The following is a 54480-nucleotide window of genomic DNA, read 5'->3' as shown; positions in this document are numbered from 1 at the left end:
CCCCTGTCCCACCGTGTCACCGCTCACCTCTCCTGGCACCGCTCACCTGTCCCAGCATGGCACTGCTCACCTGTCCCAGCATGGCACCGCTCACCTGTCCTGGCACCGCTCCCCTGTCCCAGAATGGCACTGCTCACCTCTCCTGGCACTGCTCACCTGTCCCAGCATGGCACTGCTCACCTGTCCTGGCACTGCTCACCTGTCCCACCGTGTCACCGCTCCCCTGTCCTGGCACTGCTCACCTCTCCTGGCACCGCTCACCTGTCCCACCATGGCACTGCTCACCTGTCCCACCATGGCACCGCTCCCCTGTCCCACCATGGCACTGCTCACCTGTCCTGGCACCGCTCCCCTGTCCCACCATGGCACCGCTCACCTGTCCTGGCACTGCTCACCTGTCCCACCATGGCACTGCTCACCTCTCCTGGCACCGCTCACCTGTCCTGGCACTGCTCCCCTGTCCCACCGTGTCACCGCTCACCTGTCCCACCATGGCACTGCTCACCTTTCCTGGCACCGCTCACCTGTCCCACCCTGGCACCGCTCACCTCTCCTGGCACTGCTCACCTGTCCCACCATGGCACTGCTCACCTTCCCAGCATGGCACTGCTCCCCTGTCCTGGCACCGCTCCCCTGTCCCACCATGGCACTGCTCCCCTGTCCTGGCACTGCTTACCTGTCCCACCGTGTCACTGCTCACCTGTCCCACCCTGGCACTGCTCACCTGTCCTGTCACTGCTCACCTGTCCCACCATGGCACTGCTCACCTCTCCGGGCACCGCTCACCTGTCCCACCATGGCATCGCTCCCCTGTCCTGGCACTGCTCACCTCTCCTGGCACCGCTCACCTGTCCCACCATGGCACTGCTCACCTGTCCCACCATGGCACTGCTCACCTGTCCCAGCATGGCACTGCTCACCTGTCCTGGCACCGCTCCCCTGTCCCACCATGGCACCGCTCACCTGTCCCACCATGGCATCACTCCCCTGTCCTGGCACTGCTCACCTGTTCCACCGTGTCACTGCTCACCTGTCCCAGCATGGCACTGCTCACCTGTCCTGTCACTGCTCACCTGTCCCACCCTGGCCCCTCTCCCCCCCAGAGGTAGCTGCGCCCCCCACCCCCGACCCCCTCTCCTCTCCCGGAGGCTGCTGCCTTCACCTTCCCAGGCTGGAAGTTGGTGCATTTCTGAATTTCATTTGCTTTGTCCTTATTTTCCTCCTCTCTTTGCTCCTTTCTGGCGGTGGCGCTTCTCCAATCCATCTCCTGTGCTCCTGTGCCCCTTCCCCCGGTGGTGCCAGGTGGGCAAAGCCCCTCCTGCCTGCAGAGCCCCCAGAGTGCCACCGGGCCCCTGGCACTGCCCCCCAGACCCCCGGCTGGCACTGATTTGTACCAAAATTCAGCTTTCTTGGTGCAATTCCACCCCTGAAATCCAGGGAGGGTCAGCATCCCTCCAACACCCACCCCCGGCACGGCCGGGCCGTGCTGCCCCAAAAAAGAGAAGCAAGAAAGCAGCGGGCATCGCTCAATATATAGGTTTCTTTTTAATATAAAAAAAGTGCCTATTAAAAATTCCTTCCTAAATAACACAAAAAGACCGTTTGAGGGGCAAAGCGGGGGCCGGGGGGGCTCACGGGGGGCCCCTCTGGCCAGGGCAGCACAAGCACTGCACAGGGCAGCTGGGGGGGCGGGGGAAGGAGGGGGTATTTTGACCAAATTTGGGTCGTTTTCCCTTTTTTTTTTTTTCCTTTTTTGTGAATTTTGCCTTTTTTATCCATTTCAGGGTGGTTTTCTTCTCTTTGTGTGTGTGTGTGTGTGTGTGTGTGTTTTCTCTTTTTTTGCACAACCCACAAAGCTGCACAGGGATTGCCAAACTCTTGAGGAGGGGGGGGACACACAGGGAAGTTGTGGGAGGAGAGGACCCCGAAGCCCACCTGGCACCCACACACGCACCCACACCCTGAGCTCGCCACCACCGCCGCCCCGGGGACCCTGGGAAAGGGACCCCCCTTTACCCCAGCCCCCCCATTCCCCCTCCCCACCAAGAGGGTCTGTGATTGATTTAGTCCTTTTTTTTTTTCCTTTTTTTTTTTTAAAGTTTTTCTTTCTTCTTTTTTTTTTTTTTTTTTAACTCCTTTTTTTGTTTTTATACAAATTTGGATCTTTGGGTGTGTACTGCCAAAAAAGAAAAAAAAAAAAAAAAACCAACCAAAAAACCCAACAAAAAAAATCAAAAACCCGCCTTCGTTCTTCAGAATAATAATAAAAATAAAACTCAAATCATCATTGAATCATTAAAAAAAAGGCAACGGAAACCCAAGGAACCCATGCGGAAGTTGCACACCACAAAACCACAGCAGATGTACAGAATGCAATATACAAGACACGATTTATAATAAAACATTATATACAATAAATAGGTTATTGTCACTTTTTTCTTTTTTTTCTTTTTTTTTTTGTTGCTCGATCTGTAAATAAATTTTTTCTCAGTGCATACTGGGGGGGTTTTGCTCTTTTCTGCTGCATATTCACCTCTTGGATGCTTTAGGCCAGTTCTCCATCATTTTTGGATTCTCCCTCCGGTGCATGATTCTCTCTCTCTCTTTTTTTTTTTTTTATGATTTTTCAGCTTTTTAATTTTTTTTTTTTATCCTTAAACATTTTTTTTTAACTTCTTTTCTTCAAAAGTATTTACAATTGCTGGTTTTGTGCAGAAAATGAAAATTAATCAAATAAAAAATAAAACTTAAAGAGTCCCTCTGCTTCTGGCTGGGAGGAGAGAGAGAACGCGGCGCCGGCGCCACGGCCGAGGCGGGGCCGGGGGCGAAGCGGGGGCGGCGGGGCGGGGTCCCCTCCGGAGGCGGCCCCCTCCTCTCCATCTCCATCTCATCTCCTTCTCCATCTCCATCTCCATCTCCATCTCCATCTCCATCTCCATCTCCATCTCCATCTCCATCTCCATCTCCTCTGCTCTGCTCTGCTCCGGCGGCCGGGACGGGCGGGGGGCGCAGGGCTGGGGGTGCTGGGGCTGGGGGCAGAGGGAGAGAGGGGTGAGGGTCCCACCCTGGGCTTCCCGTGCGCCCCCGGCCACCCAGCACCCGCGGAGCGGGGCTCCGGCACCCCCAGACCCGGGGCCCGGGGTGCTGCTCCCCCAATCTGGCACCCCCAGACCCGGGGCCCGGGGTGCTGCTCCCCAAATCTGGCACCCACACACGCAGAGCTTGGGGTGCTGCTCCCCAAATCTGGCACCTCCAAACCCGGGGCCCGGGGTGCTGCTCCCCAAATCTGACACCCACACACGCAGAGCTTGGGGTGCTGCTCCCCCAATCTGGCACCCCAACACTCAGGGCTCTGAGGGGGTCCTGTTCACCCCAATGTGGCACCCAGGGGATCTGGGGGTCCCGTTCACCCCAGTGTGGCACCCAGGGGATCTGGGGTCCTGTTCACCCCAGTCTGGCACCCAGGGGATCTGGGGTCCTGTTCACCCCAGTCTGGCACCCATGCCCCAGAGGATCTGGGTCCTTCCCATCCAGCCTTGCACTCTGCAGTCCTGCTCGTTCTTGTCCGGCACCCACGTACCCGGGGCTCTCGGGTCCTGCCTGCTCCATCTGGCACCGAACAGGGCTCTGGGGCACCCCACACCCCCTCACCCTGGCACACCCTGGCTCCTGCACCCCACAGCCCAGGCTCCAGCCAGCCCCAGGCACTGCAGACCACAGGGTCCCCACTTTGGTGCTTGGTGGGACAGCACCCAAGGGTTCACAGCCCAGCACGGGCCGGGGCGCCCGGAGGGTGGGTGCAGGTGGGTCAGGGAGCCCCCAGGGCACGGAGCAGCCGGCACAGCCTGGCTGGGAGCACAGCTGGCACAGCCACTGGCTGGGGAGCACAGCTGGCACTCACCTGGTGACAGTGGCGTCTCCGAGCCCCGCTGGCGACGGTGCCAGAGCCTGGAGGGGTCAGCGCTTCACCACCACCCATCGCTGTCCATCCGGCAGGAGCAGCCCCGGGCGACAGCGGACGGGGAGGGACAAGAAAAGAAAAGAATCCCCAAACAGCCTCCCCGGGGCGGCCGAGGGGCCCCGGCCGGGCTGGGGGCAGGGGGCACCCAGCGCTGACCCCCGGATCCCCTCCTGCCCTCCCTGCCCGCGCCCCTGCGCCGGGCCTGCGCTCTGTCCGTCCGTCCGTCCGTCCGATTGTCCTGCTGCGGGGCGGGGGGGGCGGCAGTCCGGGAAGCAGAGCCGGAGCTTGGCAGGCGGAGCGGGTTTGAGTGCGGAGGGGGAAAAACGGGGGGTTTCTCTCTTCATCCATTATTATTAATTTTTTCCTTTTGTTTCACTTATTTTTTATCTTTTTTTCTCCTTTTTTTTTCTTTTTTTCTCCTTTTTTCTTTCTTTTTTTTTTCTTTTTTTTTTTTTTTTAAGAAAACAAACAAACGGTTCCAATCCCAGTTAAATACAGAACTTGAAAAGTGTTCCAGAAAAAAGTGCTGGCTAAATTACCTCTGAAAGAGAAACACAACATGGAGAGAGAGGGGGACACGATGAGAAGGGCCCTGAGGGTCCCCTGTGTCCCCTCCTGCCACCCTCGCTCCCAGGTTCTCCCCCACCTACCCTGTAACAAAACCTCGTTGTCCCGTTGGCACGTCAGCAGACACTACAATGAGGTGACCGTAAAAGTGTCCTCAGGGTGTTGTTGCTCTACCATGGGTCCCAAAAACCCGCTCTTCTGGCTGGGGGCCATGACGGGGTGCCCTTGGGGTGCAAAACTGGGGTACCTGTAGTTGTCCTGCAGCTGCAACATTGAGTCTCTCGGTACGGGGGAGATGTTCAAGTCATTGATCAAGGGACAAGCGTAGGGTCCTCGGTGGTGGGCCCGGGACATCTCCAAGGGCTCCTTCTCGCCCTTGGAGGGGTGGGTGCTGCTCGGGCTGCTCAAGTGGGGGTTCAGACACGGGGGGTCCGTCCTGCCCATGAAGTCTACCAGCATGCCAGCCCCCGCCTTGCCGTCGTAGGAAGGGCTGCGGGTGCTGGCATTGGGGGAATACCAGTACGGGGGGTTTTTGCAGCTGGGGGAGTCATAGTGCGCTTGAGGCATGGGGAGGTCGCGGCAGGCCAGGTGTGGGGCGTGTGGCAGGGCTCCCCCCTGCATGCTGTGTTTGAGCGAGTCGCAGGCGGGCAGCTTCCGCATGCTGCCTGCCCGCAGGTCCTCCTTGAAGGCCAAGGTCGGGGAGCAGTTGGGCGAGAAGGCTTTCTGCAAACCGGCCTCGAACACAGTCTGCTGGCCGGGGGCTGCCAGCTGGTGCGGGAGGGCAGGGAAGTGCTTGCTCTCCAAATCCGGCTGCCCTAAACCGGGGGAGTCGCTCTGGAACCCCTGGACAAAGGTCCCATCCGAGGGGGTGGAGGGGTTCATGGAGTAGGGGCCGGTGTAGTCACAGGGGTCCCGCTCCCCCACCCCGAAGCCCCGGGACTGGGAGGGCAGGGGGGACATGCTGCTGTCCCCGCTGTAGTAGTCCAAGCCCAGGTCCGTGCTGTCCTGGAACAGGGGGTTCACCGCCTGTGACTTGGTGGGGAACTTGGCTTTGCCCGTCCCCCTCTCCTTCTTGGAGGCACAAGCCCCTCGGGAGCCCCGGGGCTGCCGGGGTCCCGTGTTCCTCTTGGAGGGGTACACAGAGGAAGATGAGGAAGAGGAGGAGAAACTCAGGTGGGAGGTGTCGAACATATCCACCTTCTTCCGTCGGCCTCGACCGGGCTTGGAGTTACTCTGGAAGAGGACGCTCTGGTTCCAGTTGTAGCCAGGGGCGGAGGATGCCTCGTTCCAGTCCATCATCAGCTTCTCCAGGCTGGAGAGGCTGGACTGGCCCTCGCTGGAGGACGCCTCGCTGTTGGCGCGCCGGTAACCAGCCGGCTGGTTGAACTGGGTGCTGTCAGAGGAGGACTCCGAGAAGGTCTCAGAGACCGTCTGCTGCTTGGCTTTCTGCGGGGTGTAGTTGGAGATGTCCAGGATGACGTTGGGTTCATTGAGGTGGCACTCGAAGCCCGGGTTGTAGAGCTGGCTGAAGGCTTCTGAGCTCCAGTCCAACCCTCCGTAGCCCTGCCGGAAGGCCCACGGCGCGGAGCTGGGGAACTGCCGGCAGTTTTCAGGCGAGGGCTGGAAGGACGCTGACCCCTTGGGCACCATGTAGCCGCCGGGCGAGACGGTGCTGGCCCGGCTGTCGCAGCGCAGGGGGGTGTGCGCGGCGCTGGAGAACTGCCCCCCCTGCTCGGCACTGTTGAAGAAGGCAGCTTTTCCCAGCGGCAAACTGGGACCAGCTGTCGGTGGCGCGTAGCCGGCACTGTGGGCACTGCTGGGCGAGGACGGGAGGCTGCTGCCGCTGCCATAGGCGAAGCTGCAGTCCTTGCTGTTGGGGCAGTCCTGTGCTGATGGGTACTGCTTTCCTGGCGGGAACACGCTGGCGGGTGCCACGCTCTGCCCGGCGCTGCCGTAGCTGCCGTAAGGGGAGTAGCCGGGGGTGCCGCTGGCCGCCGGGTGAGCCGTGGGCGACCGGGACACGGCTGATGGCGGGGCCAGTTTGGGGAAGGACTCGGTGCCCCGGCACTCGGAGGAGCCTTGGGTCACCCCGTAGGCGCTGGAGGCACGGCCGGGCGGGAACGCTGGCCGGCCCTGCATGGCCGCGTGGAAGGCCTCGGCACCGGGGTTGGCCGCCGGCACTTTGCCGCCGCGGGCCGCGTAGGCAGCCATGCCCCGCTGGCCGGGCAGCGCGGCCGGGGGCGCCGTGTAGGCGGCCGCCGATTTACGGGACTCGGAGCGGGACGCGGAGAGGGCGAAGTCCAGCAGGTCGGAGGAGTCATCGGAGTCCAGCAAGGAGCGGAAGTAGCCGGTGAAGAGGCTGTGCCGCTCTGGACCGGTCTCTGTCTGTGAGGACGGCGCGCTGCCAGCGTAGAAACCGGCACGGCCAGAGGAGCCCGACTCCAACCCCGCGGCGTGGAAGGGTCTCGCCTCGGCCCCTTGGTAGCCACCGTTGCGTCCAGGCTGGCCGCCGGGGTGGCTGTGATGGGGGGCCCAGGGGCTGCCCTTCTCGCCCCCGCCCCACTCTGCGGCGGGGCCGTCCCCGAAGCTCTGCCCAGAGTTGGGTTCGGGGAACAGGGCCCCGTTCTTGCGCGCCCGTCGCTTCCGCTTGGGCTTGCCCACAGGGTCGGGCTCCAGCCGGCCGCGCTTGCGGGGGTGCACGGGGTCAGCGTGGAGGGCCGTGGGGGCTTTCTTCTTCTTCCCGATGCCCTCAAAGAAATCGCTGAAGGAGCAGCGTGCGGCGCGGGCGGCGTGGCTGCCCCCGCGCCCACCGAAGCCCCCCGCCTTGCCGCCGCGCCGGCGGAAACCCTGGACACGGTGCAGGAAGTGGGAGATGCTCTGGGTGTCGGGGGCTTGGTGGATGGACTCGGGCTCGCTGGGGGTCCAGCAGCGGGGTGGCGAGCAGCGCCCCGAGCACTGGCTCTGTCGGTTCAGGAAGGCCAGCTTGGCCAACACATCCGAGTAGTCGGCTTTGCTGTCGTTGGTGTCGGCGATGTAGGAGGGCTGGGGCGAGGCCAGCTTCTGCTTCCTCCTCCTCCTCTTCTTCACTTCTGGGGTGGGCTCCTTGGGCTTGGCTTGGCCCAGCAGCAGGTTTTTGGGAGGCCGGCCCCGCTTGCGCTTCAGGATAATGGGCATCTCGCCAGGGGGGAACACCACGACCACGTTGCGCCCGTTGTTCTTCATCTTGAGCAGCGGCGTGGGCTCCATGGAGCTGCTGGCTGCCAGCTCCTTCCCCTCCAGGTTCAGGTTGCTGCTGAGCGATGACACCTTGTAGGTGGTCTTGTTCCTCCTCCCCAGGGACACGGGGATCTTGGCCATCTTCACCACCATCTTCCTCACCCCCCGGCACTTGCTCTTCTTCCCTGCCGTGGGGGCTTTGGGCATCTCGTTGGGGTCCAGCGTGGTGGGGGGCGGTGGCGGTGGGGGGCTCAGCACGGGGGTGTCAGGCTCCTCGGGCCCGGGGGGCAGCTCGGCGGGCAGGGTGAGGGGGGACAGGACGTGGCTCTCGGGGGTGATGTCCACCCGGCGCCCTCGCCCCGCCCTCCTCCGGCGGCACAGCATCTTTGGCTTATCAGTCCGGCGCAGGGCGTACTTGCGGTGGTCTTCGCCACACCGCCCGGCCCCCCGGCCCCCGCAGGGGCCCCGCTTCACCATGGTGCTCAGGGGACACCCCCCGAGCCGGGGCTGCAGCCCGTGGGGCCGCAGAGGGTCCCCGGTGCCCGGCTGCGCCTCCAGCAGCTCCGAGACGGTGCCCAGTGGCTGTGGCTCCAGCAGAGAGGGCTCAGTGGGCAGCAGCGGGGGCTCCAGCGCTCCGGGCAGTGGCTCCAGGGTCTGCAGCCCCAGAGGCTCCGCCAGTGGCTCCAGTGACTGCAGCTCCAGCGACTCGGACAGAGGCTCCAGCGACTGCAGCTCCAGAGACTCAGAGAGCGGCTCCAGCGACTGCAGCCCCAACGGCTCCAGGTTTTGCAGCTCCAGCGACTCTGGCAGCGGCTCCAGGCTCTGCGAATCAAGCAGCTGGGGCTGTGACTCCAGGGACTGGGAATCCAACAGCCGGGATTGGGAGTCCAGCTCTTGGGCTGGCAGCAACTGGGGCTGCGGCTCCATCGCCTGCGACTCCAGCAGCTGCGTCCCTGGGCAAGCCAGGGAGGCCAGCTCGTTCAGGATGTCCGCCTCGGCCAGTTCCGAGTAATCGCTGGCATCGGGCTGGGAGCAGCCGGCTTCATCCGCCGGAGCTTTGGAGACGTCCCCCACACCCACAGCGTGTCCTGGGGGCTGCGGGGTGCTCCCCCCGCCTCCCTCAGCCTCTCCGTCACGCGCTGGGGGCCGGGGGTGCCGCGACGGGTCGGATTTGAGGAGCACCCCCCGCTCCTCGGGGCTCCGGATGCTGTTGGCCAGGGAGGGCGAGGAGAAGAAGCTGTACTGGAGGTCCCGGTCAGCGGGCAGGAGGCGGCTGTCCTCGTGAGCCCCGCCGCCGCCACGGAGGCTGCCACAGTCCAGGTGCACCCCGCTGTTCTTGAGGTCCTCAGAGAGGCGGTTGAGGTCCTTCATGATGTCGATGAGCTGCACCACAGGGTGGAGGTTGATGTGCCCGTTGCCGCACTTGCTGCGGAGCAAGGCGAGGATGCCGTCTACGTTGCAGCGGCCCGAGGCCAGCGTCGCGTTGGGGAAGGTTTTGGGCGCCCGGTCGCGGGCAGATGCCTCCTCTGTGCTGCCCCCCAGGATCCGGGGCTCCCCGGCGCAGCCCAGCAGGTCCTCGGCCGCCTTGGTGCCCCCGTGGACGCTCTGGCAGCGGTCGGCCGGGTCGCCGTGCAGCAGCGAGCCTGCCTGGTGCTCCCGGCCGAGCGCGGGGCACGACCCCTCAGGGAAGCTGAGCACACTGCAGGACAGCGCCTTCTCGGCCGGGCAGGCGGGGGGCCGCTGCACCGGGTGTCCCGGCGGGTAGAATTTGGGCTCTCGGACGTAGTCGGGCGAGCCACGCACAACGCTGGTCGTTACCACTGGGCCCGGGGGCTTCACGCGCATCCTGACCTCCTCCTCCCCCGCGTGCCGCTTGGCCGAGCAGTTGCTGACATGGGGGTCAGGGAAGGTGACACCAGGACCTATGGGCGGCAGAGAGGGGGACAGTGAGGCTCCACAGGCACTGCCGGCCCAAACCAGCCAGCAGAGCCTCATTCCAACCCCCTGTTCCCAGGGATGAGGCCCCCACATCCATCCCCCAGCTCCCTCCGCCCTGTCAGCAGCCATGACCCGACTGGCACCGCAGGAATGTGACAGCCCTGCTCACAGCTGGGAAATCGGGGCCTTGGGGGAACTGGGTGCCCTCCCCAGCTCAGGAGCAGCGGGCTGGATGCCCCCCCCACACCAGGAACTCCGGCACGCTCCCCCTCCCCGGTGAAGAGGGGTGAGGCTCTGGGTTTTCCCACCCCACCCCAGGGGCAGAGTCTGGTGTCTGAGGGGAGGGCTGGGGCTGGAACTTACCCTCGGCTTTGCTGCTGCTCCTGCTATTGCACTTGAGCTCTCTGCAAAGGAAGGGGTGTGCAGGGTCAGCCCCACGCGGGGGGGGCCTCACTCAAGTGCCCCCCACCCCTGTGCCAGTCCCTGCACGGGACGTACCAGGGGCTGATCCTCCCGAGCTGCCGCGCTCCGGCACCGTGGGGCCGCGGGGCATGGGCAAAGAGGGGGAGGCCGCCTCTCCCCTGGGGGACAGAGGGGCCAGCTTTGCGCCCCCCTCCCGTCCCCAGCAGCCCCTCCGTGGGGCGGGGGTCCTTTGGTGGCGCTGCCACTAGGTGTCCCCGGCGAGCCGCGCTCCGGACACGCGGGGGGGCTTCGCCCGAGGTTCGCTCAGCACCTCCCAGCCCGCATCCCCCCGGCTCCCACCCACCCCGAGCACAGCTGCAGCCCCCACCCGCGGGGACACTGCCCGGGGCCACCCCTCCCCTCGCCGGGACGCCTCTCGGTGGCGCCTGCCTCAGTTTCCCCTCTTGGGAGGGGTCGGCGAGGGTTGTGGTGGGGTGGCTCGGGCACTCACGGGTGGGTGCCGGGCACCACGTGCACACTGCACAGGAGCTGCGGCCCCTCTGTTCACCCCAAAATCCCAAGCCGGGAGGCTGTGCAGAGCCGGGGATCCCTTCTCGCCCTGTATCTCCCGGGCAGGGATGGACAGAACATGGGCAGCAAGAAGTGCCGCCAACCCTCGCTTGGTGCCGCACCCCGTTTCGGGGTGAGGCCCCGGGTACCTGTTGCGGGGGTGTTTGCAGTGCAGGTTCACTCGGAAGCTCCTGCTGTCGCCGTCGCTGCCGGGCTGGCGGGGGCCGGAGCCCTGGGCACGCGGGAACCACTCGGCAGGCGGGCTGGCACCGTTCTCCAGTGCGAGGGGCTGGCAGGCGACCGAGCTCCCATCTGCTCGAGAGAGACCCCGCACATCAGCCCAGCCGCCCCCTCCCCTGGGAGCGCCCCCCTCCCCGGCTGCCCTGGGCGCACCGTGTGCCTCTCGTTGACGCCTCCCCCTCGAAGCCACGGCCCACGGGGGCACCCACGTTGTGCCCTTGGCCCCATCGCGGAATGCCCGGGGTGGCGTTTTGGGGCAGGACAACCCTTTCCTCCCCACCGTGTGCATGCCTCGAACCGGGGGCTGCCCATATGAGATACCCACAGCATCTCCCAGCAGGCTGTGGGCACACGCCTGCTCATCCCCATGGATGTGCACATTGCACAGGCGTGTGCAGAAGCTCTGGCCCCCCGCTCTCCGGCACAGGCACCCCCAGCCGCTGCCCGTGTGGCTCAGGGGTGCACGGTGGAGCCCCCGAGCCCCTCGCGAGCCCCCCGTGCCAGCACGGCCGCCTGTTTCCCTCCCCAGCGCCGCGTGTGAATCCCTGCCGGTTGGCTCCCTCCCCCAGCACACACCCGCAGACACACACACGCAGCCGCTCGGCGTGATCCAGGCTCTTCCCGGTGTCTGGATTAGCGTGACAACTTATCAACAAGGCAGGGAAAGAGAATTCAAACCTGTCAGTCCATCCGCATCCCCCCCTTTTTCCCCGTCTCCCCGCCAGCCTTTGGGCGCAGCGCTGGCACCGCGGAGCTGCGGGCACCTCGGTGTAAAGTTACACCAAGGGCTATGTGGAGCAGGAAAATATGTGCTAGAAAGACCGGTCTCGTCTCTGCTGAGGCTGCTGGTGTGCCCAGGGAGCTGTCGGAGGGGAGGCAGGCAGGAAGGAAACAAACGGGAGGTTTTCCAGAACAGCCGCCGAGAGCTGGTCCTCGCTGCACAGGCTGCGCGGCTCCAGGGGAGGTTTGGGGTGTCGGGGGGTGTCCGGGGGTGTCGGGGGTGTCGCGATGCCACCCCCCAGCCCTGCGCCGCCGTTCCCCGCTGTGTCCGTGGCCCACGGAGCTGCGGCTGCTTCGGCAAACGCTGCGGGACGCCCGTGGGTCCCCAGCGGGTGTGGGGGTCTCTGGACACGGCATCGCCCGCGTTCTGCACGGTCCCCGTTGCCCACGGTCACCCCCGGTGTGCAGGGGATGCTGCAGGCTCAGGTCGCAGCCCCGACCCCACAGCACCGGTGTCCGGTTCTGCTCCGGTCCCACGGGGGGACACACACGTGTCCCACGACACGCGGGGGACACTCCGAGCGCCGGGACCCCGCCCTCGCCCCGTGCAAAGCGCCCCCATAGCGGGACCACCTGCACCCCCCGAGCATCCACCCACGCACCCAGCGCGGCGTGGAGCGCAGGTGGGAGCGGCGCTGGGGAGGGGGCGCCGGGACGCGCGGGGGGGCGCACCGGGATGTTCGCCGCGCTCACTTTCACCTCCCCGCTCAGCCCCAGGCAGCCGCCACATGTTTCCCATTAGGCTCTCCGGACCTCGCCATTCCTGGCTTCCTCGCCAGGGGTAGGGCCTTTTTCCTTATTTTTTTATTTTCCCCTTTTAAAAAAAAAAAAAAAAAAAAATCTTTTAATTTTTTTTTTCTCCTCCCTGGTTACAAAACACCAGCCGAGACCACACAAGCGAGGAGGGACGGAGGGAGAAGGAGAGATAGAGATGGGCGCCGCGGGCGGGGGAGAGCCGGCCAGACCGGGTGCTGCGGCGGGGCCGGGGGGGTGAGGATGAAGAGCGGGGGGATGAAGCGGGCGAGATTGCAGTCACCTCCGCTTCCCACCTCCTGACCCCGCAGCCCTGCAAAGATAACAGCCCCCGAAGACTGCTGACTCGCCTCGCAGAAATCCAATATCCTCGCCTGGTGAACTAATCGACTACCTGGGCTCCCACCTCCCCTGCCCGGGCTTAATCCTGCTGCTGCAAAGCTTTAATTAGTTTAACGGTTTCAGGCTTGACGGAGGTTGGCGGCGAGAGGAATCAGAATCATGGAATGGTTTGGGTTGGAAGGGACCTTAAGACTCATCTCCTTCCAGCCTCCTGCCAGGGGCAGGGACACCTTCCACCAGAGCTGCTCCAAGCCGGCAGGATGTCCTCCCCCACTCCACCCAGACCGGGCTCCCCTTTGGTGGAAAGGGTGCCGTGGGGTGGCAGCACGAGTGTGCAGGGGGCTGCAGGCGCCCCCAAGCCCCGCTGAGCTCCCCGAGGCTGCTGGCACCCAGCCCCGACCCGCAGCGCTGGCACCGGGCGGGCACGGAGGGGCCGGCTTGGCACCGGCGCGGCGGCGGGGGGATGGAGGATTGGCCCCGCAGGACACGGACGTGGTTTGGTGCCCGGCTCCGAGGCCACCCAGACGTCAGGGTGGGGCCGGAGATGCCACCGGGAGACAGGCAGGCGGCAGGGACACAGCCGCCACACAGATGGGGACACGCCGGCCCGCCGCCTCCCAGCCCGCCGGGCGCCCTCCCCACTGCCCCGCCGCCCCGGGGCTCCTCGGGCACCGCGGCCACGCTTTGGGGTGGCCCCAAGTACCCCCACAGGGGCGCGGGGCCCGTCCGGTGCCGCTGTCACCCGTGTCCCGTGGGCACAGCTGGCATTCCCACAGGGGTGCGGTGCCCTGCCTGCCCCCCCGGTGGCACGGGGGTGTCCCGCTCGTGTGGCACACGGGGACGCCGCGGCGCCGCCTGTCCCTTGCACACTCACACTCACACACCAGGGTGGCTTTCCCCCCATCTGGGGGCACCACGGGGGTGCAGCTCCCCCGTGCACGAACCCCCCCACCCGGGGGACCCTGTCCCCTCCGCGCCCGTCCCTCGCACCCCCCCGGGCCCCTCCCGGGCGCCCCCAACCCCCGCCCCAGCAGCTCCCCCAGCCCGTCCTGCGCCTGCTGACACCAATGGAAAATCCCCTCCAGTGACAGCTTCCTGGCAGGCGCTCGCCGAGGGTTTCCGTGCTCCCCAGCCAGCCCCACTGGCCACCTCCTCCCTGCGCCACGCGGGGGGTCCCTCGGCTTCACCCCTGCACCCGACCCCCACACCCCCTCTAATTCAGCATCACGGACCCCAAAGCACGCGGGTCCTGCTCCCTCCTCCTCCTCCCCTCCCTCATCCCTGCCCTCCTCTCAAGTGGGGCACCCATCGGTGCCAGGGGTGTTTGGGGTCCTCTCTGGGCACCACTGGCAGCTCCCAGAGCCCCCACCCACCCTGGGACTGGGAGCAGGGCAGGAGCTGGGGGTTCGGGAGGGTGGGCACAGATGGGTGCTGGGGCACACAGTGCCTGCAGGCAGCCCTGACCCTCCCTTCAGTTGTCACCCCAGGGCTGGAACCCCGCTGTCACATCCCCCCTGCCGTCACCACGTCCTCCCGCTGCCCTGACTCCTCTGCCATGCTCTTAATTAGGAGATGGAGCAGATGGCGCCTGGGTTTCATCTTAGGTAACGGGTCCAGACAAGCTGCTTGGCCGCCAGTTCCCATTGTGGGGCTAGGAGAGGCTTTTTTGGGGTGCCCCCCAAGCAGGGAGCTGCTGAGGGGCCCTGTGCCTCCAATGCACTGCGGGGATGCTGCAGGGACCCCAGTGCCAGAGGGGATTGGCTGGCATGGGGGGCAAACATCCCTGGGTTCTGCCCTCTCACATCATCCCAGGGTGTCACATGCCCAGGGCAGGCTCACAGACCCACCCTGGCACTGGGACGAGGGTCTGGGACCACTGGGCTGTGAACAAGGGGTGCCAAAGGTCTTGACACCCTCTCATAACCCAGAGCTACAGGAAAGTTGGCTGGGGAGTTCATTTCCCTGCAATCCCCCTGGTCCTGGCTACAGGGATGCCAGGGACACTCCCATGCTGCTGGGGACAGTGTTGAGCCAGGGACGTGGCCCTTCTCCTGGCTCTGGATGTGCCACTGGGGTCTCCTGGAGCACATCCCCCCTGGCTGGTGGCATCCCCAGGCCTGGGGCTCCTGGAGCTGTGGCACCCTGGATGGGTGCAGCCCTCAGCACCAGAACGTGGCACGGTGCCCTTGAGGTGGGCAGGGGTGGGGAGGCCTGCTCAGGCTCCTATTCCTGCTGCTGCAAGAAACCATTTCCCTGCAAGGACCTTCTCCCTCAGGAGAAACCATCTCCCCTGCAAGGACCTTCTCCCTCAGGAGGAATGATCTATCCTGAAATGACCGCTTTCCATGCAAGGACCATCTTCCCTGCACGAAACCATCTCCCCTAAAGAGCCACCTCACCTGCAGCGGGCACTGGCCATCTCCCCTGCAAGGACCATCTCTCCTGCAATGGCCATTTCCCCATAAGCCATCTGCCCTGCCAGGACTCTCCCCTGCAAGAACCACTGGCCTTCAAGCACCATCTTCCCCACAAGGACCCCTGCAGTGATCATCTCCCCCATGAGAAATTGTCTCCCCTGCGAGGACCATCTCCCTCTAATGACCATTCCCCCTCCAAGGACTGTTACCCTCAAAGACCATCTCCCTGTAATGCCCATCTCCCCACAATAAACCATCTCCCCACACCAACCAAGCCCCCTCCAGCGACCATCTCTCCCAGCAATCATCCATCCCACCTGTCAGGAGCCCCTTCCCCCGTGCAAGGACCCCTCCTACCACCCCCAGACGTGGGTACCCCGCTGCCCCCGGCTGCTGGGGGCGCTCAGGTGACCCCCGTGGCACCGCCCAGCGTGGATGCAGCCCCGAGCTCCCTTGGTCGTGGAGGGGTCTGACCCCCCTGCCTGGCCCGGGGGGGCTCGGGAGCGGCTGACAGATGGACGGCAGCGATGGTGGCACCTCGGCCGGCTGGAGCCCAGCGCCGCGGTTCAGAGCTAGCAGGGAACGGGCTAAATTTAGCTCTTCCCTCGGTGCCAGCTTTGTTCCCCCGCCCCGTCGAGCCGGCGCGGGAGGCGAGCAGCCCCCGGGCCCCCTGCTCTGCCCTCTCCGTGCCCGCGGGAGGCTACGGGGCACACCAGCACTGGTCGCTCGGGGTGCCAGCTCGGACACAGGGCGCTCCCGGCTGTGCCTGCCCGCGGTCCCCGTGCGCCGGCGGAGCCCGGGGGGCTGTGCCCGGCGCGGGGAGCGCACCCCAGGGCCCCCGCAGCGCGCTGGCAGCCCTGAGGCCGCGCAGATGGCCGCGGCCCCCCTCCCCGGGCTCCCTGTTATAGCCACAGCATGAGTCACAGCCCCGGTGCGTCCCTGCCCAGCGCCGGCCGCGCCGGGTCATGTAACACCCGCGGGCGCGGAGGGGGCTCCGCCGGCTGCCCCCGGCACCCCCGCCCCGGCCCCGGCGCCCCCGGCAGCTCAGAGCCCCCCGACACCCCCTGGAGGCCCCGGGGTCCCGGCGGCGATGCCCGCGCTCCCCGCCGGGGCGCTGCGGGTTAACGCCGAGCGGAGCCGGGATCCTGCGAGGCCAGTAACATTTGGAAGGCGCCAGATGGACGCGTGCCCATGCCGAAAGCTCGCTCGGCACAGCCATGCTCCCCCGGCGTGGGGCTGGGGGGCTGCCCGGGGCAGCACAGGGGCGCCCGCCGGGAGAGGAGGATGCTGACAATGCCCACCGGGCTCCGGGGCCCGCTGGCGCCCACCCACAGCCCACGCCGGGCACCGGAGCCGCCCGACCGCAGCCCCAGTCCGCAGGCCGTGGATGGGGTGCCGGGGTCCAGGTGCTGACACCGCGCCGGGGGGACCAGGTGGGGACCGAGGGGGGGTCTGGGTGGGGGGAGAGCAGCCAGTTGCCTCCCTTGGCCAATTTTAGAAACTGGCTAGACAAGAAAAGCAGAATGAGCCGGGCAGGATTAACGGCCGTGCTGGTGTCAGGGTGGGTTTTTTTCTTTTTTTTTTTTCTTTTTTTCTTTTTTTTTTTTTTTGTGGGAGGCACACACGAGTTGAGCGGAAACTCCTGGCTGTGGATCCTGTTTCCTGGGAGATGCGGCCGGCTGGGGCCGAGCTGGGGTGTGGGAGCCACTGGGGACGATGCCAGCAGCGGTGGGATGGGGCAGGGGTGTGGGGAGGCAGGGGCAGCCCCTGCCCCATCACGCCAGCGGCCTGGCACCCCAAAATATGCGGGCATGGAGGTGGTGCACCCACTACCAGGCCTGAATGTGCACAAGATGGTTGAGCACATGCAGGTGTGTGCACAGGTACGTGCACAGGGGAGGATTTGCACATACGTGCGCAGACAGGGCTTGCACAGGGGCACCCACACACCCCCACAGCACTGTGGGCACCAACGGGCACACAGGTGGGTCACATATGTGCCAAGCATGTACAGGCACACACAGACAGGTCCAGGAACACGCACGGGCACTGGTGAGCGCACTATGGGTGCACACCTGTGTTACAGGTACACAGACAGGTGTGCCAGCACCTGGAGGTGCAGCACCCACCTCTGTGGCACAGGATCACACCTGCTTGGAGGTACAACACCCCATGGCAGCACACACAAGCTGCAGGGACCCCCCAGGCACCCAGAACACCACGACAGCACTGCACACCCCCATGCCATCCCCTTGTGCTGGCAGTGGAAGCCACTGGGGTTTGACCCCAAAACACAATTCACTCTCCACCCTTGAGAAGCCACGGTGGTCCCCCAAAATCTGGGGGTGTGAAGAAGGGGTGTGCCAGTGCCACGCAGCAGGGACATGGATAGCGACAGGGAAACTGAGGCAGGAGCAGGGTGGGCAGCACCCGGGGTGCTGATGGGAACAGGGAGCTGCAGCCAACTATTGCAGAGGTCCTGTAGTGCCCCAGCCCCGGGCTGGGCTCCCACCCAGCTGCCCCCATCTCCGGTTACAGCGCGGCTCAGGCTCCCCGGGGAGGGGACTGGAGCAGCCGGGTCTCTCTGCAGCCACCCACAGCACACTGGCACCCCCGACCCAGCCCCCCGGAGCACACACACCCACAGACACACCAATGTTTGCTCTCCCCCCTCGCCGGGGAGCTCTCCATTAAAATTGGAAGAACACAACTTGCCGGCAGAGCCCCGGCACGGATCGTACACAGCCTGTCACTCACACATCACTTTGTAGATGCCCATAAATTGCTTCATTACCTCTTCTAATTGAGGAGAACGCAGCTGCTGTGGGGCGGTGACGGAGCGCCTTCCCTTTGAAGGATGCCTTGCTCGCCAAAGACGGGTCCGGCAGAGCCGCAGAGCCCCACCAACATCCCAGTAATAATAATAATAGTAATAATAACCATAATGACAGTATCCAGGCAAAATCCCCTGGAAAAGGGCAGTGGGACTCACATGGGATGGAGCCTGCTTGAGGGAGGGGGCGGAGGGCCTTGGTGGCCCCAACTGGTGGGGAAACTGAGGCACAGGGAAAGATGCACCACGCACATGGAAAGGGCAGGCACAGAAAGCCCTGCATCGCACTGGGACCCTGAAGGGGAACACGGTGGTGACAACATTTAGGGGAACCCCAAACTCAGGGGGTTGAGCATCTCCCTGCCCTCAGATTTGGGGGGCCAGGAGAATGCACAGCACCACCCAAAACTCCCTGGAGAACTTCCCACCCTGCTCAAGGGCTTCATTCTCCCATCTTGGCCGGCACGGCGCCAGGGGTCCTGCCACCCCCGGGTGCCCTGCTCCCCGCACCCCATCCCCACAGGGGCCCCCCGTCTTTGTCTGGCGGCGGCGGGCGGCTGCGGCTGGGCTCGGTCCCCTTGCAGGATACTGCAGAAGGATTTACTGTATTGCAGCTTGTGCTGGCTGCAGCCCAGCGCACAATAGATTAGCTGTAGCCCAGGGCAGCACGTTGCGGGGGAAGGAAGGTGGGATTCATCCGGCTGCAGATTGCAGGGCATTTGCTGCAGTATCCTGCAGGATCCGGACACTCGCTCCGGACACCCCAGCACCCTGCTCCAGCCTGGCACGGGGACCTCGAGGGGCTCCTGCAGCCCCCTCCTCATCCCCTCCATCAAATTCTACAGCAGGAATGTTTCTCGTGGCCACACGGGCTGGGGGACACCCTGCTTGTCCCCTGTCCCCATCTGGAGGTCCGGAGGGGCTGCAGTCCCCGATGGCACTCGGGTGCTGCACAGGGGGACACCGGGGCCCCCCTCGCTGGGTGCACAAAGCTGGTGCAGGGAGGGAGCCAGGGACTGCAAGCAGCACTAATTGATCGCGATTAATTCAGCTCCTACCTCCTCGGGTGGCAGGAGAGATGCTGAGACACAAGCGCAGCCCACAGAGCTCCCCAAACAGGCTCTGCTCCCCCCTGCGCCCCCCTTCCCCCCTGGGGCCCGGTCCCTGCGGGTGCGGGGGTCTCTGGTGGGTGTGCAGCTCCTGCTGCTGCCTCAGAGGTGCTGGGGATGGGTCCTTGGGGTGGACCCACATTCCCGGGGTGCTGTTTGAGGGTGAGGGTCCTGCTAGCACACCACCCTCCCCCCGAGATGCAGGGATGGCACACAGGGAGATGATACTCAGGCAATGGCACAAGGGAGCAGATGGGCCAGGGGTCACTGATGGCCTGGTGGTGACACCGTGACATCTCCAGCATGTCACCAGCCAGTGGGTGCAAACCAGGGGACGCAGGAGTGCTGCTGCCACCTCCTCCAGGAGCCAGATGCCACCCCACGGGGATACCAGGCACCCTGTGGGCTCCCCGCAGGCGCCGCGGGCGGGGGGACCCCGGTGACCGTCTGGATTTGGAGGGGTTTGGAGCCTGCAGATTCCGGCTCCATAATCCTACGTGGGATGCAGTTTCCACAGCAACAGCGGGTCAGAGGGCAGCGAGGGGAGCCGGCTGCTCCGCTTGGGATTGCAGCGCTGCCGCCGCTGCCGCCGCCGCCGGGCGAGGTGTCGGGGCTCGGGGCGCGGGGTGCCGGGTGCGGGGTGCCGGGTGCGGGGCGCGGTGCCCGCCCGACCGCGGTGCCGAGGGCAGGCGGCGGAGAGGGGCCGCGGGGGCGGCCGGGCTGGTGCTGCCGGGGAGGCGGCAGAGGCTCAGTGTGGCGTTGTCAGCAAAGATGTCACTAATTGTCTGCAGGAGCAGCAAACTCTCGTTAACCCTTGGGCAGCCGGCGGCGGGGCCGGGGGCACCCGGGCACCCACGGCCGAGTGTCCCGGGGCCGCCCCAGCTCTGCCGCCGCCCCGCTTGCGCGGCCCTGGCAGGATCGCTGCACCCACCTGGCCCCAGCGTCGCTGCTGGGACACCAGCGTGTCCCCGCTGGCGGCCGCGGGCAGCCCCCTTGTCCCATCGGCTCTGCCTTTGTCCCCATTGCTGTGGCTGCGCCACACGTGGGCAAGCAGGAGCACAGAGGCTGTGCCAGGGCCACTGAGCAGGGTCACCTCCATCCCCGGCCACTGCCACCCCTGGCCACCTCCTCCACCTCGTCCATCTCTGTTCCCAGCCGTGTCCCCGCAGGCACACCCAGCGGGCTCAGGGCGTGCAGAGGGTGCCTGGCACCCCACCATGGCCCCCGCCCGACTCACAGCACACTGCACACCTCACCCCGGCTCCATCCTCACGGGAAAAGGACACGCGGTGACGCTCGGGCACAGGGCAGGAGCACCCACCCTGCCCCGGGAGGCTTGGCCAGGGCTGGCACAGGCGCCCGCACCGGGCCAGAGGCAGAAATGGCTTTTCCACCCCAGGCAGCCCCAGGTAGACCTGGAAGCGCTGCCGGGAAGCGCTGACGTGGGCAGGAGCGGGCGGGGGCGGCGGGGGGAGGCCGGGGCCGGGGTCAGCAGAACGCGCCGGCTCCGCTCGCCCCTGCCCGCCGTTCCGCCGACCTTTTGTTCCCAGGCCGCACCTTCCCCAGCGCCTCCTGCGCCCGGGGCTCCTGTCCGGGGGCCAGGGCAGGGGGCCCCTCCGATCCTGTGGGTTTTGGTGAGCAGGATGTGCCCAGCGGGGCTCAGGGCACAGGGACCCAAATGGTGAAGGGGACGTGAGCACATCCAGCCCCAAGGTGAGGTGGCTGAAGGAGGCTGTGGGGGCTCTGTGTGGGGGATCTGAACCCAAACCTAAAAACCTGACCCCCACCTCCCTGACAGCCCTGGGGGATGAGGGGGAGGAAGGCAGCACGGCTCAGCATCCCAGGGAACCCATCCCAAAGCACAGCCAGCCTGGTGAGCTCAGTGAAGGGGATGGATCCTCCACAGCAGCAGAAAATGTGTACAAAACCAGTGCTCCCACTGCAGGCAGCCACTGGGACTGGAAAAATGCAGGGCCAGCCCTCTGCCCCCCTTCCTGGTACCCCAAGAGCCCGGCAGCACACAGGGACACAGAACTGCTGGCTGAAGCTCATCCTGCACGGGGACAGCACCGGGGACCCCAGGAGAGAGCCCAGCTCCCCCCACAGCCGCCCTGGGAGGAGCCGGGCTGGGCAGGTCTGGACTCGTCCAAAGACTCTCCCAGCCTCCAAGGACTTTCGGCTGGGATTTCCTGTGAGGGACGCGGGTCTGCAGATGTCACAACACTCCGGGATTTCTGCTCCATGAGCTCCTTGGACCCACACTCGTGTCAGCCTCCTGGTGCCCATTGGTGGGGAGCCCTTTTGCCAAGGCTCCCAGGGTAGCACTGTGAGACTGGGACAGCAACACCGTGCCCAGCATGGCTAACTGCTCCTGCAGGGCACCCTGCAGCTGGCACTGCCTCCAAACAGCTCCTCGGGGCAGCCCTGCCTGGGGGCCTCCTGGTCCCTGACATTCCTTCCATCCCTTCCAGCTGGAGTGCAAACACTCCCCTGGATGCAAATTCATCCCACTGCAGGGTGCAAACCCAGAGCTGGGTGAAGCCCTCCCCTGGATACAAATCCACCTCCAGATACAAATCCACCCCTAGATACAAACCCTCCCTGGGTTCAACTATTCATCCCTGGGCGCAAACACATCCCTGGGTGAAAATTCATCCCACTACATGGTGCAAAGGCACACCTGGGTGAAAATCCACCCTGCAGTGATGATTTATCCCTAGATGCAAACTCATCCCTGGGCCCAAGTCCAGCCCCAGGGTGCTGCTGCTCCCCAGAGGGTTCGGTGCTCGCCTCTCCTTCCCCAGCTGCCCCAGCCCAGCCCGGTGTGGCTCTGTCCCCCAGCAGTGCCACAGTCTCCTGCTGCCAGCCGCGCCCTCCGGATCCGCAGACAGGTCTCTCCCCCCAGGCTCCCTGCTCGGTGTCTGGCTGAGCTAAGCGTATTTAGCGCTTTTAATTGTTCTTAATAAATCAATCCCGCCAGCCCCTTAAATCATTTTTGTGGCTTCCCTCGCAGCCGTCCCCGCGGCCGTGCCGGTGTGGAGCCTGCTGTCTGCAGCGCTGCCGGGGCCGTGGCCGGGATGGGGCACTCAGGATGCACCCCAGCAGCCACCCACTGCCCCTCGGGGCACTCAGGACACAAAACCCACCCCAGCAGCCACCCCACTGCCCCTCTGGGGCGGTCAGGATGCACCCCAGCCCACCCCACTGCCCCTCTGGGGCACTCAGGACACAAAACCCACCCCAGCCCACCCCACTGCCCCTCGGGGCACTCAGGACACAAAACCCACCCCAGCCCACCCCACTGCCCCTCGGGGCACTCAGGACACACCCCAGCCCACCCCACTGCCCCTCGGGGCACTCAGGATGCACCAGCCCACCCCAGCAGCCACCCACTGCCCCTCTGGAGCACTCAGGACACAAAACCCACCCCAGCCCACCCCACTGCCCCTCTGGAGCACTCAGGACACAAAACCCACCCCAGCCCACCCCACTGCTCCTCTGGGGCACGCAGGACACAAAACCCACCCCAGCAGCCACCCCACTGCCCCTCTGGGGCACTCAGGACACAAAACCCACCCCAGCCCACCCCACTGCCCCTCGGGGCACTCAGGACACACCCCAGCCCACCCCACTGCTCCTCTGGGGCGGTCAGGATGCACCAGCCCACCCCAGCTCACCCTGCTGCTCCTCAGCCCCAGGAGCTGCCTGAGGGGGCTCTGCCTGCTGGGCAAGGGGCCCCATGCCTCAGTTTCCCTCCCTGCCAAGGTGCATCCCCCTCACTGCACCGCTCAACCCTGCATCCTGCACCACCCCAGCACCTAACCCTGCATCCTGCACATCCCAGCACCCAATCCTGCATCCTGCACATCCCAGCACCTAACCCTGCATCCTGCACATCCCAGCACCCAATCCTGCATCCTGCACATCCCACCACCTAACCCTGCATCCTGCACATCCCAGCACCCAATCCTGCATCCTGCATCCTGCACATCCCAGCACCTAACCCTGCATCCTGCACATCCCACCACCTAATCCTGCATCCTGCACATCCCACCACCTAATCCTGCATCCTGCACATCCCACCACCCAATCCTGCATCCTGCACCATCCCACCACCTAATCCTGCATCCTGCATCCTGCACATCCCAGCACCTAATCCTGCATCCTGCACCATCCCACCACACAACCCCACATCCCATCCATCACCATCCCGCCAACCACTCCAGCCCTGCTGGCATTTCTCATGGAAAGGATGAACACCCAGCACCCAAGTGGGATCAGCAGAGTCCCCAGCCCTCTCCAGGCTCTCAGGGCTCAGAGTTGCACAGGGGTGACAGTGACACCCAGCTAGATGGCAATGGTCCTATTTTTGGGGACACGCTTTGCACCCCACCCCATCACCAACACCCTGCAGCACCTCCCAGGGCACCCCACCCCACATCCTGCTCCATCCCACCAGCCAAACCCACGCCCTGAAGCATCCCATCCCCTAAACCCTCATCCCAGCCATCACCAACCCCACAAGCAGCATCCCACCCACCCTCCAGCCCCGCTGGCATTCTCCACGGCAGAGAGGAACACCCAGCACCCAGGATGGCTGCCGGGGGACATGTCACCGAACAGACTGTGCTGGCTTTGGGCAAAAAACAAACCCGGCAGGGCTTGGAGGGAGAGAGCTAACCTTGACACAGTTGCAGCAGTCACTAATAGCAGGCAATATGCCTGTTCTTGGGGGACTGTTGCAGTTGCTAAGATACTGGCAGCCGTGTGAATGGAAATGGGTCAGTAAACCTGTGGAGAGATAGTGTGACACTGTAACCGGCACAGCTGTTGCAGCCTACATCGAAATCCCACCCTTTCAATATTTATCACTCTCCGCCTTCGGTTCCTTCCTCCCAGCAATTTTTTCCACGTTGGTTTTGCCCGGGGTTGGTGAAATCACCCCAAAGACTTTAATGAGCTGAGAGGTGGTGGAGCGATGGGATGGGGTGGAAAAGGCGAGGTGCAGGGGGATGAGGAGGGAAATGAAAGCCCCCACTTTGGGTGGGTGCCTGTCCCCCCTCCCCGCCCCACTCCATGAGCAGGATGGAGCCAGTTCTTGGAGAGATTTAACAGGAAACAGGCTATAATCCCCCTGGTAGGAAAACGGGTGAAAAGGTCAATTTACTTCTGTCCCTGGTTTAGGCACTGTGGTGAAATTACACACTTGCAGGAGCCGCTGCGCATGGCTGGGAGAGGAGGGAGCCGTGCCCGTGTCTGTCCTGGCTGTCCGTGTGTCCGCCCCGAGCCTGCCCAAGGCGCCCTGAGCCTGCCCAAGGCGCCCCGACCGCCAGCAGCACCCATGAGCCCCAGGGCAGCCCCGCAAGTGCCACCCGTGCATCCCAGCTGCCCATCCCGTGCCCACAGGTGCCCAGCCCCGACCTCAGTGCCCCAGCACCCCCTAAAATGCTCCAGCACTGCCCGCATGCCCAAACTGAGTCTCCTCAGTGCTCCAGCACTTCTCCAAGTCCTCCAGCATCCATCCAACTCTTCAATATCCCCACCCCAGGTACTCCAACATCCCTCCAGTGTTCCAGCATCCTCCCATGTACTCCAGCACCCCCATGACAAATGCTCCAGTGTCTCTGTAAATGGTCCAGCATCTCCCCAAACACTCCAGCACCCCCAAAAGGCTCCAGCCCCCCCCCACAACACCAAGCCCTGATGCCACCACCCCCTGCCCCACACTGGGCTCAGCTCCCCGCTGCCTTTGGTGCTGCCACAGCCCAACTGGGGTGGGAAGGGTTGGGCTCTCCCTCCCCGCCAGGCCCTGGAGCCAGGACACAGCCACGGGAGGACGCTGTGCAGTGCCCCTTGTCCCTGCCCCAGACTGTGCTGTGTCCCTTGTCCCTGCCCCAGACTGTGCCGTGTCCCTTGTCCCTGCCCCAGACTGTGCCGTGTCCCTTGTCCCTGCCCCCCGGCGCTGTCCAGGTGCAGGGCAGGCTGCTGCTGCTGCTGCTGCTGCTGCTGCTGCTGCTGCTGCTGCTGGGCTGGGACCCTGCTGCAGGGAGGAGGGTGAGAACATCTGGTCGCAGGGAAGAGGGACAAGTCCAGGGAAAAATGCCGAGCTCCTGGAAGAGGCCCTCACTGCCTCGGCTGGGGTGGAACAAGGCCCAGCACCCCTCTGCACCACAGCTGCGCGGGGAAGGGAAACTGAGGCAGGCAGTGTGAAGTGGGGTCACGAGGGCACCGGGGTCACCCCCAGCTCCCCGGCTGGAGGAGCATCGGCCATGATTCCCAGCACCCGGGGGCAGCAGGGAGGGAAGGGGAGGCTGCAGGGAGCGAGGGGAGCAGCGAGATCTGCTCCTCCCAAAGACGCTCCTGCCACCCCCCCGCAGGTGGCTGGAGCAGAACGGTTGATATGGAGACAGGGAAGCACAGACTGTCTGGGTAAGGTGACATTCGACAGATGCCAGGTTCAGACTCGCTCCAGCCAGTATTCCACCCCCTCCCTGCCTGCCTCCAGCCCCCACGCAAAGGCATCTGCGGGGGGAGGCTGGGCAGGTGGGGCAGAGGGGCACCCTGAGCTCTGCTGGGGGGTGAAATGCCACCCTGTCCCCACCCTGGGCTACCAGCGCCCTCAGTGTCCCTTGCCAGGGCAGACTGGGAGCCCCTGGATCCCCAGGCCTGGACCCCGGGGTGCAAGCCAAGGTGCCGTGTGAGCACCCATCCAAAATGATGGGGAACCCTGCCCCGTGCCAGGCAGGCACAGCTGGAAGATGTGGGGGACACATCTGGGGAAAGGATCGCCCCCTCCACCCTGATTGCACAGAGGGCAATTGGCTGATGCCTAAGAAGAAATGGGCCAGCTTTGGGGGGAGCACAGGCTCCACACCTCCCACCCAGGCAGGCAGACACTGGGCATGACAGCCCCTTGTCCCCAGGCTCATTGCCCAGGGAGGGGTCCCGGGCTGCCAGAGCCCCCTCCCCAGCCGCAGTCCTGTCCCTCTGCCCCTCGGCAGGATCCCTGCGCCCTGGGACCCCTGCAGGCTGGAGATCAAAGGGATGCTGGAGGGATTCCTGGCGTGCTGCAGGCGGGCAGGGAGGGACAGGGCAGCGGCACGGGACGGGCACCCCCGCACCCAGAGCAAGGCTCCCGGTCTGCAGGGAAAGCAATGGGGTGACTGGAGGGGAGGGGAAGGAACAAACACAGGGGGTGCAGCACTGGGAGGGGTGGGGGGAGCCCCCAGCAGTCTCCTGTCAGATCCCCTTGTGCCAGGGGTGCACCCCCAGACCCCGGGGCTGGAACGGCTCCCCGGGTGCACCGAGCAGGATGAGGGGGCTGCCAGCCCACACAAAGCCCCTCCAGCCTCTCCCCGCGGCCCGGCTGCTGCTCCCTGACCCCCTGTGCGGGGAGGTTGGGAGCTGCTAATGAGCTCTGAGCTCGGCCCTTTCCCAGCGCCCCGGGCCGGGTGGCCCCGGCAGGTGAGGGCAGCGCTCAGGGACTCCGTGGTACGGACTGCTGGAAACGGGAGGCGCCTGCCGAGGGGCTGCAGAGCCTCCGGCATCGGCAGGATGGGCTCCAGCACCGGCTCCAGCTCCTGTCTCCTCTTCCTCACCCTCCGTCTCCCAGACATCCCCAGTCTGCCCCGCAGAGATGCTTGGCACGGCCCCAGCTGGACGCGGCCCTAACCTGGGGACACCCCGCACCCCCAGAGGAGGGGACAGAGCCCCTCTCCTTCCTGCCCCCTCCACTGCATCTCCCCCTTCCTCCTTCTCCTCTCTGCCCTAAAGCCAGGCGGATTTCACCGCTCTGCTGAGCTCCAAACTCCACTTCCAGATTTTCAGAGCGACCTTCTGGCTACCTGGATCCGGCACTGCAAGATGCCCTCTCTGATCCCCCCTCCCCTCCGGCCCCCCAGCATCCCCGGGGGAGCCAGGGCTGGATGCAGCCAGGAGCGGGATGCAGGGGGAAGCCAGGGGTGGCCGAGGAGGAGGAGAAGGAGAAGGAGGAGGAGGGAGAGGTCGGGCTGCACCTGGATGCAAGAGCAGCCTCAGGAGGCTCGCGTTGTTGTGTTTAATCCAGCCTGGCCCAGGGAAAAGCAGGAGCATGGTCAGAGGGAGCCTGGCAAACCCGCTGCACGTGTGGGAGGTGCTGCCGAGGTTCCTGGGGCAGCCTTTGACCTCGCTGCCCACACGGAGGGTCCCCCAAAAGGGCCCCCGCTCTCCTTGGGACACTGCTCTGCAGGGATGGGCTCACTCCACGGGCTGCTCTTGCCTCCCCAAGCCCGGATCCTGCCCCAGGGGCAGCCGTGGGTCTGTGGGACCCGTGTCTGGCTACCACTGATCACAGATAACCAGGGGGAAGAGGGAGAAAAGAAGGGAGGAAAGACATAAAACTCACAAAATATCCCAAACCCCCATTCAGGCACATGAGGCACCATGAGGTGTAGAAAAGCAGAAAAAAAAAAAAAAAAATCTATGGAAACAGCTGGAAAAAGCCCCAAAGCCCCAGGTCACCCCCAGACGCTGCCCCCTGCCCTCACTGCTCTCCCCGCTGGTTATTTCCAGCCCTCTGCATGCCCCCTCCTCCTCCTCCTCCCCGTTCCCTCCCGGCACCCTGCTCTCCTCCGCTCGCTCTTGCATTCTGGTATTTGGTGTGTTCCTCAGCTGCAGGAAATTCCTGATGCTCTCCATCATGCAGGCTGTGCTCGCATCCCCCGCCCTGCCCGGCTCCCCTCCAGAGGACAGCCATGTGCCGGACAGCCAGCCCAGCGCCGCCATCCTCCCTCCCAGCCACCGCGTCCACCGCTCTCTCTTCGCCTTCTCCTTCTCCTTGGGCTTTTTTCCCTTCAATTATTTTCAACTCTAACCCTGCAAAACTCCCCCTCTCCATCTGCGCCAGGGGCTGAAGCCGCCCAGCTCCGGCCATTCCCCTGCCTGGCTTTTCCCTCCTCGTCTTCCTCTCTTCGCGAGACCGCTCCTGATCTTATTTTAATTCGTCTCAGACGGTGTTGGAGTGTTATTTTAAGAGAGAGGATATGCACAGACATTGTGTTTTCTGCTTTTTCCTGGCCCCAAGCCAGGCTCTCTGGGCTGTCAGCTACCCACTGTGTTGCAGTCACGTGTGGGAAGAGGCAGCCAGAGCCAGCCTCACAACTCCTGGTAGCAACATGGAAATCAAGTGTGCACTTTCTTCCCTCTGTATGTGTCTGTATTATTAATAGCGTCTCTCTCCGTGAGTTATCCATAATGTATCCTAATACCTGTCCGTGGGTAAATGATGTATCAGGGAGCGCTCCCGGCCCTGGCTCCGCGCATCACTGAGGGGGGACAGGCATGGTGGCAGTGCCACCATCACCCCCGAGGTGTGGCAAGGGGATGGGGGACAGGACAGAGGGATGGGGGTGCAATCTGTAGCCACGAGCTGCCCGGTGTGTCCCAGCCTGCTGGCAGTTGGTGAAATGGGCATGTGGGGAGCAGCGGGGCGTGCAGGGAGGACGGGGCCAGCTGGCACTGGGATGGCACTGGGATGGCACCGAGCGATCCCTGTCACTGGCCAGGAGGTGCCGGGGGACACCCATGTCCCACGCTGTGGGCACTGACGCTGGCTGCCCTGAGCTCACAAAGGAATGGGGCAGGTCACTGCACACCTGAGGGACTGCAGGAGGCTGGTGGGCAGCAGGGGAGGTGCAGGATAGACACATGGCATGGGCTGGATTGATGGACACAGCACAGAGCTCAGAGCTTGGCTTTGCAGGACACAGAGGAGTCCCAAGAGGCTCCACTTTGGCAGGAGATGCCCAGAGGAGTCCAGGGGGCTCCCAGCCCCAGGAAGCTGAGCAGGGCATACACATACACCCAGAACTGGGGCAGCACCCAGGCCCCTGCGTGCAATGGCAGCTGGTGCTGCCCCTCTCCAGGCTCTGGGGTCCCCTCTGCATCCTGGGGATGGAGACGCCAGGGCAGGTAAACAACCTGGGACCAGGGTCTTCCCAGTGCTAACCAGTAATATAGAGACCACATATTGATCCATGCTGTGCCTACACCCCCATTACACCTCTAAAGCAGATGTGCCTGCAAGAGCACGCGGGCACGTACATCCCAGCCACCCCTGTGCACCACCTTGACACACAGATGTGTGCAGGGGCTGTTTGAATGTGGGGCTGCCAGCAGTGTCCCCAGGCAGCAGTGTCCCTGCCTGCAGTGTCCCTGCCTGCCGTGTCCCTGCCTGCCGTGTCCCTGCCTGCAGTGCCCCACAGTACCCCCAACATCCCTGCTGGGACGCCGTGCCCATGCCCACGCGCCGTGCCCAGGCTGCTGCAGCGTGCAGGGACAGAGGAGCACCCCAAGCCCAGGGGTGCCCAGGCGGGGCAGGCCTGCCCCCAGCACACAGCGGGAGCAGTGTGGGTGCCAGCACCCAGCTGGGGTCACGGGGAGCAGGAATCCAGGAAGGCGAACTGGAGCTCAAAGCTTCACATTTCTGGATTCTGGTTCCCGTTTCTGCTCCCGGCTGTTTCCATGGAAACTGGCGTCGGACCTGGGAAAATAAGGTTAGGGTTTGCAGTGGAGGCCCACTGCCAGCCTGCCTGCCTCTGCGCCCCTCCGGCCCTGCCTCTGCCGGGGCACACGCCCGGGTACCCCCATGCCTGTACCCACACGATGCTCAGGTCTGGGGCTGAGCCACACCGGCACCCCCTGGCATCTTCCAGCACCCTCTGTCCTTCCAGGTGACCCCTGGGAGCCTGGCAGGCACTGGGTAATTGGGGAACTGGAGCCACCACGCTGCTCCCTGGTGTGCTGGTGAGGGTGGCAGTGGCACCCACTGGACCCACAGCCCTTCCCTGCCCTCCCACTCTCTTCCCTGGGGCTCCAAACATGGCACAGCTCAGCCTCCATGGAAACTTCCCAACAATGCTCATGTGGCCATGGCACCCCAGCAGCCCCACTGGGACAGGGGACACTGAGACTGTCCCCACTACTGACACCCCATTTGCGGGATTTACAAGGACCCAGCCTCAAGAGTAACATCATCCTCCCCTTCCCCAGCTCAGGATCCCCAGTTGCTCCAGGGAAGGTGGGGAGTTGGAGGGGGGAAGAGAACCAGGACACGACACCTCGGGGGAGCCGTGAAGACTAATGAATGGAGGCTTTTAAAAAGCACTTTGACTGAGAAGTGCTATAGTAGGAACTAATTATCCCTCCCGCCTGCGCGCACCCTCGCACGCCGGCGCAGCCGCGTCCTGCTCCCTCCCGGAGCCACAGCTGCAGAATCACAGCCAGCCCCGCGCTGCACCGAGCACCAGGCGGCCACGCCACCCAACAGGCACTGCCCTGCCTGGGGAGGATCCCCTCTGAGACCCCTCCTGTGCCCCCCGTGCGCCTGTGCCCCCCGCTTTGCCCCACGGCCCCCCTGGCAAAGCTGGCAGCAGCAGGCTGGGGGCACAGGGTGGTGCTCACCCCCCTCCTTGCACTGGGGTTTTGGGGAGTGTTTCCTTTTTAATTGAAATCCGCCATTTTGCAGTGATGGCAGGTAGGCTGGGCCGCCTGTCCCTGTGGATGCTCAGGGATGGACGGCACCTGGCACGGCGGGGAGGGCGGCGGAGCTGGCACAGACCCTGTCCCCGGCAGCTGTGACCCTGCGGCCCGGCCAGCGGGACCAGCCCCTCTCCCTGCTGCCCAGCTCCCAGCAGCAGCCAGGGGCAGCGGGGAGACGCAGGGAGACGCCCCAAATGCTCACCCCAGCAGGTCCCCACGCCGCCACCCTGGAGCACCCGCAGTTTTGGGGCGGTGCCGGCGGTGCTGCCCGTCCCTCCGCACCCCTGGATTGGGATCTGGCACCATCCCATCCTGCCGGCCCAGCACTGCCCGCTGCCCCATTTCGCATTCCAGTGTGGGCCGGCCCCGCTGCCCTCTCACTCCCACCCCCACCCCGGGCTGCGTTTCAGCTGTTGTTGAATTCTGTCCAGGCTGGATTCATCACAAGAGCCCTCAAGCGGCTGCAAACAAACAGAAAAAACAGGGAGCAGGAGCGCGCAGAGCGATCGATCGGCGCTGGGGGGGCCTGAGGCCCTTTGGCAACGCCAGACCAGCCTCAAATTCCTCACTTCCAAGAGAAAAGGAGCTGGGGATGAGCGGCAGGAAGAGGGGGATGGAAAGCACAACAGCCACCAGGCGCTGGACCATGGCGGCGGAGCCCCCAGGCACGGTGCTGCGGCGATGGGCACAGAGTGGTGCTGCCTCTCCCTTCCTCGCCGAGACGGGCTCGAACCGCTCTGAAACTTCCCTCTTGTGGTTACTGCAGTCAAAAAAGCAAACAGGAGACTTGGGTGCATTGAAAAAGAAATAGGAAACGGGCACAAAGGGTGGGAGCACCCGCAGGGATGGGGTTTGCCCCGCAGCGGTGGCACTGGGGTGGGTGCTGGGTCAGGGTGCCCGTCCCTGGGGCAGGGGGCAGAGCCCCTCACCCTGGCACTGCAGAGGGCAACGTGGGGCATGTGACGGGCAGCTGTGGCCCCAGATCCCAGGGAGGGATGGTGATGGCAGGGGAAGCAAACACCAGCCCCGCTCCGGTGGGAATTGCCACCCCTGGAGCTGCGGGGTCAGGTTGCTGCGCCTGGGTTTTTAAGAGGGGCTGGATAATTTTTACCACCACTAACGATCCCATCTGTGCCTGACACGCTCCAGCTCCGAGCCCAGCATTCCGGCAGGGCTCCCACACCTCCCTGCCAAGCCGCTCCAACTCGCCTCCCCCTGCCTCGACTGCTGACGGCACAGGGCCCGTGCACGGTGCTGCTGGCACAGGGGGCAGCCGTGCTCCTGGCGTCTCCTGGTGCCACCACTGTACCCTTCCACCGTGCTCTGGAGGACTGGGGGTGACAACCATGGGGTGGCCAATGCGGAGATGTGGCAGTGACAGGGATGCTGCACAGCCCGGGGGCACAGAGGAGCCTCTCCAGCTTCAAGGAGAATTTAGCAGGGCTTTTTTTGGCAGTAGTCCCTTGCAGGGTGACACTTGCTGTCCTCTCTGTGCAAGGACAAGGACCCTGGGATGTGCTGGCACCATTTGCCCTCTTCCTGGCTCCAAACAAAGACCTACTAGAGGATGCTGCTTTTTGGGAAGGGGGTTTGCAGCATCTTGCCTGCAGAACTCCCTGCCAAATCCCATCCAGTCAGGAGCTGAGGGGCACAGCACTGGTGCCTGCAGCACAAGGCTCCTCTCCCTGCAATGTCAACCTGCTGCTCCACATCCAAGGCTGCCCTTGGAAAAGCTGTCGGCTGCGCCGGCTGGTTTGCCAAGCCCAGGACAAGCTCTTTAGCTCGACTCTGCCAGAACAGATGCCTGGGTGACTGTAATTCTTCCTAGCATGGATGGAGGGGGGGATGTGTGGAAAAAAACCCAACCTCATTTAAGCATTGCAGTGGCTGTTCCTCCTTTCCCCAGCATCCACAGCATCGCAGCCCCCCAGAGGGTCCCCCAAAACCTGAGAGGTGAAGCGGGGAGAGGCTGGGTGATGCCAGGAGGGAAGGCAGTGCCCAGAGGGAGGCTGGGGTGGCACAGCACTCGCTGGAGCTGAGCAGGGCTCTGCTGCCAGCTGGGGAGGAGAGAGCGACCCGCTGCAAGGACAAGTGGGAAGCGCGAGCTCGGCGTGCCACCGGTGTCCTTGCAAACGCTCGCCTGCTCTGTCTCGATGCTCCCCACAACACAACGAGCCCGTTCTCATGGCAATGTCCTCTCCAAAGAGCGCAGGGAAGGGAGCACGGTGACACGCTCTGGAGGGGCCGTGCTCTTTGTCCCCCCAGCACAGCACGGCTGCGGGGCAGGAGCTCCAGCCCGGCCATTGCACTGCTGGAGGAGGCCGGCAGCCTTTCCACATGGATATTTTCTTCCACTGACTGCAGTTTGGGGCTGCCAAAAGCCAAAACAAGAATGGAAACATCCCATTTTGTTGGCAAAAATTCAAGGCAGGGTTGGGGTTTTTTTTTTTTGGTTTCGGCCTTTTCCTTTTTTTTGTTCTTGTCTTTGGTTACGAACGGAAATTCCCTGCCATGAAATCATGACGAAACCCCAAACCAAAACACAGCTTGGAGTGAAACCTTCACCCGATTCTCCATGGATCCCATGTGGGGCTCTTCCCAGGGCTGGGATCACCCCCACACAGCCCTGGGACGCGGGACCGAGCCCAGCCCTCATTGCCAGCCCCAGCCCTGTGGGAGGTGAGGGGATGTTGTGCTTGGGGGCTCCCTCCAGGGACTCGATGTAATTCCAGCCTTGGAATGTACCACTTCCAGCCCTGGTCTGCACCACCCTGCCTTGGTGATGGCACCTGGCAGCCGGCACCAGGCCTGACAAAGCACAGATTTGTCCAAAGGGAAACTGGTCCCTATGGATGGGGCCAAGCAGGGACCGGGATTGGGGTGCCAGTGGCTCCAAGCATATCATTAGAGCAGTGTTTGCTCCCAGGAAGGTGCTTTGCAAGAGCAGTTGCTGGGAAAGGCCTCATCCAGCCCATCCCAGGGAGTCCGGATGTGGCCAAGCCCTGGGGCTCACCCCTGCAGCCTGCCCAGCATTCTCTCCTCCCATCCCCTCTTCCCACCAGATGTTGGGGCTGGAGGATGAAACAGCTCTTCCCACCCCGGTCCCCGCCGCATCTGCCTCCAGCTCCCGTTCCGGAGCCTGGATCAGCCAGGCAGGCTCAGCGAGGCCGAGCCTTTGTCCGGCCCCCTCCCTGCCGCGCTGCCCTTATCAGGTCCAGCCCAGCCGCCTTGCCAAGCGCCGGCACAGGATGGCGGCAGCCCGGCCCGCTGGGGCCCTTCTCTCCTCCTCCTCCTCCTGCCCCAAAGGCCCTGCGGCCATGTCGCCTCCTGCTCAGCACTGCCAGCACCTCTCCTCCATCCCTGCCTGGCCCCAAAACCGGCGGACCCCCCCTCACTAGTGAGTGCTGCGCCCCAAACCACGCACTGGGCACAGCATCACTGCATCACTGCATCACAGTGTCACTGCCCTGCTCCTCCCTGGGGGCTGCAGCCGAGCAGGGCTGGGTGAGGCGGGGTCCGGGGCAGCGTGGAGCCGGGTTATCTGTCTGCAGAGCTCCGTGTGCAGCAATTAACCTCAAGAGAGCAGCCGCGGCTCCTGCCAAGAACCACATTAGGTGTGTGTGGCAGCGTCTAGACATGTGAGAGACCAGAGGCCTTGATCTGGAGGAAGGCGGCTCCATCCCTTCCCCCAGCCCTTGCCCGCCGCCCCACAGGGACCCCCTCGCTGGGGTCTGGCCAGCACCGAGCACGGAGCACCGGGAGGGAGCGGGGACGGCAGCGGGAGGCTGGGCTGAGCATCCATCCCTCCGTGTGGGTGTGGCTCCAAAGAGCTCCGGGCTGGGCTCTTAAACCAGGACCCTCTGCTGGGCACACGGCACGGCACGGCACGGGATCCTCATGGGTGCACACCCTCAGGCCCCCAGCCATCGCCGGGAGGAGGAGGAGGAGGAGGAGGAGGAGGAGAAAGGAGGTGGCAAGCACTGCCTGAGCCATCTCTCACCAGGAGATGTGACAAACGTCCCATGGAGCCAGCAGCAAGCCCTGTGATGAGCCCTGGAGCAGGGATGGTGGGAAGAGACCCAGCTCGCTGCTTCCCCATGCCAACCCTGTCACCTGGGGCAGGTGGGATGGAGCCAGGTGGGCGCCGTGGGGGCTGGGCACCTCCCTGCCAGTGCCCCTCACACCCATGACACCCCCTTGCTCTCACCTCCCGGGTGCAGCCACCCCAGACGGCTGCAGGATGCTGGGGAGAAGAGATTTTCCCGACGTTAATTAATTAAAATAAACAGCAAATTAAATACAGCAAAATTAAAATAGCTCCGGAAATTAATTTTCAACAAAACCCACCTGGAAAGGCTGGATATTTAAAGAATTAATGGAGCCCTCTGAGACCATAAAGAACCGCTGAGCTCCCAGCATCCACCAGCCCCCTCCGAGCCCGCCCGGGGACGCAGGGCTGCGGGGACGCTGCGATGGGACCTGGAAAGGGACCTTGGGAAGGGACCCAGGATGGGACCCGCACTGCTGGCAGCTCCTGCCTCGCAGAGCTGCACATGCCTGCAGCTGCCACGCTGGGACGGAAGGACGCTGGAGGGATGCAGGGATGCTCCACACCATCCCGGTGGGAAGCACCGGCCCCAGCTCTGCCTTGGTTTGACACAGGGCCCTGCAGGGGCACCGAGCTCCTGCCGGCTTTGCCCAGTGGCTGGGGGCAAACGCTGTGGTCCCTGTGTCACCCGCTCGAGCACAAGGACGTCCCCGTCACCCTCCTGGCCAGAGCCTGCTGCACCAAGGGAAACCTTGACCTCCAAACCCCATCTGCTGGGTGCCCCGGGCCCCCCACAGCTCTCCCCACGCATAATCCCCCGGCCCGGGCGGGATTACTGTGCAAACGGGCCGCGCAGCCGGACAAAGCTCCTTACCAGGCTCGGCGGGCAGAGCGCGGGGGGCCCGGCGGGGCGCGGGCCCGGCTCCGGGCGGGCGGCGGACGGGCCGAGGTGCCGGGGAGCATCCCCGCGCCCGCCGGGCTCCGGCCCGACACCGGCACGGCTCGGCACCCACTTTGGCTGGGCTGTGCCAAACCGCCCGGGGCCGGGAGGCCCATCCGGCGCCAGCCCTCCCACGGCCGAGGCGGCGTTTCCTCTCCCTGCGCCCAGCGTGCGCACAGGCACCGGCGGGCGAGAAAAGGCTCCGGAAGGAAATGGAGAAAGCAAGACTAAGCTGGCAGGTGGAGAGCAGGAGGGGCCGCGGTCACCTCCGCCCCGGTGCGGGGTGCCGAGGGGCACCTGGGGGTCCCCACCTCGCGGGGGTGCCCGGCTGCGCTGCCACCGCTGGGCTGCTCTACTTCACCGTCCGGGGAAACTGAGGCACGGCGGCCGCGGCCTCATGCGGAGCCCCTGGCGCTCCCGGGCAGGGAACCGCTCCCCCCCGCCGCGGCCGGGATGACACCAGCTCCCCATCCTCCTCCCGCTCCACCCTGTTCCTGCAGGAACCCAGGAGTCCGGGCTCCGGGCAGGCAGCCAGGGCCTCCCTCCTGCTGCCCCTCCCGCCCTGCCTGCCCCGGCCCCGCGGCCGGCTCGGGCCCTGGCTCCGCGTCCCTGCCCGGTTCCCGCCGGCACACACCTTCCCACCGCGTGTCAGGGCGACCTTGGAGCGCTGCCGCGGCCGCTCCGTGCCAGACTCCGCGGCGATGCCCGCGGCACGGCCGGGGGTGACGGATCGGCAGGAAGGGGGATTTTTTTCCCCATTTGTTTATTCGTTGGGTGGGTTTTTTCCCTTGCCGGAGACAAAGGCAGGCTGTGTGCCCGGGCGCGGGGTCCGGGGGCTGCCGGCGGTGCCGGGACCCCGCGGCGGTGCCGGGCCAGCCGCGCCGGGGGCTCTGGGTGGCCGGTTTCCTCCGCACACAGATGGCTGTTTCGACTCAGTCGAGCGCTTGACCTAAATCTCCTCCTGATCCACGGGAGCTGCAGTCCCTCAGCAGCACAGCTCAAGGCAAGGAGGAGGAGGAGGAGGATGAAGGGGGGGACCGCGGCCAGCTGCGGACCGGCGGGAGGGTCGTGCCGGAGGGCCCCCACCCCGGGTTTGGCAGCAGGGCCGGCGGAGGCGGCGGTGGAGGGAAGGAGGGAGGGAAAGGGGGGGTGGAAAAAAAAAAAAAGTCTCCCACGCTTCGAGCTCCAGCGCCGGCCGCCCGCGCCTGCGTGCTGCACCCACCGGGACCGGGCAACCGCCCCGCCGGGCTCGACGCCCCGGCAGACCACTTCCTCGGAGAGGGGCCCGGCGGAGGAAGCTCCAACGGCTCGAAAGTTTCGCCTGTGACTCAACCGCTGGCTGGGGTGACGGAGCCGACCCCGCAAAGGGGGGGGCCTGGGATCCCAGGGGTTCGGGGCATCGGGGTGGGGGATTTTTTTGGGTTCCCCAGACGAGGGTTGTCTGCGAGGCATGGCGCTCCACCCCCAGTGTCGGAGCAGCCCAAACCGGCTTCCCAGCGACAGCAGAAAGCTTTTAAAATCCCCTACGCGCGGCATGACTCACTCCAGAGCCAGTGCCCAAAACAAGCTCCGACACGGAGAGGAATGGCGAGAGCAGGGATGCTGGGGGCGGGCAGGAGGGGCTGGGGAGGGCCGGGGAGGGGGAAAGGGGGAGACAGAAGGAGGGAGAGAAAAGAGAAGAGGCAGAAATAACAGCATCTGAAACTCTGCCTGCTGGAGGCTAATTGGTTCCGGCACAGCCTGGTTTGTTTGGCAATGTTTCCTCTAATCCTTCAGGCTCCGCGCTCCCGGCCCCAGGGACATGGGGACATCTCGACACCCGGCCAGCGCCACTGCGGCACTCCCAGCTTGGACCCCCTCCCACTCGCGGATGCAGATGGATGATGCTGCGACCGGCTCTGCCCACCCCGGGGTGCCCCCGAATCCTCCAAGGCTCTGCACTCCCAGCCCCAGGGACACGGAGACATCTCAACACCCAGCCGATGCCCCTGTGGCACTACTGGCTCGGATCCCTCTCCCACCCTGGGATGCTGAGGGGTGACGCTGGGACCACCCTGAAGTCCTGCTGGGGCTGCACCCTGCCGCGGCGACATCCTGGGAATGGGATCTGTGGTGACACCCTGGGGATGGGGTCCCTTCCGCAGCGCTGGGCGCAGGGATGCTCGGAGGGCTGGGGCGGCACAGGGAAGGGAGGGGAGGGGAGGGAAGGGAAGGGGAAGGGAGGGAGGGGAAGGGAGGGGGAGGCCCCCACGGCCCAGCATGGCCGAGCCAGAGCACTAGCCAAGAGTCGGCAGCTTTGTTCCAGGTGCCGGCTCCCTTTTTTTCATTAGGCTAATGGGATGCGGATGCATTATTCCATTCCACATGCTGCTAATGAACCACTCAGGCCAGTGCATTTGCATTAATGTGCAAAGCACTGGAGGAGGGTGGAGTGGCTGCATCTGGCCAAGGCTGACCTTCCCTGCACCGCCCAGCCTCCCCAAACCGCACTGCGCTCCCACCACTCCCCCACCACCCACCGGGCCCAGGAACTCCTCGGGATGGCTCCGACCCACATTCCAGGACACCAGGACACTGAGCCGCCTCGTACTTGCTGCCCACCTTGTCCTCTTGCCCGTACCGTGCCTGGCCAACTCCACCAGCCCTTCCCATATGGATCATGGACGACACCCCCTGCCAGTGCCCCTCTCTGTACCCTGTCCCCAAGGCACAAGTGACCACAGCATTCCTCCTGACCACTTGTGCTGTCCCCAAAGCACAAGTGACCACAGCATTCCTCCTGCACCCTTCCCTGCTCCCCAAAAAGGGATCGCTCCCGCCTCCTGCATGGAAACCTGCTCGGCATGTCCCTCCTCCCCGGTTACTTGGACTGGGACCTCCCAGCACCACCCCAGAGCTCCCCAGGGGAGCAGGGGGCCCTCTCCAAGCCCCCCCAGCCCAGAGCTGGCAGCAGCGCCGGGCGCGGGCGTCACTGGAGCCCTTGGGTTGTTTGTTACGGCTCCCAACTGCCTCTGTCCCCGGAGAGGTTTCGAAGGCGAGTGACCCACGAACTGGAATGCGCAAAGCCTCCAGCAAACAGAGCCAGCTGCCTGCGCCCGCGCAGGGGGGGTGGTGAGGGGAGAGCAGCCAGCCCCGGCACGGCACAGCACAGCACGGCACGGCACAGCCCCAACACAACTGCACAGCCCCCATGTCCTCCCAACGTGGGCAACCACCTGGCTGAGCTGAGCTAAGAGCAGCCCATTGGTCTTGCCAAGTCCCCAGTGTCATCAGCTATCGTCAAGGTCCCCAGGCCCCCATGTCCCACTTCCTCCCTTCCTCCCAGCCTGTTATTTGGCAGCACATGGCCTCCCAGAGCTGTGCTGGGACCGTGCTTTGCCCTCGCCTGCCTGCAAGACGAGTCCTTGGGTGGCCAAAGGACCTTTAGGACATGGGACGGCACGGTGGCAGTGCCAGACCCCTGGCCTTGGTCTTTGCCACCTCCCAGGTGCTGGAGGGCTCCTGCTGGAATCAGGGTGGGTGAGCACAGCCCTGCTTGCCCCGGGTGGGCATGGCAGGGCCTCAGCAGCTCCGTGCCCGGCAAGTGTGCGAAGCCCCTTGCTGGAGCGCGTGCACGCGGGTGTCTGGGTCTGTCACAGCCCGGTGAGCAAGTTAATCTCAGGCTCCCTGACACGTGGAATAAAATCGCGATCCCATAATGGAATTCATTCGTCTTCCTGTCCAGGCGGAGAACAAGCCCTCCACTGCCCGCTGGGGCTGGGGCTGGGCCAGGCCAAGGTGGCCAGTGCCCAGCTCCCCGCCGGGGGTCCCTGCCGCACCCCCCTCCTCCCTGCCACAGGACCACACTGGCACTGCAGCCACGCTCCTGCGAGCGCAAACCCAGACAGGGGCCAAGCACTGGGTGCTGCAAAGTGTTCCCTTCCCAGGGGACATCAGCCACGCCTGTGGGGGCAGCTGGGGTCACCAAGGAGGGCTGAGCTCCCCCAGGGTGAGCCGGGGTCCTGTTGTGCTGGGGGGCAGGCATGGCACTCATGAGGGGGGAAAGAGAAACTGAGGCAGGCAGAGGTTTTGGGAAAGGGCAATCCAGGTGGCATGAAGGGGACAGGGGAAGATGTCCCTCTGTCCTTGTGTCTGTCTGTCCCTGCTGCTCCTTCTCTACTGCAAGTGCCTTGGCCAGGCCTGGTACAGAGAGCCCATCTCAGGGGCTCTGCAGGGATGGCACCAGTTGGGGAACCCATGGGCGACCCCAGCACAACCCAGGGACTACCTCATCCACAGCCAGCGGTACAAGTAATGGGGAAAATCTCAGGAGTGTGGGCAGGGCAGGAGGCCACAGGGTTGCCATGCTGCTCTGTGCCTTGTTTTCCCTCTGGCACCCACGTTGAGGCCACCCCCAGGCAGGAAAGTGGCCCCGTGGCCAGTAGAAGAGGAGGAGGAGAAGGAGAAGGAGGAGGAGAAGGAGGAGGAGGAGGAGGAGGAGGAGGAGGGCTGCTCCTTCTCGGGCACACAAAGCCCCTTTCATAGGGGCTGAGTTTGGATTTCCTCTGCCAGCCCAGCACCTCACTCCTCCTGCCCTGCCAGCAAGGCTGTGGTCAGAGGGGGAAGCTGGCGGGTGGGACACCTGGGGGGACACAGGGACCTTCAGGTGGCTTCATCCCTCACCCTGACCATCCCCATGATTTTCACCTCCTGTCAGCTTTTAATTATACCCCTAATAAAAGTCGTTTTGCAGGGGAACAGGAGCTTTGTTGCTCAGGAGCTCATCTGCTCCTGCTGCTCCTTTCCTGCTTTAGACTGTAATCCTCAGCTGGGGACACTGCAATTAGCCACCATGGAGCTGGGCACCGTGTCACGAGGATTAGGGCTCCCTTCGGTGAGGAGCTGGGGGACCCAGCCCTGGCGGGGGCCGATGGCTCTTTGCAGGATGGGGTCTCCCCACTACAGACCCCAAATGAGGAGCACCAGCTCAAGAGCCCCTCTGAGCCAGGCATGCCCCAGCTGACCTCCTCTGGGCACCCACTGCCTGCACCCTGCACGGCATCGGTGCCACTGGGTTTTTTGGGGTGCACGGGATCCACACAGCCCCTCTGCCAAACCCCCTGCAGTCCCCCCGTGCAGGCAGACCCAAGCAGGTCACCCTGCCGGGGCTCGGGTGGCTTTGTGACTCTGGGGACAACAATGGGGCTGGGAAGACCAACAGGAGCCTCAGCCCACAGCTCTGCATGCCTGTGGTGCCCATCCCCAGGGCCCTGTGTCCCCGAGCGGAGCTGAAGGGGGAAACTGAGGCACAGGGCACCAGGTGCCCACGATGCACACACTGAAGCTGGAGAAGCTCCAGTGACACTGGTGACTGATGTGACACTGGTGCAATTTCGGTGACGTGGGACCCTCGTGCACGTCTCCAAACATCTCCAGCATGGCAGAGGCGTCGCTGGACCCCTGGAAGGCCCTGAAAGGAGCCCGCGCGTGGCTCCCGGTGCCTGTCGCCAATCAGGCTCTTCCCGGGGCTGCTCGGGGAGCGCGGGCGCTCGTTAGCAGCCGCTCATTAAGAGCCCTCCGGGAGGATGAAGGTACCGGGGGCACCTGCACCTCGGTTTAATGAGCTGCAGCACCATTAAATGTTGGAGGGGACCTCGGGCACGGTGGGGGTGCTGGTGCGGGGGCTGCCCCCGCCCTGACCCCCACCCAAAGCGAGGTGGCCGCGGGAGAGGAGGAACGCGGGCAGTTGAGCCACGGTGACAACTGAGACGGCGGCGGCAGCTGCTGCCAGGGGCACCCCGAGCTCCCCAGCAGCGCCGAGGGACACCCTGGGGACCCGTCCCCCCTCCAAGCCAGCACCCACGGGCGCTGCACAGAGAGAGGGACCGTGGCCAGAGCGGGACAGCAGTGCCCGCCACGACAGCACCTCTGGAGCCTCAGGGTGGGCACCTTCCCACTCGGGGTGCCCCTAGACTGAGAAGGGGACTAACATCCTGTCCCCACGGGCCTCACCCAGCAGCCAGAGCTCCCAGTCTAACCATTAAAGCACAGCCTCACACAGCACCCGGAGGGGCCCGCCCGGGGAAATCTCCGGGGGCAGCCCGCACGGGCACGGTGTGTCCCCAGCCCCGCAGGACGCCTGGGTCCCCACGCTCGCACCCACCCGCGTGGGGCTCTCCCTCGTTAATGTTTACTCGGGTTCGTTAGCGCCAGCACATCGCCATGGCAACGCTGCAAGCTGCGCGTCGCCATCCGCGCCGCCGCCGTGAGGCTTGGGGACGTCCCCACGCGTGGGGTCACCGCGGGCATCCACCACCGCCACCCCCCGCCCCGGGCGTGTGGGGCTGGGGGACGGGGTGGGCAGCAAAGGCAGGGGGACACTCCAGGGCCCGCCCCTCCCCGCCGGGGTGGCGCGGCTCGGTGTCACCCTGCCCGGCGACAGCACCCGCCGCTCGCCCCCAGAGCGCCGCCGCCACGCCGGGGCTGCAGGCGGGCACTGCCAACACGCCTCGGTGCTGCATTATTTATAAACTGGAGAGCAGAGGGCTCGGCAGCAGCTGCAGAGCCCTTGCGGGCCACCCTGCCCGGCGTCACGCAGCCACCGAGCCCAGTGGCACGGTGGCACCGCAGCCCCGGCAGCCAGGAGGGACAACAGGGACAAGGCTGCCTGTGGGGCTGGCAGAGCCACGGGGCACCCAGATGTCACCCCGGCGTCCCCTTGGATGGTACAGGCGGCTGGGGCGGCACGTGGGGATGTCTGGTGTGTCCCTGTGTCCCCTGCGCTGGCACAGCACCCCGACCTGCCGCCTGCCACTCCAACCTGCTCTGAGCCACCCCAGCCTTCCCACTGCCACTCCAACCTGCTCCTGTCGCGACCTCCCTCTTGTCACCTCAACCTCCTTCTTGCCACCCCAACCCGCCCGCTGTCCCCCCAGCCTGCTCCTGCCTCTGCATGGCCTCACTGCAGATGGAGCTGGGTGATGGCACAAAGGGGTGTCCCCGTGCCAGCCCCCCGTGGCACACGGGCGGGCACTGCGAGGAGGATGTGGCCCCAGCATTTTCTCCCACCACGGGCTCTGTTGGCTACGGCAAACAGGTTTTCCTTAAGCTTTGCAGAATCCACCCACTTCCTCCCCCCCTACGAGTCCCACCTCCAGGCTGATGGGGAGAAGGAAGGAGGGGGGTGAAAGGCTGAATTGGGGCTTTTAATTTTTCATTATTAATTTCCCATCGACGCCGAGAGGCACCGGGGCTCTCTCAGCCGCCCCCAGCATCGCCCCCCGCGCTCCCGCGCGCTCTCCAAGAGCTCTGCACCGGCTGAAGCCGAGCCAGGCTGCCGATAGGATTAATTCTGCATGACTGCCCATCTCCGCGGGGGGATCTAAGACCCTCAGGCCTGCAGCAATCTTTAAAATTCCTCCAGCCCAACTTAATTCCCTCTTCCTGCAGAGCTGGCGCATCTGCTGCAGTCAGGCACGGAGAGAAGGAGACGGAGGGAGAGGGGGGGACGACGGGCACCCAGCACCGCCGTCGGCTCCGGCGCCAGGCGGTGGCCCTGCCATGGTGGTCGTGGTCCTGCGTTGTCACTGTGGGGTCACCCAAAGCCATGCCAGTCACCCATCCCATCCCTGTGGGTGGTTTGTACTGGGGATGGGGGAAACTGAGTCAGAGTAGGTCAGCCCTGGATGCAGGGTTCCCCCCTGTTTCCCCCTAGACAGGGGATGGACACAGCCCCCTAAACTGTTGTCACCTCCCTGTCCCTGCCGGGACTCCCCAAAGCAGGAGATTGATGTAAAAATGGGGGTTTTCCATCACCTATGAGCTCTGCCTCTCCAAGCAGGTCTCATTCAGCCCCCCCAGCCCACTCTCACCTTCCAGTGTCCCAAAGGACAGACTCCCAGGGTCGAACATCCTCTGAGAGCACTCAGGGCTCAAGATGCCCTGGATCTTGGGACGGCTCATTAGAAACAGAGCTACTGCTTGGCAAAAGCAGCATGGGGGAAGATCTCCCCTCCTCAGCCAGAGGACAAGCACCCAGCGTCACCCAGAGCCACCCACACCCATCCCCATCCCCGTGGGGCGCCCTGCCCGTTCAGCCACCTCCGGGCAGCGTCAGGACAAGGAGCCCGGCCACGCTGGGGTTGTCCCCCCCAAGCCCCCGCCATGCACCGCGGCAGCCCGGGGACGGTGGCGCGTCCCCGCTCTGAAGGCTCAGCCACACCGAGGCTGGCAGCCGGCGGGCAGAGCTAACCTTCAGGGGGTGATGGGGAGAGCCGTGGCAGGACGGAGGCACGGATGAGGGATGGATGGATGGATGGATGGATGGATTCAGCCACCGTGCCCAAAGCCTGCTGCACCCACCATCCACCCAGCGCCACGGCACCCTCCCGAGGGGCTGGATCCAGGAGAACCATCCCTTTTGCCTTCTTGCCCCCAAGTTGCCCAGCTCACCAGGCAGCTGAGGAGCGCGGCCCAGCCCAGCTGCTGGCGGAGCTGCGGATACATGCATTTAAATCACTTATATCTTTACTTTCTCCTGCGCTGGCTGTGAGATGGGCTTTTTTTTGCATGCGTAATTAGGGGGTGGAACAGATGGCGGAGGGTTCGTTTAAAGTAATGCATCCATTAAAATAACCTTCGCTGTCGGGGACTGCGCTCCGACAGGGGCCTGTTTCACCGGGGGTGGTGGGGAGGGTGGGGGGGCTTTGTGTGCTGAGGAGGGGGGTGTTGGACATTGGGAAGGGGGACGGAGCGCACATTCCCTGTGGGATGCATCATCCTGGATCGTGGGATGAAGGATACACCAACCCGTGTTGTCATGAGAGAGCCAGGGCCAAACTACGATCAAACTGGGGGCAAACTGGAATTGAACTGGTACTCTTCAGGGCCCAGTTTCCATGGCAATATGATGGCAGTGAGATGGTGGGGACGCAAAACCCAGGTTGGGGAGGATGCCAACAGTTCTTGAGGCAGGCATAGTGCTTGTGGGTACCCTGGGGTACCCTGTCCAGAGCTGCCCCCCTTGGGGACCGTGCCCACCTCTGTCCCCCACCCACCACAGAACCCAAAATATGCCTGAGGAGGGCATTGCCACGCAGCACCAGCCTTCTCTCCTGTTTCAAACCCCAGGTTCCTGGGAGAGGCAGGAGGGCTTTGTTCAGGCACCGGAGGAGCGGAGGCCAGAGAAAGCAGGAGTGCCCTGCCAGCTCTTGTGTTTCACTCCCAAGGAATGCCGGGGAGGGGAGGGGAACACTGCTCCCCGCCTTCCCGCCCCGCTGGGCGCCCAGCCCGGCTGCAGGGTGCTGAGGCTGGAGGAAGAGGAGGGATGAAGGATGGGGAGGCGGGCGTCGCGCGGATGCCGCGGTCCCACCACGTGCAGCGGGGCTGGCAGCGGGTGGGCTGAGGAGGGGGGCACACGCGATGACACACACCCGGGGTGACACGGCGATGCCAAGCACTGCCTCGGCTGGAGCGAATAATTCTGGGCAAGAGCTGCCGAGCAAATGTCACACCCCTCTCTGGAAGGAAAGGAGGAGCACCCACCAAAGGAAAGGAGGGGTGCCCACTAAATTTGGGGAGTCCAGAGAGGCCAGGGAAGGGGATGGGGAAGGGTGAAAGCAGCAGTGGTGCCAGAGCCACCCAAGCGTGTTCAAATATTTAGTGTGCACTTGCAAAGGTGCTTCTGCTGCCTTTAGGGCATCGCTGCGTTGGAAGCATCAGAGAGGTGGGAACTGGGGGATGGGGAGCAAATGCCAGCGATGTGCTGCAGGGGGGTCTTTCTTTCCAGCTGTGCTGGGAGGGCCAAGGCACGGGAGCCCAGGAAAGGCAGGGTAAGCTCAGCTTTGCCCTGAGCCTGGCCCCTGCCTCGTTGCCCCCTCCCTGGCCACAGCTCCCAGAGCTCAAGGGACTGCACATCCCTCCACTCTCCTCCTCCTCCTCTTCCTCCAGTCCCGTGAGCCCCGCTGGTTCCCCACATTCCTGCTCACTGGCACCCTCGGGTGTCCCCAAGCACTGTCATGGCCTGGGGGACAGCTGGTGGCTCTGGCAACGCGGCACGTGACATCTACAGCAGTGGTGAAGTGCCGAGGGAGGCGATGTCAGGTGCTGGGGCAAGGGACCAAGGGGACATGTGGGATAGAAGGGCTTGATGGGGACCACTGCAGAGGTGCCAGCAGCCAAGAGGGGATCATGGCAGGACATGAATCATGGGGTGACAGAGGTCCCCAGACTCTTCGTTTTGACCTCCCCCACCCCACACGCACACCAAGGAGCAGCACATTCTGCTGTGCTGGCAGAATGAGGGACGCTGGGTTTCGCCCCATTCCCACATCGTCCTCCAGCCACCAAGCCCCTGCCCCACCGCCCCCACTCCCGCTCACTGATCCAAAATTCCCCCCACTCACCCCTGTCCTCTCACCTGCCATCACCTCCCCATCAAACGCCAGAGTCTCCCTTTGCCTCTCTGGGTGTTTCGTGAGCTCCCTTTGGTGCACCCCAGCACAGTGAGCTCTTCTCACTCCCAGCCAGCAATCCGCCGGGAAAAACCGGTCCCAAAAACCTTCCCCACATCCGCGCCAGCTCTGCGGGTCTGGGGGGGCCGCGGCTGGCCCCCTGCTCGCCAAGAACAATAGCGCCTTGTTCCAGCCCGGCTCCGTCCTCTCCTCCCTGGGCAAAGCCCTGGCCACTCTCACCTCTACGTTCCTCTCGCTGTTTCCCAGCTCCCTCCTGCCAAATCCCCGTTCCCGAGTGCTTCTCCTCCCCGCGGGTCCATATTAAGCTACATTCTCCTTTCAGCTGGGTGGAAAACAGCAGTAATAACCATGTGGAGAGAGCCGTGCCCCCCACCTCCACTTCCCTCCCACTTTGGGGTTCAAATTTCATTTCAGCAAAAAAGCTTCCCCCGCCTCCAATTTCTTCCCCCAAACCGAGTCGCTGTCGTCGCGTCTGATCTCGGCAGGGGCCGTATGGATGCTCAGCTCCTCCTGGTTCAGGATCTGCTGCCAATCTGGACCTCGCAAACTGGTTCTCACACAGCTCCCGCCTAGCACCTCCCTCCCAGCAGTTATTGTCCCTCCTCAGCCACCCCAACCCAGCTCACTCTCCTGCCACCCTGCTCTCTTGTCACCCTTCCATCCCGTTTCCCTGCCTCCTTGCTCCTCTGTCACCCTGTTCCTCTGTCACCCTTCTCCACTGCCATCCTAGTTCCCTGCCACCCCTCTCCCATGGCACCCTGTTCTCCTGCTCCCCCTTCATCCCATTCCCTGCCATCCTGATCCACTGTCACCCTGCTCCCCTGTTGCCCTGTGACCCTACTCTCCCTATCCCCCTGTTTTGTTGTCACCACACTCCATGCCACCCTGCCCTTCTGTCACCCCTCTCCCAATGCCATCCCCGCTCCCTGTGCCACTCATCTGGTGCTCCACAGGGTGCTCGTGCCCCTGCCTCTGCTGGGCACATCCAAACCAAACCAAACCAAACCAAACCAAACCAAACCAAACCGCCGACTTCACCAGGCAAGATTTATTCCTGGCGTTTTCCCGGGGGGCCAGCGGGGCTGGCAGCTGGCAGGGAGCAGAGCGTCCCTGCTGCCTCCAGCCCAGCAGCCTCCCTCTTTCCTGCAGCTGAGGAGCTCATCTCCCTCGCCCAAGGCGCTCCATCCTCCTCCAGATATTTTAGGCCCAGGTTTTGCAAGGAATGTTCAGGCGCTGAGCCCAAGCCGATGCGCTGAAGTCAGCAGGAGGCGAAGAGGGAAGAGGAAAGAGGGAAGAAGAGAGAAGAGGGAGAGTGTGCGTGGGGCTTGAGGCCCTGGAGGCGGCAGCTGAGGGATGGGATGGCATGGGATGGCATGGGATGGGATGGGATGGGATGGCATGGCATGGCATGGCATGGCATGGCACAGCATGGTGCTCCCTCTGCCTGGAGCTGGTTTGGTGGTGGGAAGGGCAGAGGATTGGAGCTGGAGGATGCCAGAACTGCTTCCCCTCTGAGAGGATCAATACCATGTTCTGCCTCTCCTCTGTCTCCCCGTATTGTGCCAGGCCAGGCTGCACCAACGCTCTCCCTCCAGCCTGTCATGCGATTTGGAATGGGAAGGGGGACAGTCCCTGTCAGTCCCCTTCACTGGGGAGGACAAGGAGATGTTTTTGCCAGGGTGGTCTCCTGCAAACACCTGCCCAGACCCACCTTAGCACCCATGATCTCCAAGCCAGCCTCATCCCTGCATATCAATCTTTGCCTGCACACCAAACCCTCCCTGTGCACATCAATACCTGCCTCTGGACCAAACCCTGCCTGCAAACTAAACTCTGCCCATGCACACCAATCCCTGCCTGCACCCCCTGCCTTGTACACCAAACTGCCTGCACAGCAAACCCTGCCAGCACACCAAGCTCCACCTGCACACCAACCCTTCCTGCACAGCCAGTGTTTGCCTGTGCACCAAACCCTGTCCACACACCCTACCTGCACACCAAACCCTTCCTGCACAGCCAGTGTTTGCCTGTGCACCAAACCCTGTCCACACACCCTACCTGCACACCAAACCCTTCCTGCACAGCCAGTGCTTGCCTGTGCACCAAACCCTGTCCACACACCCTACCTGCACACCAAACGCTGCCTGCGCTCCCGACGCTGCCCATGCACGTGCAGGCAGCTCCCACTCGCGCTCCCCTCCCTGCTGCACCCTCTGACCCCCGGCATCGCCCCAGACACCGTCACCAGGCACCACCTGCCAGCACCAGGGCAGCCCATCACCCCGAGCCCCCTCACGGCCGAGGGAGTCCCCGGCACACGCCAGCCCTGTCCCGGCCTCGCTGGCAGCCGCGGCCGACGTGCTCCGACAGGTGAGCCCCCGGGGCAGCGTTCCTGCCCGGGCCGGCAACTGTCCCCACCGGGCAGCCGGTTCGCCGGCATGTTCCTTCCCAGCACGTCCCTCCCTCCTTCCCTCCGCATCCAGCCTCTCTCGGCCGGCGAAAGGGGGGAGCCGACAGATTTTAATGAGCTCCCCGGAGGCATCGCTCCGCACCCCCCATCCTCCCGCCTCTTCCCGCGCCCGGGAACCGATGCTCTGAAACACAACCCTCGGTGGCAAGCCTGGAAAAAAACCACAGGGCACATTTCCCCCCGCCTTTTCCCTTCCCTCCTCGCCTCCCCCAGCTTTTTTTTGCTCTCCTGCCGATGCCAAAGACCCAGCCGGGCTCTTGTGCTTTCACTCGCAGCTGCAGCTGCCGATTTTCGCTGTAAGCCCTTGTGCCTAGAAGGCCCAGAGCGAGGGATTCTGGGACGCGGTGATTGAAGACAGCACCAGCACGGAGACCATTGCTCAGACTTTCCCTGTCTGTCGCCCCAACGCTCAACCCACAGAGAGGGAGGGAAAAAAAAGAAAGAAAAAAGGAGGAAAAAAAAAAAAAAAAAAAGAAAGATGGAGAAGGGAAAAAAACCCCACCGGACTGGCGCTCGCCCCTTCCCACCCACGCCAGGAACACGCTCGGCTGTGCCAGCACCGAGCACCGGGCAGGCAGCACACAGGGATGGGGTGGGCCCCCCAGCCCTGTGACACCCTGGTGAACTCTGAATCCAACACCAAATCCCACCAGAAGTGCGCTGGATCCCTCCCACTGCTCAGCCCACTGTACATCACCCTAAAAACTCCCAGTGGGGAGCTGAGCACAGCCCAGTTATTTCCCTTTTGTGTTATTTTTAAGGAAAATAATAACAAGGCAGCTTTCGAGCCACTGTCTGCAGCACAAGGTGAATATTGGGGTGTGGGTGCGAGGGGTGGTGACAAATGAGCACGATGCCAGGTCCTCGTGGGAAGCCGAATGCTCACCACAGCACTGTGCCTGCCAGGATGTGCCCCAGAGCCAAGCAAACACCCTGGGAACACGCCACCATGTCCCCACTGCAGGCAGAGCCCCCTGAGGAACAAGGTCCCCAGCACCCTGGGTGTCCAGACATGCCTGGGAAGGTCCCATGGGATCAAATCCTTGCCCTCCAGCACGGGGCCAAGGCTTGGCTCAGCATGTGCCCCGAGGCAGAGCGGGAACAACTCCAGCCGGGACCGAGGGATGGACACGGATGGGAGAGAGGGAACCAGGCTGTGACCCATGCACCCCTATGCCGGCAGAGGAGGGGGTGTGCTGAGCATCTCGTGGCCAGCTGAGCCCTCACATCCCAAAAAGCTCCCCCAGCATCACCGGCTCCCCAGGGAGCGGAGCGCACGGCGCATCCCAGCCCCGAAGTTTGGCGGGCAGTGGGGCGGGGAGGGGACGGCGGTGGGGGAGGACGCACATCTGCGACGCATTCAGGGGCCATCCCGCATCCGGGCAGCCCGGCCACAGCCCGGCATCCAGCCGGCCGGCCCCAGGGGGAAAACGCTGCCATATCACCAGGCAAAAATCCCCCCCACATCCCTCCCGCTCCTGTTACCGAGCCCGGAAGAAGGAAACAGCCCTCCCCACCGCTGCCCTGTTTACCAAGAGCTGGTTCCAAGCACTCGGGAGAATAGCAGGAGCATTTCAAGGCCCTGTTTCCACTCGGCTGACACACACTATTTATAGAAGCCCACAATTCTCCCAGAGCTTTCCTCGGGATCTCAGCAGAAATAGCCTGCCCCGGGTCTCTGCTGCCTCCTCTAAGGAGGCCAGGGCAGCGCCAGCCCCTCCAGGCTTCCCTTAACCTTCCATGGGCTTCCATGGCTTCTCCTCTGCCGCCCGCCCCGCTCGGGGATGTCCTTGGCTACCCCGTGGCCGCCACGGTGCCAGCCCCTCTCCCCCAAACCACCTCCGCCTCCTGCCAGGCCGCCTCCCGGCGGTGGCTCCGGCCGGTCCGGGAGGGAACCGGGCTGGGGCTGCCGGGGGGACACGCCGGGAGCCGAGCGAAAGCCACCTCCCGCCTGACTGCATCGGAGCGCGGCAGAGCCCCGGGGGACTCGCACCGGGGATGGAGTTGGCCTATTCAGGTTACAGAGACATGGCAGAGCGGAATTTGGCGCCGCGCCATCCCTTCTCCAGCCCCCCCCTCCGCCCTCCTCTTCCACCCCCCGCTCCCCATCACCACCACCACCCTCCCCTGCAAATTCCACAGCCCAGCAGGAGAAGCCAGTGTAAGGGGACACCTGGGGGGGCGAGGAAAGGGGGAGAGGCTTGGGAGGGGGGCCTCGATTCAGACCACGGGGCCCCGATTTGGACCACGCGCCCCCGACTCAGAGCACGCCGGCAGCAGGGTGGGAAGGAGAGCGGGGCAGGATCTGCGCCCGGCGCCCCGGGGGTTCGCTTCTGCTCTCTGTCACGCCAGGATAAATCTGGAGTGACTCCACCGCGCGCTGTGGCACACAATGAGCTCACCCCGCCGCTTTTGGGGGGCTCTCCTGGCAGCCGCGGCCAGGCGGGCTGGACGCACGAGGCCACCTGGTCGTGGGCACGGCCACGTCGTCCCCCCAGCACATAAACAAGCGGGGACTCAGGTGTCTCCACCTGCGCCGGCCTCGGGGACATCAAGCACCGAGGGTCTGGCGTCAGCGTGACCCTGCGGGGTGACTCCAGCCCCCGCCAGAGCCACCGCGGTCCCCCGTGGTCCCTGTCGCAAGCACCGAGGGGCCGCGCGGGGGGGCGGGGGGGGGGGGTAAATCAGCTGATCGATAAAAACAAATCAGAGGGGGGATGACAGGCACGGGAGTAACAACCGCTCGCCGAGCCCCGCGCCACGGACCACGCAACTTCACCGGCGGGGCTGGGGGAGCCTCCCGCACGCCCCTCGCCCGCAGCCTCGCGGGAGCGCCCCCCGGGGCAGCCCCCGCTCCCCCGAGCCGGCCTGCCCGGGGCCGGCGGCGGGAGGCTGTGCCCCGGGGGGTGCCCCCGTCCTCCGGGGAGCCCCCCGAGCCCCCCGCGCCGCTGACAGGCTCTGCCTTCTAGCGGCCGGAGCCGGCTCTGACAGCTGTCACTCACCGCTCGCGCCCGGGGGGGCACGGCCGGGGGTGTCCGGGGGGAGGCGGCCGAGCCCGCGGCCACGGCAGCCCCCGCGCCATGGGGGGCTCGCCCCGGGCCCCCCGCGCCCGCACGCCCCTCCCCACCACAAGTGCCATTAAACTCCGGCAATTTGGCACCAACTCGCCGCGCAACTTCAGCGGAGGGGACGGCGCGGGGGGGGACACATGCACGCGACACGCCGCCTCCTCCCCCCCCCGCTCTGCCCAAAGGGGGTGTCCCGAGTGTCCTCCCCCCCCTCCCAGCCCCACACAAAGGCGGGGGTCCCCGGTACTCACCCGCCGGCTCCTGCGCTCCGCGCCCCTCGGAGCCCGCCCGCTTGGGGAGGCTCCTGCCGCCCGCCGGGGCTGCGTCCTGACCGGCCGCGGGGGTCCCGGAGCCCTCGGCACCGCTCGCCACCTTCAACGAGAGCATTTCCAGCGCCTCCTGCTCACATTCTCCCCAGGCAACTCCGCTCCTGCCAGCCCGCCCCCTCCTCCGTCCCCTGCCTGCTCTTTCCTCCTTCCCTCTCCCCCCCTCCACCCCTCTATTTTATTTTTTCCGGGATTTTCTCTCCCCTCTACCGCTTAGCTTATTTTTTTCCCCCTTTTTTTCCTTTTTTTTTTTCTCCCCCTTTTTTTCACCTTTTTTTCCCCCTTTTTTTCCTCCTCTTTTTTTCTCCCCCCCCCTTCGCCTCTCACACACACACAAAAGGCAGCGGAGCGGGAGGCGGAGGGGAACCGACCTCCCCTCTGCGCCTCCGCCGCTCGCCGCCTGCGGAAAGCAAAGAAAGACACAGCGCAGCAGAGCCCTGGCTTGCCGCTGCCTCCCCCCTTCCTCCTCCTCCTCCTCCTCCTCCTCCCTCCTCCTCCTCCTCCTCCTCCTCCTCCTCCTCCTCCTCCTCCACCACCACCACCTCCTCCCTCTCTCTTGCCTTCTGCCGCTCCCGGCTTTGTGGGGGCTGGGATAAAAGGGGGGGAGCAGAGCCGGCGGCCAGGCGCGCCCAGCCCCTCGCTCCTCTCTCCGTGCGCGGCGGGGACCGCGGCTCCGCTCCGCTCCGCTGTCAGCGGCACGGCCAGCATCCGGCACCCCGGGGAGCCGTGCAGCACCGCCGGGGCATGCCGGGCCTTGTAGTCCTTCCTTTCCCCCCCCTCTTTTTTTTCCCCTCCTTCCTCCCCCCCCCTTTTTTCTCCTCCCAGTCGCTGCGAGGCGCGCAGGGAGGGGCGCAAACGGGCGCGCGGCCGCTGAGCGCCGCCCTGGGAGGGGGGATCCTCACAGAGAGGGGACACTTTGGGGGGGACACCCCGGGGCAGGGTAACCCCCCCGGGCGGCCCCCGCTCGCCGCGGTCCCGCCGGGATGCGCGGGGCATTGCTGCCCTCTCCCGGGTTGCACCCGCACTGCGCGCCCCTTCCTCGGGGAGGCAGGGCTCGGGCACACACACACACACACACACACACCCCTCTCTGCAGCCCCCTCCCCACAGCCTGGGGGGCACGGGTTCGTGGCTGTCTCCGGGACAGCAGCCCTGCGCCCTCACGCACCCCACGGAGCCCAGGGTGCCCAGGGTGCCCACGGGGCTGAGTGTGCCCAGTGTGCCCATGGAGCCCAGTGTGCCCAGGGTGCCCATGGAGCCCAGTGTGCCCAGGGTGCCCCTACAGCCCAGTGAGCCCACGGGGCTGAGTGTGCCCGTGGAGCTGAGTGTGCCCAGTGTGCCCCTACAGCCCAGTGAGCCCATAGAGCTGAGTGTGCCCACAGAGCCCAGTATGCCCATGGAGCCAACCATGTCCATTTTTCCTTTCCTCCTCCCTGAGCCCCCCCAACTTTTAACTCTTTTTTTTTTTTTTTTTTTTTTTTTTTTAATCAAAAGCTCTCTCTGAGACCTGGCAATATCCCTGCTGTTTGCTAACACCCTGACCTTCCAATTTTTTTTTGTATCCCCTCTTGGCCATGTGATGAAGGGAATGCCAGGTGGAAAGGTGGTGAGCAAGGCCCCTCGGGACAGTGGTGGCAGAGCTGGGAGCTGCCTCCCAACTTTCCAAGCACCTCATAAGCTCCCTCCCCACAGCTCCACGGAGCATCTCCCCAGCACCAAGTCACCGTCGCTGTTAATGTTCCCAGAGCTGGGTAGATACAATACAATTAAAGTAGATAATACCAGTGATGTTTGTTATGACATCGTGGTTTTGTGAGTGACGAGTGAAGGGTTAACTCCAGGGAATTGGGAATATTGCTTGGCTGCTAATAACACGTGAGTCATCGATGGAATAACACATGGGTGCAGGGAGAGACACAGCACCTGGCTTTACAGCAGCCCTTTGCCTCGCCTGTGTGGGGCACGTTGGGGATTCACCCGTGTTTTTGGATCAACAGGCAGCAAGGAAGGAATCTGAGCTCCAGACACACTGCTCACCCCAGCTTTACTGCTAAACTGGGATGAACTGGTGAGCTTGAGAGCTGTCCTCCAGCTGGGACCTACTGCAACTGGAAAGGTGCAGCTCCATCCCCTCCGTGCACCCCAGCAGGATCAGCTGGGTTTGGGGCTGGGTTTGGGGCTGGGTTTGGGGCTGGGTTTGGGGCTGGCTGGGCTCTGCACACCCTGGGCAGGGATGGGGAGCAGGCTGCACTGCTCCTGGGAGCCGAGCAGAGTGCGGGCCTGGGCTCCAGCCCGGTCAGCAGAGGAATCTGCACACGCAGACAGGATCGCTGCAATTGCTGGTGGCTGAGTGAGCAACTCTGCAGGCTTCCTCGTCCCCTCGCCCTGAATGTCAGCTTTGAATTTTCTTGCTATTTTTAGGGATGGTTCAAAAAAAAAAAAAAAACCACCAAGGAGTATCCCCTCCCTTCTGGCTTTGCAGGGCTCTGTGCCCCATGAATATTGCAAGGCTGTGGATTACTGTACCTGTGC

General features: G+C 64.4%; 1 protein-coding gene across 6 annotated transcripts; it reads right to left on the bottom strand.

Annotated features, from left to right (window-relative positions):
* Positions 1–1526: 1526 nt before the first annotated feature.
* AHDC1 (AT-hook DNA binding motif containing 1) lies at positions 1527–52622 on the bottom strand. 6 transcript variants are annotated; one of them, XM_077189440.1, is made up of 7 exons: positions 52509–52622; positions 51874–51994; positions 10804–10966; positions 10046–10086; positions 4612–9666; positions 3902–4502; positions 1527–3029 (listed from the first exon to the last, which is right to left on the bottom strand). In XM_077189440.1, exon 5 carries the CDS (start codon positions 9587–9589, stop codon positions 4655–4657), a length of 4935 nt encoding a protein of 1644 aa, XP_077045555.1. In that variant the 5' UTR covers positions 9590–9666; positions 10046–10086; positions 10804–10966; positions 51874–51994; positions 52509–52622; the 3' UTR covers positions 1527–3029; positions 3902–4502; positions 4612–4654. The 6 variants fall into 6 exon arrangements, with proteins under 6 accessions (XP_077045555.1, XP_077045557.1, XP_077045556.1 ...); XM_077189442.1 differs by lacking the exon at positions 52509–52622 and adding an exon at positions 52320–52415; XM_077189441.1 differs by lacking the exon at positions 52509–52622 and adding an exon at positions 52219–52237.
* Positions 52623–54480: the final 1858 nt, after the last annotated feature.

Source organism: Agelaius phoeniceus, chromosome 22 (assembly GCF_051311805.1).
Source record: "Agelaius phoeniceus isolate bAgePho1 chromosome 22, bAgePho1.hap1, whole genome shotgun sequence".
NCBI classification, from domain to species: domain Eukaryota; kingdom Metazoa; phylum Chordata; class Aves; order Passeriformes; family Icteridae; genus Agelaius; species Agelaius phoeniceus.
The sequence above is the reverse complement of the archived record's forward strand: the minus strand, read 5'-3'. Positions and strand labels throughout refer to the sequence as shown.

Coding starts and splice junctions, on each gene's coding strand:
- AHDC1 (XM_077189438.1), bottom strand. CDS start 46,493: ATGAAATTTGAACCCCAAAGTGGGAGGGAAGTGGAGGTGGGGGGCACG. Junction 10,087..10,803: donor TGCAAACACCCCCGCAACAG/GTACCCGGGGCC, acceptor CTTCCTTTGCAG/AGAGCTCAAGTGCAATAGCA. Junction 9,667..10,045: donor GAGCAGCAGCAAAGCCGAGG/GTAAGTTCCAGC, acceptor TGCCGCCCATAG/GTCCTGGTGTCACCTTCCCT.